Genomic DNA, 67620 nt, shown 5'->3' on the forward strand with positions numbered 1-67620 from the left:
TGCACATACGGTCTTAATTCCTAATGGAGAAAACTTCCACAGAAGGTAGAAACTCCAACTTCCATTTCACAGAAAAGAAGCCAGAGAACAGTGCCAAACCCTACTGCTGCTGCTTAGCAAAGCTCTGAGCAATAGGGTGCTCCTGCCTGGCACCCCAGCACAGGCCACCCGAGCCCAGTGAGCGGCCATTTTGACATCTCCTCTGCAGACATCTTTTCATCCCTTCAGCCAAGCCCTACTTAACCCCAACAAGTCTTGTCTCGCCTTCACCTGCAGAGACACCTCCCTTCTTCTTAGCAGGGCCCTGAATAGGTGCTTGTACGTGGCCAAGTGGTCCCCAGCAGGGCCACCAAGCCAAGCCTGAAGGCCATGAGGGTCACCACTGGCACAGATGATGCTACACCCACCAGCAGGTTGCCCCTATTGGCACTGATAGGGTCTTCTGCCCTATTAGTGCCAATAGGGACTGATCAAGGGATAACACATGATGCCAGAGGGATGTGGTGTCCCATGTGTGGGCAGAAGCTCTCCCTTGGTGCACCAAAGAGCACCTCCTTGCATTTATCCACAGCCACCAAAGAGCACCTCCTTGCATTTATCCACAGCCACCCCCTCAGCCTGGTCTGACACACTCTCGCTGGTATGACGCTTGTCCTGATGCACTAATGCTTGTCCTGACCCTGTAACAAACACCAGCCTGGCCCAGGTGGCCTTCAGGGAGGCTGTCATCCTGCTAATGCCCACCCCAGTGCTACCCACAGCTCCTGGTACCACCACCCACCCGCAGCCCCCAGTCCTGACTGGCAGTGCTACACCCCTGGGAACTTCCTATCCAATATGGGATCAGGGGACCCTGTGTGATACCCGAGGGGTCAGACACACACACAGAGGGTTCAAGTCCCTCTCCTTTGCCCTGCAGCCGGGCTCCTCTAACTCGGTTAGACAGCAGCCTGGCCTTCCCCCTTCCCCCAAAGCCACTGTAGCCGGCACCCGGGAGCGGGAGGCGGCCAATGCCGGCAGACGGGAAATGGCACCGGGGAAGCGGGGAGGAGGAGGGGAGCGGCAGAGAAGTTCCTGAAGTTTTCTGTCCTGGATAGTTGGAATAAATCTCATTTTCTCTGGTCTCCCTGCCGAGGCGAGGATTGGCTCGGCAGTGCTGCAGCCCGCCCTCCTCCTTCCCACGTCCCCTCCCCGCCAGCTTCGCTCCCTCTCTCCCGTGGCATCAGGGCGTCAGCCTGGGAGAGCCAGCCTTGGGGGGACAGCCGTGGGAAAAGGAGGGGACAATGCCTCCCCTTTCCCCCCCACTGCATCCCGGGGCACAGCACCGGTAATCCTTGGAAGAAGTTACACTGCGGAGAGTGTCTCGCAACTTCTCGTCTGGAGGACGGGGAAAAAAATAATAACCCTGGTTCGAAAAAGGTAAATCCTGAAAGTTTTGGTTCATCAGTTTGTAGAGCTGGGGGCAGGGGAGTGGTGGGACCAGAAGGAAAAGGGTGGAGAGGGTGTTTGGAGAAGGGAGAAGCGGGAGGGATGGCAAGGCAACAGAGACGGGAAGGATGGTAAAAATAAAGGAGCAGAAAGCAGGAATGCAACAGGAAACTGGGAGTGAGGAGAGGGGACGCGGCACGGGGGGAGAGGCGGGAAGGAAAGGGAGTGAGAAGAGGGTCCCACGGATGGGGGAAGGCAGGAGGACGCTTGTTTCCCAAACCTTGCTCCAGATACCCCTCAAAGCCCCACAGGCTCTCGGCACCTCAATTTTAGGGGTATGGAGGAAGAAAGGAAGCACTTTTTCACAAGTGGGCAGGGAAGGGATGGATGGAAACTGCCCATCTCCATAGCTCCAGCTTCCCTCTGTGTCCCAGAATGTCTGCTTGGAAAAATATCCTTGTTATACAGAGATATCACTATGTGTATATATAGCAGCCAGCAGCACAGGAGTCAGATTTAGGCGTCTGCCTACTGCCCGGCTCGGCTCCGGGGAAGCTGAGAGAGGCCCAGCCCAGCCAGCCAAGCCCCTTTCCCCCTTCCCCAAGAGCCCGTCCCTGCTGGCTTTCCTCATCCCAAAGCAGTCACCCAACAGGGGAATTCTGCCTCCCTTCCTTCGGGGAAAGGGAGGTTTTTCATCACTCAGGAAGGCTGGGAAAGCCTTCCTGGCCACCCACAGCCATTTCCACCCGCTCTTCCTGCTGTTGAGACCACCCCAAATTTCTTTTGCAGTATGTCCCCTTTGGGGGAGGGAAGAGGCTGCTTTCAGCAGCTCTATCCAACTAGACATCTGGATTATTTTCCCCCCCTTCTGGTTTCCGCTCTTCCCAGCAAGCAGAACAGCTCTGGCCATTCCCAGCTAGTGGAAAACCAGTGGTAACCAGCTGAACTCGGGGGGGGAACAGGCTGGGAGGAGGAGGAGGAGTGCTGGCAGTGGGTCTTTGAAGGCAGGGGGCTTCCCAGAGGAGGGAAGAAGGAGCTAGAGACAGTATGCCAGGGAAGGGGAGGCCGTGGTGGGCTGTGGGCTTGGCTTGCCAGGAACTGGCAAACACCAAGGGCTGCCAGATGGAAGAGGTGGCACCCAGACAGAGAGAGGGCCAGGCAGAGGGTCCCTTTGCCCAGTGGAGGAAAGGACAGCATCCAGGTCACCCTTTGCCCACAGAATCACGAGTTCCCCTGGCCTGGAGGAGTCTGTTCGGGTGAAGGGGAGGGCTCAGAGGGGGCAGGGAGCCACACCAGGGGCAGAAGGAAAGAAAAGAAAGAGTGAGATTGAAGGAGGAAAAGCCCAACAGGCCTGCCAGAAACCTGCCATCCAGGTAGGGCTGGGCACCAGCTGCTTCACTCCCTCCCTCCCTCTCTCCCTCCCTCCTCTTCCCAGCAATTGCTGCCTGCCAGCAGCAAGGAGAGCCAGGGGCCAGGAGCTGCTGGCTTGCTTCCCTGTGGTGACCAAGGGACAAGAAAGGAGAAACACTTTTGTCAACCCCACTCCCTCACTCAATAGTTGTCCAGACAGGGAACAAGGGGATGCTCTCCTCCCACGTCCTCCCTTTTCCTTGCCTCCCTACCCCATCCCAAGGTGCAATGTCCCCCATAGGGGGGTGCAGGGCAGCTGTGTTGTGGGGGGATCTGGGGTGGGGGTAGGAGTAGCCCTGCCTGGTGCAGTACATGCTAAAGGGGACAGTCCCCACTTTGGGTTTCTTAGGGGCTCCAAAGTGCAGAGGAAGGGGAAAACTTGAGGGCTGTAGCTCACCTAATCCCCTCTCCCAGAGTCACATGCTTTCCTTGGAAGATCCTGGGGACAGCTCAAAAATATGGTTGCATCTCTCTCCCTGTGCTCCCAGGACCCCAGCTGTGCTGCAGGCACCACCCCAGTAGTTTCCTTTGCCGTCCAGGAGAGCCCTGACCCAATGGCTATGGGTGGGCTTTCACCACAGAAAGGAAATAGCTCCCCAGTAATGCCCTCACCCCAAATCTGCCACGTGCCTGGTTTGTCCTGGCTGCAAGGCAGCATTGCACGGCATCTGTGGGCAGGAGGAGGACATGAGCTGCAGGACCTGGGGGCCAGCAGGAACCCAACCTGCCACCACTCTGTCCCTGCTGCCACCAGCCACTGCCACCCCAGGAGGCCACTGCCACCCTGGGAGGCAGCCAATGGTGCTGGGCGCTGCTGGGGGAGGTTTGTTTTCCCTTCCCCAGTCATTAACCCCTGGAAGATAAGAGAGGCCCCGGGTGAGCAAACAAGGCCAGGGCAAAGCAAAAATGCATCTAGCCAGCCAGACGAAGCAATTTCATGTCCAGGACTTCCCTTCTCCAGAGCTTTTGCCATCCTGGCACTGCCTGGCTGCTCCAAGGCGATGCACGGACAAGCAGAAGAGGCAGGAAATGTGGCAGGGAAAGCCATGCAGCAGTGGGGGTCCCAGCACATGGAGATAAGAGATATGAGGCTCCTGTGTCACCTCTTGGCATGCTGTCCTCCACAGCCAGCCCTGCTGGAGGGACTCAGCTCTGTCTGATGCCCCAGGCACAGAACTGAGCCCAGGGAAGGATGCGTCCCCAGCTGGCTTCCCAGGCCACCAACACTCTGAGATGTCCCAAATCCTCTCCTTTCCCCAGCCCACCCTCTCCCACTTGCTATGCATACCAACAGGGGATCTGCTGATCTGACAGTCCTCCCCACTGACTGGGAGGTCATCACCCTGCTGTGCATCCAGTGCATCCAGCTGCTGCTTCCTGCCTGCCCCTCGCTGCCTCTGGGACCTGCCTGAGTGCAGGGACCCACCCCACCTTCTCTCTCCTCCAGCCTCAGGCAATCACCTCCCTTGCCATGCCTCAGTTTCCCCTGTCTGCAGAGCAGCTTCCCTCCCCACACTGCCGACTCCCTGCTTCTCCAACATGTCTGCCCAGCTCCCAGGGACCCAGCCAGTGAAGGACAAACAAAGCAATATACAAATACTGCATTTTTGCTTCCCACCACTCCTCCCGAGAAGCACATGGGCCCCAGGCCTCACCCTCTCCTCAAGGGTTCATCTGAATAGCAAAAAGGAGGGAGAGGTTTCTCGCCCCAGGAGCTTGGGCAGCCAAGCAGGGCATTGCTCTGGGAGGAGGTTCTGCCTCGGAGGGAAATCCTCAGCCTGTGTTGTGGCGTGGGTCTGGCAAAGCTGCTTTGCAGACGGGAAACTAAGGCATACTGAGGTAGGTCAGCAAGGTGAGGGAGAGCACATGTTTTTGGAGGAAAGCCTTTTTCTTCCTCCCCAGGAGAAGGGCCAGATAAAGGGGCAGCCAGTAGCAAGCTCGCCACTGCCTTATGCACCGCCTTTAACCTCCCCAGGCAGTTCTGTGGATACAGCCAATGGGATTGGGAAAATCCTGTCCAAGGCTTTCACTGTTCCTCTTGCCTTGTTTAGGTGGCCAACAAGGGAACCAATGCTCTTGCCCTGCCAGTCCACCTGAAGCTCCCTTTGCTGCCTGATGCCCCATCCGTGACTGGCTCCCACTCACCCAGCGGCAGTAGAAGACAGCAGATTAATCTCTAAGTCTACGACCAGACACAGCCTCCAGTGACCTCTGCAGAACAGGGGGTGACCCAGACACCCCCGGGGACATCTGTGTGCCACCACTGTCCTCACACTGGGAACGTACCCTCTGAGGGTGATTTCATGAGCGCGACGTAGCGCAGGGAAGCAGGAAACCTGCCGAGAGATAAAGTGCCATGCACTGCCACCCCAAGAGCATCAGAGCAGAAGCAATGGGGAGGCTGGGGATGTGACAGAGCACCCCAGTGCTGGAAGCCTGGTGAGGGCTGATTTTTGGAGCTTTTTCAAAGGCAGGCTGAAGGGTGCAACATGAGCCTGGGGAAGCTGCCGGTGCTGAGCTGGGTGTCAGGCTCCCATGGCAAGCGGCGGCTGAAGTCGGAGCTGACGCCGGACATGATCAGCCCGCCGCTGGGTGACTTCCGGCACACCATGCACGTGGGGCGCGGCGGCGACGTCTTCGGGGACACCTCCTTCCTCAGCAACCACGGCGGGGCCGACACCGCCAAACCCAACAGCTTCTTGGCGCGGACGCTGCGGCACGTGCGGCGCAGCCCGCTGAAGAGACGGGGCAGCGGGGGCCAGGTGGGTGCCTCGCCCGCGCCCCCCGCCATCTCGCCCATCATCAAGAACGCCGTCTCGCTGCCGCAGCTCAACGAGGCCATGTATGATGGAGACAGCACCAGCAGGGGCTTGACCAGCAAGTTCTCCTTCAAAAGTGCCTCCAACAGCTTCTCCAAAACACACCAGGCCTACGGTGAGTGCAGCACAAGGCCCAGGCTGGTGCCCTGGTACTGAGCACCCTCTGCAGCCCTTCTCCATTGCTCCATGCCTCAGTTCCCTCCACAGTGAGGAACTTAGGGTTTTAAGGAGAAATGGGATATTTGAGACCGCCCGGTCTTGACAATCCCTCCAAGCAGATAATCCTAACCTTCCTCCTGCCCTTGGAAGGTGTCCTTCCAGGGTGTCCCTCAAAGCAGGGCAGGGATGATTTCTCTGTTTCTGCCCCTCTCCTGTAGCGCCACACAGCTGGCAGCCTGTGTGCAGATCCTGTAAGGGAGCACCCCCCATCTACCTTTTCACTTGAGCAGCCTCCCTGAGGAAGCCAAAAAGGTGCTGGGACAGTGCAGCAATTCCCACTCCAAAGTAGTGAGGTCAAGGGGACCCACAGCATGGCCTTCCCCACCTCCACACAGATGCTCCAACCCTGTCCTTAGCTGTGCCAACCTCTACATCTCCATGTGCTGCTCCTTAGGGATTCCATCCACCCTTCTCCACCGTGTCCACATCCCTCCCTGCCAGCCAGGGTGCCCTTTGGGGAAGGGTTGCGGGAAGGATGGGACAGGACATCTGTATGGCTCCTCTCCAGCCTCACTGCACTGGGCTGTGCTCAGCTTTTCCCCAGGGAGGGAGGTCTGGAGCAGAAGGTCTCAGGGTGGGGGTTGGATCAGGGGTGCCTGCAGCAGCCGGGGGAGGTGGCCGGGCTCAGAGGGAAAGGCAGGCTGAGGCAATGCTGCCATCTCCTGGTCTCACCTGCCTAGCTCAGCCCCACTGCCAGCTTATGGAGCCCAGAGCCCACCTGGAGACCCTCTGCTGTAACTCTGGGCTTTGGAGATGTCCACAGAGACACTGACCTGTTCTTTAGAGGCCAGTGCCACTGACAGGATCATGACCTGAGCCACTTTGTCAGCAGGGTCCCTTTTCCCCTGCAGAACTAAGTCAAGCTTGCTCCCTCACCAGCCATACCTTCTGCCTTACAGGTCTGGAGTCCGGATTTTGTACCATCCCTCGTGTCCCTCGTTTGGAAAAGGCCCAAGAGAGCACCTGTCCTGGGGAGGACGAGCTGGATCGCTCCGACTCCCTGCTGTCCTTCCGCCTCGACCTGGGGCCCTCCCTGATGAGCGAACTCCTCCAGGTGATGAGCTTCTCTGAAACCAATGGCAGCGAGGTGGGGGAGGATGGCCCACACCTCCTGTGTGAAGAGGGGACCAAGGACAGGGTCCCTCCAGCAGTTCCTGCATCCCATGAAGAGGACAAGGCAGCATCCAGCTTCTGGGACCACTCCAGGCAGAGCAACGTGCCAGGGGCCAGCTCACTGCCAGGTCTGTCAGTCCATGCCAACGGAGAGGCACGTGCCATCGAAGGTGCTGGAGCGAACTCTGTCTGGGCTTCGGGGCCAGGGGCAGTGTCCACAGGGTCCCCGTGGCAAGGCCACTGGAACGACTGCACCATTGAGGCTGGAGAATTTGACCGAGCAGCCCAGGTCCTGGCCCGCCATTACGGTGGGACCAGCACCCCACGGAGCTCGGAGAAGGGTGAGGGTCCCCGGCAGGCCCGGACACAGACCCCGTGGGAGAGCCCCAGCAGCAGCCTGTGGGGGTCACGAGTGACAAGGGAGAGCCGGTCCCCTGAGGCCAGCTGGAACCAAGGAGAGGAGGAGGAGGAGGAGGAGACCAAGCTCTCCAGCCTGCAGGAAAGCCACAGTGGTGCCCGAGGGGGCCGCAGCAATTCCTTCGAGTATGCCGATGAGGAGGAGGAAGAGGACGATGAAGTCAAGGTGTGAACAGCCATCCCGCCCATCACAGGCCCCACCAGAGACACTGGTGCCAGCATCTTTGCCCTCCTCCCTGTGCCCCACCCGCTGGTGCTGGTGTCACCAGCAGGCCCAGTGGGTGATCTCCTTGCCAAGTGGGGGCACTGGGCAGGCCGGGGAGGGCAGGAGGAGAGCCCATCTCCTGGGGGGCTCCCTGGGGCTGGGCCAGTGGGCTCCACAGAGCCAGGCATAGCACCCTTCCTCCAGCCTCACGGCCCTTAGACATCAAAGGAACAGTCCCATATGCCAAAGGAACCCCGAATCCTTCCTACCACATCCCACTCTCCCCAGCACCCCCTCTCTCAACCCCCAACCTGGCTCCACCAGCATATCTGGGGACATACTTCATCCTTCCACTGATGTCCCCAGCCCTCCTCTGTAATGGCAGGTGTGCCTCCCCAGAGATATTCCCACTGATAGCTTTGGCACGTAGGGGATGGGGTTTCCCCAGCTCCAGCTGGTGCAAGACCCTTCAGAACAGCATATCTATCAACAGGGGAAGGTCAGCTGGGGTCCCAAGGGACAGGCAAACCCCACAGAACTGAGCTTTCTCTTTTCCCCCACCTCCCTCAAAAAGCTGTGTGCTTGCTGTTCAGGAGGTGAGAGCATGCACAGAAATAATCAGGAATGTTTCCACTTGCCTCCTGCTGCTGGGCATCACTTAGGACAGCTTCCTTCCTGACCCCCACTCCCCTCAGCAATTGAGACGGGAGAAACTTCTTGGCTGACTGGTGGCAAAGGCAGGTTGTCAGGTCACCAAATTCTGCAGTTCAGGCCCTAAAAATCCCTTCTTTTCCCCCTACCTCAGAACAAGGAGACTCCTCTGCAGCCACTTGGTTTGTGCCACCATCCTCGTGGTGGTGGTGGCACAGTTTGTGTCTCCATCCTGTCCCCCTGCCCATTCCCCACACACGCCCCTCATTGCAGTGCACCCTTCCCAAGGGTGGTGTGGAGCATGGCTGATGTGCCCTGCCGGGTGGCCCTGGGTGACAGAGCTGCCCTGGAATGAGCTGTCCCCACGCTGGCCCACGTGCAGACTGGCCCTCACAGAAGCGCCTTTGTGCCATGGTGTGGAGCCAACATGCTTGGGGGCTGAGGTCACTGGGGGGACCCTCACAGGACCCCCCTTGTTCTCTGGGACAGCAGGGCGTGTGCAGTGGGAGGAGATGCTGGGCCATGGCTGCAGGACTCTGCTCCCACACATCTCCCACCACCCAGCTGCTTTCGCTGGGAAGCTCTTCAGAGCAGGATAAAGAGCTGCAGGGTGTGCACATACTGCACGTGCAAGTGCCACTTGCAGCCAGGCCACCAAGGTTAAGGACAAGCCCATGTTCCCCAACCTCCCCAAGGGGCTGCCTCATGCCAGCCACCAGCAGCAAAACAGGGCAGGCACCAGCTTCAGGAAGTCCCCAGGTCTGGCCACTGGCAGCCAGCAGGATCAGCCTTATTCTCCCTTGCACCTTCCAGGGTGGGGACCTGGGCTCTCAGGATGAGCTCCCCTCTGCCCTCTGCTTCCCAGACCATAACACAAGACCAAAGATCCATATCTGTGGAATTATCCTTTCTGCCTCCCCTCTGTATCCCATGCACTTATTATTGTCCCTATTAAAACAGTTTTGATATTAACCTCTGGTGCGTCCCCTTGGCTGCTGTGACCTTATTGTCTTCCTTGCTATGTCTGCTGGAGCCCCAACCCAGACACCAATCCCTCCATCTTTGGCAGTGAGGAAGTGGAGAGGGAGGGCAAGGACACTGCCACCTTGCCTTGGACCAGGCTCTCTGTAAGATGCTCTTCTACTCTGCTCCCCTCCCACCCAGCCTGAAGTGTCCCAATGTTTGCTGTCACACATCAGTCTCACTTTTGAGTTGGCAAGGTACTTTAGAATTAGAGCAGCAGCATGTAATAATTGGGACTAATTGCCTGTAGTCCTGTGCTAGGAGGTACTGAGCCACATGACTGAGCCCAAATCCCACTGCCTCATTTTTGATGAGTAGGATCTGCTGTGGAAATGTCAGAGTAATGGCTAACCTGACTGGAATGTGCCAGCAGATAAGTGAGGTGAGGTAGAAGGGAAAGTTGGAGATGATCTCTTATCTATGGCAGGAATGTTGGCTGGGGGCACACCTGTGCTGTCATCCCCATGCCACCTTTTAATGATGCACTTTTGTAGCACATAATGCCACATCAAATGTCACTTCATTTACATTTATGCCTTCCTTCCCATTTCACCATCCCCTCTTCCCAAAAGCTCGGCTGCAGGAAGTAATGGAGCTTTGTGAAAAGATTACACAACTGTTTCTCCAGCAATCATATGGTGTCCTCATCCTGGACCCCACCTACAGCCTGCTTTGGCCTACCTACCATCCCTTCAACCCCACAGCCTGTTCTGACCTGGAAGGTACCTGGCATTATCCCACAATGGCTTCTTTCCTATTGGTGGGAGAACCTTGGGCTTGGTCAGTGGCTTGCACAAGAGACACAGAGCTCTCACAGAAGACAAAGCAGCTGGAACAGCCAGCCTTCCACTGGCTTGGGTTTTTATTAGAGCCAGGAAGCAGTGCCCATCAGGTGAGCTTGAAGGAGATGATCCTTAGGCCCCCCAGGATGCTTACATAGGTGATGTTGCGGTAGCCGTGCCGGTTGGGGAAGCACACCTCATGGCCATCGGGCAGCTTCACACGGAACTTGTCTGACAGCATTTCAATGAAGAACTGGGAGAAAAAAGAGAAAGAAGGGCAGGAATTGGGAGCAAAGAGGGTATTCAGAGGTCAGCTTTTAGGCAAAAGGCCTGACTGTTACATTAGAGGGTCAGACCTGTCCACTACAACCTTAAGCAAGGTGCTGGGGGTTGAGGTAAGGGTGATTCAGGAAATGAGCAGTTGATATCAAGGGTCTAAGCAGGAATACAGACTATGACTGGGGACAGGATCTCTCCCAAGGCTGTTTCAGGTACTCAGACTGTAAACTCACAGCAGCTAAACCCAGGTGTGCCTTTACATGTATTCAGAGAGCATATGGAAGGTGTACCACCACTGTTCTCCTGAATAAACCTGACCCCCCAATGCCCTCAGCAGCTCACCAGGACTCAGAAAAAGGAGCTTTGCTGATAAACGTGCACAAGCAGACAGGACAAGAATGCATCACCGGTCATTGAAAACTAAAGGCAATGTTCCCCAAAGCCGTCATCTCACTACCCCTTCCCCTAGAGCCATTTCTAGCTGAGGAAACAAGCTTTCTCTCCACAGATATAGGAACTACTCCTAAATGCAGCCCTGTTAGTGATTTGGGACATCAGATAAGGCGAGGCAGCAACTAGGACAGCATCCTTGGCAGGAAGAGAGGAAGGACAGATTGGCAGCATGGATCCAGGAGTAATTAGGACAGAAGAGTTCAGGAAGAGGCTTTTGGGCATTGCTCCAAACTCGAGGTTGCCTTAAAGCCTATGTTTACGTAGGGAGGAGGGAGAGAAATAAGGTAAACAGCAGCAAAACCCTACTTCTTGGAGACTCCGTTTACTTTCATACATGCCCCAGGTACACTCCCCTGCTGGGCAGATGGAGGGGCCAGGAAGCACTTACAAAGCGTGAGACAGACAGGGCACACTTAAAATTCCCAGAAACATTGCAATTTTGAAAGAGGAGTGGAAACAGCAATCAGGACCAAAAACCCAGAAGAGGGACCATGGTGAGGGAGCAGGAGGTATTCAGTGGGACCGGGAAAACTATGGGAATCTGCTAACCAGGAGCTTCCCCTCACACCCTATCACCCCAAACACACCCCACATATCCCCTGACACCACGCTGGCACCCTCACCTTTACAGTGCAGCCCCTGAAGAAAGGGAGGTGGCGGTCACGGAGTTCCGTCTCCCAGGAATCAGAGCGCTTGGAGTTACAGACGATGACAGACTCGTTGAAGCGGGGATTGAAGTGAAATGCCAGATCTCTTGAGCTGTAGCCAAGATTGATGCTGAAGCTGTAAAGGAGCATGAGGAAAGTCATATGCATGGACAGGAGAGGGTCTTGGAAGACTTGATATCCAACACACATCTCTGCACCCAGTTCCTCCATCAGTGTTACAGGTGGCACAACAATGTGCTATTTTGTATCTGGCAACCTTGGAAAACCACCTTCCTCTATAGCCCACCTTCAACCCTGGCATGGCAAGATGGTTTCTTTGTACTTACCCAACAGTATCAGCAGATATTTTGCCCTTCACCTTCAGGGTGTTCCCAGGCTTCATATTCAGGTTTAAGATTTCAATATTTCCCTAAGGCAGAGAAAAATAGTCTGTGGGGCTCCTTCAGCCATTCCTCCTGACTTGGCACTGCAATTGAGAGGGTGCTGCTTGGAGGCATCCCAGCCAGGAGAACATAAATTGCTCTCAGCTGGTGCTCCTCTCATGACAAAACCCTCCATGCTGCAAGTCTTGCATGAACTTCTCATTCAGTGAGAGAAGAGTGGGCTGAGTGAAACCCGCAAGAGAGAAGAGACATCCGAGAGAGAGGAAGTGAAAACTGTCTTGTCCTCAGCAGAATTAAGAGAAAGCAGGACAGCAGAGATACAAAGAGGGTTAAAGCAGAGGGGCAATGTCCAGGGTTTGGTGGAAAGCCGATGCTGCCCAAGAAATGCAAATGGTGAGAGTGGCTATGACTCGCCAGTCTCACTCAGCCTTGCTGAGCTGAGGACCCTGGGTGACAGAGGACAGGAGCAGCAGCCCTTACAGGCATTTTCCTCAGAGGGCAGAGTAACCAGGAAGGGAGACACCAGCAGTTTAGCTCAGAAATGCTTTGCACATTGGACCTTACAGCTCTAAACTTCACTGTGGTTTACACATTAACATGACTTCTGCTTCTAAAAAGTTCCAACAGCTGCTATTAAGCCAGAAGACTTTGATGCTAGGAAAAAACCTCCATATGTACACTTCTTACTAGGGATTCCAGCAAATAAAAGCAAATCCCAGCCTCCTTGGTGGTTCCCAGGGGAAGGACTATGACACAGAGCCCTTAGGGGTGCTACTGTAGACATGAGCTAGGACAAGCATCTTCCCAGCTGGCCAGGGAGGTGTGACCACCATGTTCCCTTCTTTCCTGTGTGTAACAGCTCACCTAAAAGAACATCCCATCCTTCTGTGGCAAGGGGCAGCTCCAAAATCCATACCAGCAGACAAAAATGATCTCCATCATCCTTCCCCACAGTGCTCTGAGAAGGGCTCAAAGGGGCTTGGAGGAGAGGACAACCAACACATCCTCTCTAGATGGCTTGAGTTATGGAGTGTCCTTTTCAGGAGTGACAGAGTGGCATCCCAGCTTCTTCCCTTCTTGTGGCTCTAGATTCAGCTGTGTGGATTGCAGTACCCATATGTGCCAGCTCTCTGCAACCTCCCATCCAAACCCAAACCTTTTAGCCTGAGAAGCCACACACCAGGCCACACCAGGTTCAATAGTCCCATGTAGGGGGATACAGTATGGGTAAATGAAGGTGGTATAGAATGCAATCTTATCCCCTAAAGAGTTGAAGGTGAGACAATTACTAAAGATCAAGAGAAGTCCTGATGTTAACAGGCCACATTTTTAGCCAATAAAAAGAGTGTTATAAAAGAGTGGATTGGTGGGAAGTGGAGTCAGTTGGTTACTGTGAGGACAAGGAAGAGTCAGTGCCTAGAGGAGCTCCCTACAAGAAACATCAAGGAGGTATGAAACTCTAGCAATATGGAACTCTTGCAATGTAAAGATAATAGAACTCTTGCACTATAAGACAACAGTCCCATCCTTCCTAACCCTTAGATATAGGAATGTTGTCCTCACTGGAGAGTATCATCCCTGCTGTATTCTTCCCAGGTAAGAGCTCAGTAGACAGTGCCCCTGCTTTCTAAGACTCCAAAAGTCAAGTGGAAGAGGGAGACAGAGGAGGGGGTTAAGGCTTGGGAGACCAGTCATCCCTCAGTCCCCCTCCCAAGCCCTACAGAGAGCAGCTGAGTGCTCCTGCTGCTGCACAGACAGCTGGTAGACAGCTTCTACCCTTCCCTAAAACATTCTGAACAAAGGAGAAGTAAGTGCTGATAAGCACTCCTTCCCTGGAGTGTTTCCCACAAGCAAGGGGTCATAAACTCCAGCAGGCTTGGGAAATTTGTTTACTGTAGAGAACCTGAAACTGTTGGTGAAACCTCCAGGGCTGAGCATGGAACCAGCAGGAACCAGTGCTGGGGATGGTGTTTTCTGGCATTGGGTCTCTTTCCCTCCACACTGCTGTGTCCATAGCACACCTGTACACACCTTCCTATCACACTACTGCCCTGCAGCCATCTCAGGGGTAATACAGAGCCCAGGGTCCCCTTCTCAAATATTGGAGCAAAATTGAATGGCTGGCTAAATTGCACAGTTACTTGCTTTTTATCTGGGGAGTAAGGACTTGCTGTCTGAACAGTATCCTGGATATTCCAGTCTTAGTAAATATACCCATGAGAAGGAGGTTTTCTACAGACTTAGGCAAAAGCAAACAAGCAGTAATTGCTTATTTTCATTAAGTATAAACATATTAAACCAAGGTATATCTTTCCAACACAGTTTATAAATGTCATACTTGTTAACCTTCATTACTTGCTAAATTTGTAAACAAAACTCAGAGATACATACACAAATTAAAACCCCCAGAACACAGTACACAGAAAAGCTAAAAACTGCTGTGGATGCCTACGGTTGGAATAGGAGAACTCTCAGCTCTAGTTGCAGTTTCTAATATGCAGGATTCCTATAACCTGGAAAAACCATAAAACGGAATCACTCCGTTTCTGTCTAACCAGGGCACAGTGGGTTAACAGCAGGGCATTATCCATCTGACAATAATTTGATGGATTTTGCCAGAACTATCTTTCACTTCCCAAGGGTAACACAGAAAACTTTAGCTCTGTCACCACCCTATCAATACCTGCAGCAGCGGGTACTGTTAATGGAATCAAGTCTTGGTTTAGATTTTGGCTTTGCTGTGCTGGTATAAATTTGACAGACCCACCAGGGGGGTTCAGGTGGTTTCTCAGAGGTTGCTCCAACCCATCCCATATGGCACCAATAATTCCCTATTTCCTGGGAGAATTCATACCAGGTAGGTATGTGAATTTGGTCTATATGTGGTTATGCCACTGCTGCAGTAATATTCATGGTGCCATCCATTTGTATGTGAATTTGGGCATTTGATACAAACATTTTCAGCCTATCTGAAAGGCCACAGAGGGGAGAAGTTAATAGGGCTGGACTGACAGGAGCTACTATCAGGACTCGCCTTAATTGATGTTGCTTTCATACATTGCTTAAATACACACTGCCTTTTGCACAGAGGCTGCCAGATCTGAGAATCCTGTCGTTTTAAACAGCAGCAGGCTTTCCTGTGTCCTGTCTATGCCCCCAGCCCAGCAGGCAGCTCAGGTAGTCAATGAGTAGTTATGGTTACCTGGGGTAGCAGTTAAAAATACTCTATGTCACCAGAATCTTTCTGCCTCTTCCTCACTCAGCAAGATCTGATCTCTGCCCATAAGGGAAACTTGCATTCAGTTTCATATTCCCCTGAACATCTAGAATGTTCTTCCAGTAATGTATCTTACTCTGCAGGGAACCGTAGTGTGGGTTTCTCCACCCCCCTCATGCACAGTTTCAGTTTCAATTAAAGGCTGACCTTTTTCTGCTTTTGGGGTAGAGTCAGAGTCTGCCTCTAAATCATCATCATTGTACCAAATGTCCCCATCCCATGTTTCAAGATCCTGACAATATACCACCCCATAGATATGCTGGACTGAATTAAAGGATGATTCATGTGGGATTTTATCAAGTAACTTACCTAGATTTTTCTGCATCTGTTTTTCTCATATTTCAGCTGCAGACAGTAGTTTTTCTAATTGCTAATTTTTAATTAATTAATTAATTAAATTTTTTTAATTAATTAATTAATTTTTAATTAATTTTTAATTTTTATTTAAAATAATATCTATTAGTTTTTACAACTTCTCCTGTGCCCCTTTCTCAAAAGACAATGCTGTTCTAAGAACCTCATTTTCTGACTTCAAACTCATGAATTTTAGATCTGCAACCCTTTTCAGGTGGCAGGTTTGATTTTTGCACACAAGATGAAAAACCTCCCAAAACTGCACAAATAACTTACCTTCTTACCTTTCATGGGCAACTTACCTTTTCCTCATCCCATTTTTCATTCGACCTGCAAACTAGTCATGTGGTCAGCTATTGCCTGTACATTATCACAATTAGTTTATACCCATTCCAACTCTAGAGGAGAGAGGCAACTACCAAACTTCCACAGGAGAGAGTAAAATTTTAGCTTTACACTGGTCACCCTTGAAAACCATTTTGCCTTTGGTCTCCCTCAGAGAGAGATGACCTGGGCACACCAGGCAGGAGAAAGCTGTCACCCACAGAGGGATAGTAAAAGTAACAGTAAAGGCTTGGTCAATCTCCCTCAGAGGCTTAATCTCCCACCAGGTAGGAAGAACAGTCAAAGTTCGGAACTGTTGAACGGTACTTTGGACCAGAAAATGGTGATGCCAATTAAAATGTTACGATTCGCTGTTGAAGTCATCTGCCCAAATTAAGGTGGAAAGAAGACTAAATGCCAGTTCAACAATGCCAACTTTATTTTACAAAATTAATCTTATACGGAAAAGAGAAAGGGAGAGAGAAAGAGAGAAGGGGAGAAGAAGCAAGACAGGTCAAGTAGAAGGTGGTCACCTCCATGGATCTAGCAGCCTCCCGTTGGTCCTTCTGTGCCTTGGGATTCTTGATGGTGGGGTCTCATCCAGTTCACTTAATTTCCTCAATAATTCTTATGCAGTCCCTTATTAGGGTAAAAAGCAGAGGTAGAAGTGGCTTTCAGTTCCACGTTAGCATGTGAGGCAGCAGTAGGCGTGGTTCTGCCATCGCGCACACTCAAATCTTAATTCAACGGCCACCAGGGGATTCTGGGGGTTGTGTGAGACAAGTACCTCAAAAAATAAGTGTCCTATTTGTGACCCCACTTCTTGCACTTCCACAGTAGTTCACTTCTTATCCAACACACCACAGCTGAACTTTGACCTGAACAGTTTTGGTTCAGTTAAACTGAACCAAAACTGAAACCTTGCTTCCTTCATGGGTTGTGCACAGGCACTCGTGACTTTTTTTCTGCAACAAGTTCACCACCAAGCCCTTGTTTAAGGCATGTACTGCAAATTACTAACCCTTTCCTTACAGCTGCCTGAGAGGTAGACCAGTATGTGTCTCCTAATTGTGTCCAGTTCTGGGCTCCTCAGCACAAGAGAGACATGGAGCGCCTGGAGCGGGTCCATCAGAGAGCTAGGGAGATGATGAAGGGACTGCAATGTCTCTTATAAGGAAAGGCTGAAGGAGCTGGGCCTGTTCAGCCTTGAGAAGAGACAACTGAGAAGGGACTTCACCAATATCTATCAGCATCTGAAGGAGGGTGTCAGAGGGATGGAGCCAGGCTCAGTGGTCAAGCAATAGGACAAGAGGCAACGGGCAGAAACTGATTCACAGGAAGTTCCACCTGAACATGAGGAAGTGCAGGTGAGTGCACAGTGGAACAGACTGACCAGAGAGGTTGTGGAGTCTCCCTCACTGGAGATATTCCAGGACCATCAGTATGCAATCCTGTGCAATGTGCTCTGGGACAATCCTGCTAGAGCAGGGAGGCTGGGCAAGGAGGAGATGAGCCCCTGTGAGCCCTTCCAACCTGACCCATTCTGTGATTCTGTCTGAGGGATGAGTAAAACTCCCTGTGCAGAGAGTTGAGTGCAGAGCCACAAGTACCGAGGATGCAAGAATATGCAGAGAGAGAGACAAGCAGGAAAGAGGCACGAGCTGCTCAGAGAGGGGCCATGAGATTTTATCAAGATAACATTTACCCCCTCCTACAATGCTCAGCAGAGGCGTTCACCCCCCTTTTATTTGCCATTGGGAACAATAGTGGGAAGCCACGCAGCAACTCTGCCAGCACTGGCGACTTCCTTCGTCTGCAGAGCTGAGCCTCCATGTGGTCACACACCAGCCCTGTGCAGATGGTCTCCCTCATGCAGGGGTATGTGCTCCCCACATCAGAAGGGGATGAGACTTTAGGGACCCCAGAAGAGTCAAAATTCTCTACTGCAGTTGGAGAATTTTGGAGATGGCGATTGGGATGATGAAAGGAGAGTGACAGGGGCAGGTTGATATTTCCCTGCTGACACTGCAAAGCAGAAAGCCTGTGGAAACAATGATAACATGGGAATGTAAATCCCAAAGAAAGAGGAAATCCGGCTAAAGAGCATCTGCAAAAGAGGTGGAGTATCTGTGCAGTAAGGAAAACATAAACAATAGCTGAAGAAGCTGGCAGCTGCTGGTGCGAAGGATCCAGGAACCCTTCACTCCCCAGAGAGATGATCCTATAATAGGATACCTGATTGGGAGTACCCCTCCAGGGCTCCCTAGATTTTTACCCAGGCCAGAGGGCAGTTGTACTGGTATGGGGCACCCATGTTACACCACTGTGACCAGAGGAGCATTTGCTGCATTCCCAGAGGGACAGCAAAGACCCAACAAGCAGTCACTTGGTGTGAGGGTGGGGGTCACCTGTGGCCCAAGGGCAGGGTAAGCTTCCAGCAGGGAGCAGGCAGGCCTGCAATTTTGCATCGAGAAAACAAAATAACCCCAAACATATTTTAAGAAGGGAAGAGCCTAATGCAAGCATGTTGGCTTTCAGCCAGGAGAATGGTAGGGCAGGTCCTCTGCAGACAGCTTTCACCCCATAAAATGCAGCAGTTCTACTGCGGAGGTCCCACATGGTAAATTTTGGGGTCAATAATCTTTCCCAGCCTTCCTGCTAGTCCTGAGGTGGTCTCAGGCCACCAGGAGCACCAAGGAGATCTCAGGACCCTGGGTGCCTCCAGACAGCAGCACCTCATGTACCATAGCCTAGAGCTGCCACCACAACCACAGGGCACCACACAGCTGTTGAGAACAGACCAAATGCCATCCTCCCCTCCCCAGCAGGCTGCCAAGATCCTCGGCAGTATCCTTGCTGGCAGCAGGATTTATTTTGTTTTCTTATTTGGGCAGGAGATAAGCCAGCTAGGTGTGAAGCCCTGAGGAAAACCACAGACTTCCCCACTTCCCAGCCAAAGTAGACTCAGCAGTTAGAGGATTCTCAGGGCCTTCTGTGGCAGAGACAGCCCCCAGAATCCACACCACCACGCCAAAATCATCCCCACTCTCTCTCTCAACAGTATTCTGAGGAAGGGCTGCAAGGGGCTCAGAGGAGAAGGTAGCCAACACATTCTCTGTAGACAACAGGAGCCATGAACAGCCCCCTGCAGACTGACACGGGTCACCACCAGAGATAAATGCTCAATCCAGAAGGCATCAGGAAGATAGAGGAAGGCAAGGCAGCCATTCTGGGTGCATGGATGCATGTTCCACTGTCCCCACATCAACCCAAGCTCTGCAAGAAGAGGGCAGAGATCCCTTTAGCACCCTCATGAAAGGCTTGGTGCTAACTAGGCACCAAAGAAGTGGCACTGGAGAATGGCACGTGTCATGGTTTGACACTGGGACAATGCCAGTGCCTCCATGAGAATACTCTCTCCCTGGTTTCTGCTGTGAGATGTGACCAGGAATAAGCAAAGCAGGCTCCCAATTAGGAAAAAAAATTTATTAACTAAACTAAACTACAAGGAAAAGGGGAAAAAGAAGAAACACACAAGGAAAATGAAAACTTCACAAATACATCTCCTCCTCCTCCCCACCAATTTCCCAATACAATACATCCCCCAAATCATCGACTCTCGGTCCAGCACCACCCTTCAGAATACTCAATCCTCAGTTCATCAAGAGGAGGAGGAGTCCTTCTTGTGCCAATGGTGACCTCTTCCTTTCATGTCCAGTGCTCTCACCACTGAACAAGGACCAGAGCTGCTTCTAGGGTCGACTTTTAAGGATGCTTCGTCCCACTCCAAAAAGCCACAGTCTCAACTTTGGGACATCTGTCCCCCCATATTTTTCACCCCTGAGGCCGAGGGGTACCCACACGGAACCCTCTTGGTCCTGAGGCATTGCCTCCCCCTAGAATGCAGTCCCTGTATCACAAGGAAACATGGCTCTGTCCATGGCTACACAAAAAGAGTCCAGCAAAAGCTACTCCATCAACTCTTCCACCTGAGTTCTTATCTATTTCTCTCGTGGCCCATTTCCTCTTATCTCATCTCTATCTCTCTTCTCATTCAGCTCCAGGAGGATTAGCATTTGTAAGGTTTCCATCATCCAAGAAAAGGGTTAAAAATCTGAGGCTCTGTCTGTCCAGAACTCCCACGGCTGCCCTGCCAGGCACCTTCTCGCCACATCCCCCCCCCCCCCCTTCTCCTTCTCGGCTGGCCACTATTAAATTTCAAGGTGGCACAGGCTCTCTCTCTCCTGGGAGGGGGTGGTGGCTGCCCGATGCCTCTCAGGGCTCCTCCTCCACCCTTCCATCCTGCAGGGGCCTTCCCCTCCCTTCTGTTCAGGCCCCGGCCTCCCTCACCCGGCCCCATGGCTGCCCCTGCCCCGCCCAGCCCGCAGCCGGGCAGGGGAGCTCTGAACCCTTCACTGACCGGAACCCAAGAGAGCCTCCCAGGGCAGAGCCCTGCTTTAACCCCGTGTGCTCAATGTCCCAATGGCCACATTAGGTGCCAATATTAAAATCTGAGCCCTGATTGGCCTGACCAAAGCATCCCAGAAAACATATTTCCTGTCAAACCACCACAGCACGGCAGCATGGATAAGGTACCTGTCCCACGTTGCACTTCAGGCACCGAGGGAGCCTGTGCCTTGGACCAGGCTTCAGTGTCTGCTCAAGGCAAAGGGAGCTGGAGAGATCAACCATACATTCTTTCTCAGAGTAGCAGCTGCTTACTCTGCTATTATTTCCTACTGCTTCATATAATTTGTACTCCACAGCAAGCTATTGTCCCTTTCCACTGGCTATTTATTTCCTTGAATAGCCTCTGGGGAAAGATTTCAGTGCGAGAGTAAAGAAAAAAGAAAAACTCCACACAATAAATCTCAAGCAGTGACCTGATTTAAACTGTGTTCTCTGACCTCATCTGGGCCCTGGTTGTGGTTCCTCATGGCAGTTGTGATTAAGGCCTGTTTCTGCTTTGATTTCCTCTCTTCATTAAGCCTAGGGGGGAATGACCCCTGCCTTAGAGGGCTGTGGGGTGGATTTTCAGAGGCCAGGGCTCAGGATACAACTGAGCAGAAGCTTCCACCACCTCCTAAAGGAGATGCTCAGCCCTCCACCTGCCTGTACAGAAATCCCTGAATAGGACTAGCTTCCCCTTTAGTCAAGAGGTGTTGGTTGGTCTCTCAGAGAGTGCTGCAACCTACACCCAGCTGATCCCTGAGCTCTGAAAGTCAGCCAGCTTCCTAATGGAGGAGGACCGAAAGAACAAAGTGTACTTACCTCAACCAAACACTGAGGTAAGCAAGAAACAGGGTAAGCAGGTCTGTGGATCTGAAGGGTGTTTACAGGAGACAGTTGTCCAGGAGATGCAGGAGAAGCCAAAGCAAGGATAAGCACAAGAAAAAAGTGCCCAGGAGCACCAAGCTCCCGCCTAAGATGTTACCCAGAGTGGGATGGCTCCTCTAGAGAAAGCACTGGTCTCCACATTCAGATCAGGTAAAATGGGAAGGAACAAAGGACTAGAGGTTAATCTCCTGCCACTCCTCCTGCCTCAGCTCCCTCACAGTGCATCATCCAGAGCACCTGTGGAAACTACAGAATAAGCATGCATGAACTAAACCAGAGGGCAAGACATCAGAGGCCATCAGCATCCAGTAGGCTCCACGAACATCACCCCTCTTCAGCTGTAGGGCGCAGTTTCTCTTCCTTAGGAAGTGGGGGAAAAGAAGGAAGGACAAAGATAGCTGAAGAACTAAAATGTGGGGGAAACCCTACTCCTTTCTTCAGAGCTAAGGGCAGCAGTGAGAAAGGGAATCTGCATCAAGCAGTGGAGCAGATGAAGAGCACAGGGAACAAGTACAGCCTCAGACTCCATCTCTCTCCCTCCTCTGTCTGAAGGGCGGTGGTGCCATGGTGGCTGGCATCTCCCATCTCCATGGGAGAGCTCAAATGTGCTCTGATGGATGGTTTCCAAGTTATGTCCTTGAACCTTTGCAGGGAATGTCTGTCCCAGGCAGCTCTGAAGTCTGTAGAAACATTTCTGTGTGGTCAGAGCTGTGCACAGGGAAGGGGAGAAAGGTGGCTCATTTGCAAGGAAGTTGGTCGATAAAGGGTCATTTTTATCAACCCAAGCAGCCAGATGAGTCACATCTTCTATCCCCAGCTTGGCTGAGGGGCAGGAGAATGAACACAACTGGCAGAGGGTGGAGAAGGGAGGTCAGAGCACTGATGGCATGCCACCCAGTTCCATTTCCAGACTTCATTTCTCCAATTCTTTCACTCATAGGTGCATGCCAGGAAATGCGGGTTGTGGGAAAGGCTTTCAAAAACACGCCTGGAGATAATAATTCACTTGTGTTGAAAGCTTCCCTACTGGAAAATAGAAGATGTATAGAAAGCTCACAGCTTCTCTCTCTCTGGGACTTTTGGGATCACACAGCTCTACCCACAATCTCTAGATGAGATATGATTAGCTTAATGGGAAAAGGATCTTCCAAAGAGCACTCCACAAAGGATCAGCTTCATGAGGTCTTATGGTCCACTTGCATCTTCCACCAAAAGATTATCATCTGCCACAGTTTTATCTTACTATTGAGCAAAGAAGATGGCAGCTCCCTCACAAGAGGAAACTGAGGCACAGACACCCAAGTCCACATCCAAAATCAACTCCGCCTGTTTGGATTCTCATCCTAAAGTTTTCATGGCCACAAAATCAAATCACATAAAATCAAATCATTTTGCAAACCTGTGCAAAAAGCTAAAAGGAAGCTGTGCTCCCCTAGCTGATACCGCTGGAGTATCAAAGATGATGATCTCTCATCACACCGACTACTATCAGCAGAAGGTACTGAGTTATTCAGTGCATCTGGAAAAAATCAGCCCTTGGGTGAGTCCAATTAAGTCTGAAAACCAGAGGCATTCAAAGAACAGAAGTCTTCCTGCAGTGGAAGCCATGGCACTTCCAAGATGCCCCAAGCCCAATTTCATTGAGTTCAAGGGGACTATTTCCCACAACAGAGGCAGCATGAGACCAGCTGGCTGGAACTAGAATAAGCAAAAAAGAAATGCAGCATTGCACCATTATACAAAAGGTCCTTGGGGACCTCCCTCCACAGAGCAGCCATCCTGGATTCAACCCCCAGCACAGCAAGGGCAAGAAGTGAGAGTGCCTGCCAAGTCTCCCTTTCAGAGTGATTCTCACGGCTTCCTGCGCTCAGCCCAGGCAGGTTGGACAACTCTTGAGGACTTGCAGGAATCTTTCAGACAAGCAGAATCCATCTGAGTCACACGCACGAGGCACAATGCCAATGGTGGCTCATCCACTGGAAAAAAAAAAAAGAGAGAGAAAGAAATGTTAAGGGAGAAATAGCAAGTTTTGAAAAGCCACAAGAATTAACAGCTCATAGGCTGGAAAGAAGGGGAGGAAAAAAAAAAGTCTGTTCTTCCATGCTCACGTCACTAAAGCCAAGTATCCTTCATCTCCACTGGGAAGCAGCAAGCCACCTTACCACACAGCAGCTTTGAGAGCATCTGAAGGGGCAACCCACCCTGGACCTAAGGCCATGACTGAGGTCTGCAAAGGAAGGGGTTGTCAAGGCAAAACTATACATTGCTGCCAAATCAGCTTGAACAAACTTTGATGGCACTGCAAAATGAAACAGTAAAAACCAAACCAGATGAACACGGGAAAGAAAAGCTGCCAAAAAAAGGGAGTCCAAATCCCCAAATGACTGACTCAGTGCAGGAAATGGGCATCTAAAGAGGGACCTGCAGGCATCTGAAGGAGATCTAAGAAAAGATCGGGCCCGCACAAATGACTCTCCATATTCCTCTTCTCCCATTTTCCAGAGGGAAGGGCACCAGAAATACCTATGGACCTTCAGAGTGAGACACAGGAAAAGAGCTGGGCCACAGCACTGCCATGAGGTATTTCATCTCCACTAGATACTCCAGGAAGCAGGGCAGTGACTGTCCCACCTGCTTTGCACTAGGTGGGACACCTAGTCTCACTTTCCAGCACTACACTGGGCACTCAGGCACACCCTGTCCCACACAGGCGTCCTGTGCCTTCTCTGGACTGCACCCATGAGCCTCTACTCTTGTTTCTGACCCATGTGGCCAGTAGTACATAAGCCCTCATTGGAGCACAGTGGATGTTTATTTTGCATTCCCAGCAGTCATGCCAAGCTCTTTGTTCTCTCTGGCTCTCTCTTTCCCTTGCTTCCAGTTTGTGCCTTTTCCTGCTGTCCTTTTTTTCCTCGCCACTGGCAGCATGCAGGGGCCAGAACCTGGCTGTGTCTCTCTAGCTGCCCCCAAGTTTCTTTGTGCTGCTCCCCTCCTGGAAAGCCCCCAGCAGCAAAACAAACACCAGGCTTTAATTGCAGTCAGATTCCTGGACGGAGGATGCTTGCTCCAGAGAGAGGAAAAGAATATTTGAAACTAAATGCCTTCAATGCGACTCACCCCAGACTAATCTTATCATATGCCAAGCTGAATAGCCTCAAACACCGTTGCCAACAAACAGATTCAAACAGACTTCCCAAGCTGGGAGATCTGATAAGCACAATGTGAAGACAGGTGGCTTCAACTGCCAGGCAAGTTCCCATCTGCAGCAGATATCTTATCTCTTCTGTCAGGATAGGACACACATCCACACAGCAGGGAAAAGCTAGTGGAGACCTGCTTTCTGGTCCTGAACGTGCATGTAGCACTGCTTACAACACCATCCCTGAGGAACATCTCTATTATTCACTCAGCCTCATTAGGAAAGGGGTGGGAATCTTTCCTGAACATCTCTGTCAGAGACATGGCTTCCCTGAGAGCTGGCTCAGGATGAGCTGAAGAGTGCCTCGCACTAGCTCTGGACACCAGCAGGAGCACAGCAGTCAGAGGGAAGAAGTCTCATAGCCCACTCTTGAACCATGCCATGACACCACAGCTTTTAACCCTACCAAATCCCAGTACCCTCCTGAAATTCAGCCGGAGCACTGCTGCTGGGAACCAGGCTACTCCAGATGCAAAGCTGCTCTCTTTGGGGAGGAGCAACCTCTGTGGAAAGAGGAACAGCCTCTGCTAGGAGCATCTCCCTCCTCTCCAAGATGAGGGGGCTTGGGCTGCTCATCAGGGACAGCAAAAATACAAGATGGTTGCAGCAAGATCCAGAACATGGACACTGCCTTTGAAAAGCCTGTGGAGCTGAGTGGAACGGTGAGTGGCTTGAACAAAGCCCCTCCAAGTGGAGACAAGGCAGAGGCTGGTCAAAGGCACCTGCTCCTTCTGGCAGGGAGACACGTCTGTCAGCAGCACGTTAAATGGGGGATACATGAGCTCTGCCCCTGTTCTGCTCCCTGGCTGAGCTCCCAAACCTGATGTGGCTTGGGGTGGCAGGGAAAAGAGGACACAGGTGTGTGTGCATGGGAAGTTCTTGCAGAAGCATGTGCTCCATGGGCTCCTTGTTCTGCCAGCCTCAAGCAGGAGAGCCAGAAGGGCAAATTCCACGTGCTTGTATGCCCAGGCCTGTCTGATCCCTGCATCAAGGAGCAGGCCCACACACTGACCTCATTTGCTTGGACAACATTTTCTCCTAATATCTCACCCACCCCACATGACAGAAGGTCAAATGCAGCCAATAATGCATAGCATGGAGTATTGGATACTGAGTCACAACCCACAGTTCAGCCATACCCAGCAGACAGAGCATTTCCCAGTTTCAGTCTGGCACACACCTCCATCCCACACACTCACCCACGACCTGTTGCATGACATTCCCCAATCTTCGACGAGGAAAACGCTGGAAAATTAGAGGATAAATATACAGGCTGCAGGTGACTGCACTTCAAAAACCTGTCTTCTGAAGGATCTGGGCTTACAGGGTGTAGCTGTTTCACCCTTGGCCCCAAAAGCCAAGGAGCAGAACACAGCTCCCATCCATGGGGTTAAAAGCATGGCAACAAGGCTCTGTTGGGAACAGCCCCCAGCCCACCCTGTCCCCCAGCCATGCCTGGGCACTGTGGCACTGCTCAAAACCAAGGCAGGGGGAAGGCTAACAACTGCACGGCATAAGCCTGAGGCAATGCTCAGGCCCAGCCCTGCTCCTGTTGCACTTACTAAAACAGATGAAGCCAGAGGGACTAGAAAGGAGCCTATGAAAAGCCAGGTCCACCCTTGAGTAATCTGTGTATGCAGACTCAGCGTCTCCCTCCCCCTCCTCTTGGGTCACAGCTTTCTTTTGATCCCTGGCTCCACATCCACCATGCCCCAGCACTGGGATCGCTCTGCCCTGCTGCTCCTCACCATCAGCAGCAGCAGGGCAGAAGCTGGCTGTAGTGCCAGGTGGCAGAGACTGAGCAGCCAGGCTGGAGGGAGGGCACCGCCGGACTGCCTCCTCCTGCTGTTTCACAGCCCAGACTTCAGCCAGCACTGGAGTTTTCTAGGGAACCTGAGGCAGCTCCAGCCAAAACGAGATTGCTGGCAATGGGGGATTTTCAAGCCTGGGCCAAAACCCATCTATTCAAGCTCATCATGGCACACTTGAGCCAGCTGCACAGCTGAGTACACGTGCATTTGGCATTGGGGCACTCTGCAGTGGGAAAAGAGACGCTGCACACACCTGATCCCTGAGCTCCTGGGTGGCTGCCACATTAAGCATCCCCAGCAAAGGCTGCACAGGGCTGATCCCTGAGCTCCCAGGCTGCTGCCACATTAACCATCCCCAGCAAACGCTGCACAGGGCTGATCCCTGAGCTCCCATGCAGCTGCCACATTAACCATCCCCAGCAAAGGCTGCACAGGGCTGATCCCTGAGCTCCCAGGCTGCTGCCACATTAACCATCCCCAGCAAACGCTGCACAGGGCTGATCCCTGAGCTCCCATGCAGCTGCCACATTAACCATCCCCAGCAAACGCTGCACTGAGGCACACTTCGCTGTCGCCGCAATGCGGGGATGTGTTCATCACCCAGCTTGGGAATTTGCTGCAGCTGGGCTCCCCGATTTGCTTCAGGATGCTGAGCTTCGTGTTGCCAATTTCTGCTCAGATCACGCTTGGGTGCCCATGAAAAATGCCTTTGCAATAGGATTTTTCTCCTTCTCCCTCCTGCTGTTCTTTAGAGCCAAACTGTATCTCAGCAAAATCCAGGCTCTTGAACTGCTTTTCTCCCCCCAGTACTTGTACTCTCTAATCATGCCCCTCCCATCTGCCAGCTGCAATTCTGCAAGCAAGGGGTAAAGCAAGAATGGGTGAATCTGTTCACGTTTTCCAGCGCCTCTGCTGACTCCTGAGCACCGAGTGCACAGTATCGGTCATGGATCTGTTCCAGTCTGGAGCTGATCTCATCAGCAGTGCTGCGAATGACTCCATCGAGGCTCCCCCTTGCGGGCTCAGGGCCCTCAGCACTCACTTCAGCCCCATAAATTCAAAGCAGCTCGCTCTAACCTGGCAGGTCTTCCTCTCCTTGTTCAGCTTCCAGCTACAAAACCTACCAGCCCCCAAGCCACAGCAACAACGAGGGCTTCTGTCCCATCAGTTTTATTTCATCTTTGCCTGCTGCAGATACAGCTCCTCAGCAGCAAGAGCATTCCCATATTCTTAGAGCACACCCCAAATGCCTTGGACTTTGTTGGTAAGAAGTTATCAGCATCAGCAAACCCACTTGAGCCTTCCCCAGGGTGTAAAGAGACAGTTTCACTCCCCACACTGCACAGAAAGGCACTGCTGCCTGCTCAGTCAAGGAATAAAGACGCCCCTTGAGCTGGGAAGTAAGGCTTGAACACAAGGAAACAAGGAGCTGCACAGCTCACCTCTAACTCTGGTATTTGCTTCTCTCACTTGTCTCGCTGAGCCAGTTGCTCTAATGACAGAACCAATGTGGAAAGGAAAATTGGTGTACAAAGGTCAAGGCAATTCCCCAACGGAAGAAAATGAAATTATACCCCCATGCTAACAACCAGGGAAACTGAGGCAGCAAGATTAGCTGAGTATTTCCCTGAGTCTTGCTTCAAGACATGCTTAATTGCAGAGATCTAGCCAGCAGGTTTTCTGATCCCTTATGCAGCATCCTGTTTCCTCATTCTGCTCCTGTAGCTGCAGAAGGATGCCTTTGATCACCGGGGACAGCTTCAGTCTTCCTACAGCTGAAAGGGAAACTCCTGAAAGAAATGGAAGGGAGCAATCCTGGTAGATGATTGCATACAAGAAAGTGCTGCATATGAAAGGGAAGGAAACATTTCCTATGAGATTAAAGGAGCTCAAACCTGCTCTCCCTCTACAGAAGTATGCAACTCTATACTTGCCTCTCTAATTGCAACCCTCTGCTGGGAAAGGTATTGCAAAAGGAAGGAGAGGAGCCAAGGTCAGGGAATGGCAGGGCTGCAAATCCGGAGGACTGTGTAAAGAGGTGCATGGTCCGAGGTGATGTCAGGAGAGGTGCTGCCTGCTTGTTCCAAGTGAAAGTGGCAGAGTGAAAACTGAGCCAGCCCCCAGGAACTGGCTGCTGGAGTCAGCCAGAGCAGGAAAACAAACAAACAAACAAACAAACACACACACACACACACACACACACACACACACAAAAGTAACAAAAGATCACAATACCAAACTTCAGGAAAGTGAAAGGTCTCTGGCAGAACACCTTGCTAAAGAAAGAGGAATCTGATGGGGAAAGGAGCGCTCAAGTCCTGGACCAGAGCTGACGACCCTGGAGGAAGCACACACAAGCACATCTGACAAAGATCACAGGGTTCACATAAACACACACGGCAGAGAAGCCAAACAAACATGGGAACTGACAAGGGGTGACAGGGTGGTTCTGGCCGGCAGAAGACGACCGGGCAGGTGGAAAACCCCTCTCCCAGGAGGACCCGCCATTCCTCTGAGGCCTTTCCTTCCCGATGGAGAGTGACTTGGCTTGTTTGGGATTCACCTCGAGTGCGCAAGCAGCAGGAGCGTTTGCTGAGCCCGGGCTGCTCAGACAGGCGCTCCCCTGCCTGCTGGTGCCCTCTGCGGGCGGTGCTGCGGAGCTGGGTACCACGGGCTGCATCCCTCTGCCGAACCTGGGACTGTGCCCCAGTGCCGAACCTGGGACTGCATCCCTCTGCCGAACCTGGGACCTCATCACTGTGCTGAACCTGGGACTGTGCCCCAGTGCCGAACCTGAGACTGTGCCCCAGTGCCGAACCTGGGACTGCATCCCTGTGCTGAACCTGGGACCGCAGCCCCTGTGCCCAACCAGGGCCACGCTCTGGCCCCATGAGCTGTGCTCATCCAGGCCTCTGGCTTGCACGCCACCACTTTCCTCCGCAACTGGCTCCAAGCTAATTATAGCTCCGGTACTTTCCCTCTGGAACAGTGTTAGTTACAACTTAGAGCGCCTCACTCCGTCCAAAGCTAGCTTACAATTCCAGCAGTTAGTAAAAATAAATCGAGGGGAGAAAGGTTGTTCCTCACACATCATCTAGCCGCTCTTACAGGGAGCAAAGATTCACATTCCGATCTCTTTTTCCATTGGCTGCACTTTGGGTCCCTGCTATATGGAAAGCAGATGTACCAAAGGGGAAAGAGACTTGTAAATCTGTGAGAAATGAAAGCAAGGTCGCCGCTGAGAGGACTGTTACGCACGAGTTCACTCGCCATTGTTTGCAACCAGCCGAAAAGAGGTGCAGCCTTCCATTCATCCTGGACTTGCTAACCACTGGGTGTTGCCAAAGACAGGAAAACAAACAGGCTCGAGACTCAGACGGACCGAAACCTGAGCAAAAGGGGGCTGTGTAAAACACCGGCCTGCGAAACCTCTCATTCAGAGGCATCGCTGTGGGGGATGGAGCGGTGCGTGCCTTCTATGCAGATCGTACATGACCTGGAGGGTTCCTAGAGATGACTTCAGGATTCTCAGAAAAAATCAAAGGAATAGTGACAGGCAGGGCTGACTCATAAGATTAAAATAATCTGCGTAAAACGTGCCTGAACACAGCAAGGGGAAGGATGTTGCAATTTTCTATGAAAAGCACTTTAAAAGGGCTTTGTGATGCAAGGCAGTAACAGTTAAAAAAAGAACTACATTCAGGCGCCAAAAAGTGCTTTTTAATGGCCAAAAAGCCCTTACCAAAACAATGGCTATCCATCAGGAAAAGCCATTAGGGGTGACAATAGGGCAGTTCCTCCGTCAACCGCGGGATTAGTGCTGTAAATGAGTAACCCAGCCCGGCAGCGCTGCACTCAGACGCCTGTCTGCACATCAGAGGCCGGAACGCCGAGTTGCGGCTGCATTGTGCTCTTATCGCCGAGGCCCTGGCCCGCCCCAGCCCCAAACCCGCCGCCCTCACCGGGCAGCCCTCACACAGGCGCTCCCCGAGGTCGCTCGGGATCTGAAATGCAGGAAAGCAAACTGCGAGTCGGGGAGTGCTGCTCCCGGAGCACAGAGAAAACAGGCGCTGTTAGGTGCCGCAGTTGGCTGGCCTGGATCACCAGAGCCACACGGAAAGCGGGGACAAACGGAGTTTGTATTCCTGGGACAAACTGAGTTTGTTTTTCTGGAACGCTCCAGCGGGTTCTGGAGCATCACCAGCACCCCCATCCCCGCCCGCCCCACATGCTGCTCGGCCAGGCAGAAGGGCCAGGCCAGGCGCTGGCCAGAAGATCAGCTGCTATTTACAGTACAGTGCAGGGAACGGCACTTGCTGCCATTTATATTTATATTTATATTTATTACTGGCCGACACCCGACCCCGGCTGGACTGCCAGGCCCCGGCGGGCGCTCACCGCGCATGCGCGGCCCCGGCCGGCCCGTGTCCTTTTAAAGGACACCGCTGGCCGCCTGCCGGAAGTGCCCGTTCTCCGTGACGGAAGTGGCTTCACCTGCCAGTAACACGGCTTCTTCCGGGAGGGGCCGGCTCGCCCGGTTTCCACGCGGCGCTGCTTTCCGGCGCTCCGCCCCGCCCCGCCCCGCCCCGCGCCCGCTTGCCCTCTGTGTCCTTCTCCGGGAGGGCCTTCCGCCTCCCTCCGCTTCCTTCCGCCTCCCTCCGCCTCCCGCGCCCTTCCCTGCCCTGCGCGGTGAGCTCATGGTGCAGCGGGAGCGCGGGCCGGCAGGGGGCGCGCTGGCAGCGGAGCGGCGCTCCGGACGGCCGACTTCCGGCTCTCTGTGGCCAGAGCGATCGCGGCTCTCCATGGCGCGGCCGCGCCGGGCCCGGCAGCAGGGCGGCGGCGGAGCGGCGCTGCCCCGGTGAGGAGCCGCGGGCCGCCGACCGCCGACATGGAGCCCGAGACGCTGGAGGCGCGCATCAGTGAGTGCGGCTGCGACCACCGCTGCCCTCCCAGTGGGGCGGGGAGGGCGCGGGCGTCGGGGGCGCAGGGCTGTGAGGGAGGGGGGCTGCGGGCGCACCCGGCGGCGGCGGTGAGACCCCAGAGCCCAGCCGGAGGCAGGGGTACGGTGGGTCAGCAGGGAGGAGGGAGCTATAGTTGGTGCACAGGGCTGCCGAGGGAAGGGGCGAGTGGACACGAGTATGTTTCCCCTCCCACGCCGTCCCCTGCTGCTGCACCCGCTGGAGTTGGCAGGGAGGGAGTGGCATCAATGATGTCCTTCCACAGAGTAGGAGCCTGTTGGGTTTTTCTTCTCACCGTCCCCTCCTCCTGCCCGCAGACAAAGCCACAAACCCCCTGAACAAGGACCTGGACTGGGATGGTATCAATGCGTTCTGTGAGCAGCTCAATAAGGAGCTGGAGGGGTAAGTGCTTTGTCCTTTCCCCAGGCTTCTCCAGGTCACAGGCCTGGTTATGATTTCCCACCCAGCAAAATCCAGTGGGATTGTCCCAAAAGCTGAATAGTCATGAAGGCCCTCGAGGTGGGGGTAGGTGGGGGGTCCACTAATGGAAGGTTTCCTCCGGATTTTGAGGTGTCTTAGTGCTTTATCAGCATCTTCAGCTTGCAACATGCTTTTCAGCTCTGAATTCCCAGACAGAAATGCAGGTACCAGACATTTTGTCAATAACCGGCGAGCTTTTCTTTTCCCCTCACTCCTTCCAGTCCTCCACTTGCCACCCGGCTTCTTGCCCACAAGATCCAGTCTCCACAGGAATGGGAAGCTATCCAGGCCCTCACGGTAAGGGCATCTGCAGGCTGGTAGAACTAGATGGAGGGGCAGGGCGTGGAGATGCTCCAGCTTGACTGGAGAAGCACGGGAGCCTTTGAATTCCCTCTGAGAAAGCCCTGGAGCACCTGGGCCCTTGGGTGGGAGAGGGACTGAAGGTGGTTCCACAAGTCAGGAGAGGTTACTTGGGAAGGTTTTGTTCCTAGAAGGATCATAGCCTGTTGAAGTTGAATAGGAAGCTTTTTGGCTTTTGTTGTGGTGGCCTTGGCAGTGCTGTGTTAATGGTTGGACTGTATGATCTTGATGATACTTTCCAACCTAAAGGATTCAATGATTCTTAATCATGTTGTGGATCCCTACTTTGAAACCCTGGTGTTTGTGACCTCTCTAAGGGTAACCCTTTGGATGGGCTGTTAAGCCATCTCTGCAAAAACTGGCCCCAAAGATGGGACTCTTTCTTCCCTCTGGGAGGGTGCTTGAGCACCTGGGAGGGAGCAGGGGATGTCCCTTTGTGCTGCTGTGACAGTAGCCACAGGCTCTGTACCTGGTGAGGGGCAAGCAGGAAGGAGCTGGCTCCTGATCCTGCTGCTGGCCCCATGCTGGGACTAACGTGGCCCCTCTCCCCAGGTGCTGGAGTCGTGCATGAAGAGCTGTGGCAAACGCTTCCACGATGAGGTGGGCAAGTTCCGCTTCCTCAACGAGCTCATCAAGGTGGTGTCCCCTAAGGTGGGTCTCATGGCATCGTGCTGGAAGGGAATGCTGCCCGGTGGCAGGAGGGCTTTGAGAAAAAGTGGTGGCTGAGAAAAAAGGGCAGACACCCACAGTGAAGTGGGCGAAATAGGGCAGTGTTAGTAGGAGATCTAGTCCTTGTTTCCTGGTGAGTTTTCTGGTGGGAAGTGAGTTTTCACCCCACTGTTCCAGGCTGATTCTTGTAGGAAGCTGAGCACCAATTGGACATGGTGCAGCCAGCACTTGTGAGACTACTGAGCTCATGTGCCTGCCTGGAGTCACCTTCCCTGCATCCCTGTTGGGCTCTGTCTGTGCTGCATGTGCTCAGGAACCTCCCCCAGCTGCGACAGGACCATGTCTCTTTGGGGTGTCCCAACCTGACTGAGACACCCTTGGAGGGCAAGCCCAGGCTTGGTCAGGGGTGTTCTGGCGAGTCCATCTGAAGGACCAAGTCAGTACCTGCTCCTCTGCTGATACTGCTGTTCCTGCAGCAGAACAAGCTGTGCGGGCTCCCCTACTTCAGTCAAGGCAGTGAACACCAGCAAGGGTAGAGTTAAGGGAACACAGGCTAAATATGACTAAGGAAAACCTTTGTCTGCCAGTCACAGCTTGTGATCTGTGATGATGAATAGCCCTGGACAGTGACAGCAGCATCCTAAAGTCCTCTTACTCGGCACCCTAGAGTATGTCCTCTGCCTTAAGCCACTTGTTTCTGGTGGCACAGGCACTGTTTCTACCACCAGTGCTCCCATCAGAGCCATGTGAGAAGGCTGAAGGATGATTGCATGGCACCTGCTGGGTGCTGGTCAGCTGGGGCTCACCTTGCTCGGGGCCCTGCCTCAGACACCATTACCCATATCCCTCTCCCAGAGGGCTGCCTTGCTGAGCAGCTTCTTTTCACAGGACCATCCCTTCACAAGGTGACAGGAGACCTGCCTGAGCCTTCCCACCTGTTCCTGTGTGTCACTGAGGAGCTGCTGCTGCAGCATTTTTCACATCTCTTGTTTTTCCTGTGATGGAAACCAGGCACAGCATAGGATGTGTTGCAAGGCCCTCATGAGCTTTCCTGCTTGCTTCCTCTTTCCTCCTTGTGCCATTGGGAACAGTCTCACTTCTCCTGGGGGGGCAAGGAGAGGAACAGGCCAGACTTGCAACGGCTCAGATCAGCTTCACGCCTCCTCTTTTCTCTTCCTCTAGTATCTTGGCAGCCGGACATCAGAGAAAGTGAAGTCAAAGATCCTGGAGCTGATGTACAGCTGGACATTAGGGCTGCCTCATGAGGTGAAGATTACTGAAGCCTACCAGATGCTGAAGAAACAAGGTGAGAGGCAGTGGTCTGGAAGGGGCAGTGGACAAATGGTTTTGCTCACCTTCATTTTTTGTCTGGGAGAAATCTGAAACAAGCTCTCCCTTCCCTCTGCCCAGACCCAGGTCATCCATCAGTCTCACTCAGCACCAGGGTCAGAGACAGAGCAGGTGCCTTGGGGCTTCTGGCTGAGCAGAGGGAGTTGCTGGGTTGGAGGGCTCATCTGCTTGCTCATGTGGGAGATGGGGCACTGGAAAGGTCTGGGGCTGAAGGGCTGCAAGTACTTTGGCAGTATAGGCTGGAATTTTCTAAGCAAGGATATTTATGGGGAATGGAAACACAATCCAGGATCTTGTTTGACAGGAGCTAACCCACACACCCTCAGTCCCAGCTGGATTTGGTGGGCCATTAGGGAAAAAAAACCTGGGTGACAGTGCCATCCCTGCTTGGGTGAGTCCTCCTGATCTCTCCTTCTACTGCAGGAATTGTGAAGTGTGACCCCAAACTTCCTGATGACGCTCCTTTCCCACCGCCTCCTCCTCGACCCAAGAACATCATCTTTGATGATGAAGAAAAATCCAAGGTAAGGGCTCTGTGCAAGAAGAGGGACAGTAGGCATCATCTTCCTGCTCCAGCACCTTATGTCCCCCTGATGTGAGAGAGTTAAGGTCCCTGCTGCACATGCTGTCCTTCAGAAAATGCATCACAGGAATGCTGAGGGCCTGTTCCAAAGTCATGACAAAGGAAATATCCAGAGGAGTGGGACATGTGGGTCTGTTTGACCTTTGGAGCACTTAGCTGCAGGATGGTGCAAGGGGTGAGGCACTGACATTGGCCCAAGCAGGTCTGGGGAGGTTTGCTGCTGTGAGCTCTCTAGACTTTGGAGTTATCTAGCCATGAGGTTTAAATCTCAGCCCCAGATGCTGCTGCTGTTATCTCTTCCCCCACCCCCAGCACTGCAATCTGCTTATTGCCCAACCAATTATAGCCACCTGGACCCATCCTGTGTTGTCTTTCCATCAGAATTGTGTCACCACTCAGGCAAACCTCTGCACTATCAGTGCTGATACATTTAAGCAAGTACTGGGCTCCTCTGGATCTAGTTCTACAGCAGGAGTGTGATGCCTGTTTGCTGTAAGGGATATAGTTTGCCTCCATGGGTCAGAGTCTGCAAATGAGGATTTGAAGATGGGCAGTGGGACTGTTCACTGACTGGAGAGGAAGTGGGAGCTCTCTCTCATCGCCAGCAAAGAGGCATGTGAACAAGTCCAAGTAGGAGTCCATTACAATGCCCTGGCAATTCTTGCATAAACCAGGCTCTCTTCCTGTCTCAGTGCTGCTGCACTCCAGACTCTCCATGGTGGGTAATGGGCAGGCCAGAGCAGGTTTTGAATGCAGGGGATCTTGAGGGAAAGACCTAGCTTGCATAACCAGAACTACAAGAGGAAAAGCCAAGCCAGTTGTACTTCTCTCCCTGGTCTCTGATAGCCCACAGGCTCCTGTGGCTGGGCTTTCTAAATCATTGGAGTTGTCCACTGCCAGATACAGGTTTGGGATGGGGGCAGCTCTTGGCTCTAGTGATGCAAGAGTGACTCTGGCTGCCATCCCTCAGCTTGGGCTCAGGAGTACCTTCTCTTTTGCAGACGCTGGCTCGCCTCCTGAAAAGTTCCCATCCTGAGGATCTCCGGGCTGCCAACAAGCTCATCAAGGAGATGGTTCAGGAGGTGGGACTGGGGAAGAAGGGAGCTGGGGGGTCATGGTCTGGGTGGTGATGGCTGGCACCAAAGGAGGACTGGCTTTGTGACCTCATGACCTCAAGATATACGGAGCTTCTGCCCAAAATTTGGGTGCAGCAGCTATCAAAGAGTCCTTGTGTGAGTTCTACCATCCCCTGGGTACTTGGAGGAATGGCTCTGAGTGCATTCTGTGGCCCAAGCCCTGCTGCAGCACAAGATCCGCAGCAATTCCATCCCTGTCTGGCATGTTCCTGCCCAGAGATGACCTGGAGTTTTCCATGGAGTGGGAGCTGTTTTGAGGGCAGTGTTGCTGGGCTTTAGTCCAGGCTGGTTGGTCGGCCTGGCCTTCCTCCTCTCCAGGTGAGGACATCCTTCCCCATGTGCTTCCCCTCCAGGACCAAAAGCGCATGGAGAAGATCTCCAAGAGGGTGAATGCCATTGAAGAGGTGAACAACAACGTGAAGCTGCTGACAGAGATGGTGACAAACTACAGCAAGGGGGAGACAACGGAAAGCAATGAGGACCTAATGAAGGTGAGGAAAGGCAATCCCAGAATCCTCCTTGGGCTTAGCAGAAATGGGTGACCCTTATCCCCTCATCCTCCTGCCTATTTTGCAACTCCAGCTGGAGCATCCTGCTGCTCAGGATGCTCGCCTCATCACTGTTTCTCTGCTGCCCCAGGAGCTGTATCAGCGCTGTGAGCGCATGAGGCCCATGCTTTTCCGGCTCGCCAGTGACACAGAAGACAATGATGAAGCTCTAGGTAAACATATCTGACCTTTCTCCTTCCTGCTGAGCCTGCCCTGGAGGTGTCAGTGTACCCTGATGCAGCCTGCAGCAGCAATGGTGAAAACCATCTTTGCAGTGGTTTTGTTTGCAGCAACTTGGGCCTTGCTTGGGAGAAACAGACAGATTTAGGGTATAAGAGTTACTCTCTTCACTATTTCACACTTGTTTTCAGCGGAGATTCTGCAAGCCAATGACAATCTGACCCAGGTGATCAATCTCTACAAGCAGCTTGTACGGGGAGAAGAGATCAATGGGGAGATGGTGGCCAGTCCCCTTCGAGGTGAGGAGACTTGAAGAATGGGGACAGGAGGGTCAAGCAGAGGGACCCTGTTGCTGGTTTCCTGCAGAGTAAGAGAGGACTGAGAGAAGTGGAAAGGGGAAACCTGCAGGAGCTTAGAGTGGGGCTGGTGAGATAAGGAAATGGCTTGTGGATGTGACTGGTGCATGAAGAAGGGGAACTGGAAGGGAGAGCAGCGGGTGTGAGGAAGGATGGGAGCAAGGCCTCACCACATTGCATAAGGACTGGACAACGTTTTCAGAGTCTTTTCTTTTTGCAGGCAGCACCTCAGCACTTCTAGATCTGTCTGGCCTGGAGCTTCCAGCAACATGCCCTTCCTACCCAGCCTTGCCCACCCTTTCAGGTGGCTCAGCAGTCCCGGTGCCTGACCAAGCTGGCTCTGTCTCCTTGCTGGATGATGAACTCATGTCTTTAGGTGAGAAATCCAGAGCAAAAGTTCTTCATTCTTTGACTCTAGATAGTTCTTCTTTGGCAGGAACATGAATAAGAAAGAGCTCTGGTAGAAGTGAATAATGAAAGACAAAGAGGTTCTTCCATTTAGTGTGAGGGAGAGGAGGGAAGGACGCTGCTACGATTCTGAACTTCAGTCCCATGGTGTTTTCCTGGCTAGTCAGAGAGAGCCTGTAGGGATGTGCCCACTGATTTGCTCTGAGTAAACTGACCTGGCAGGTAAATCAAGAGTGATGCAATGGCCATCCCCAGATGGGATCACAAGGGTTGGTCACCCTTGTTCACTTGCTCTTGAAGTCATGAACTGACAGCAGATGCATGGGACTTCCAGGAACTGTTCACATGAAATCATGTAAAGTGTCACTCCTAGAATGCTCTAGAGTCCTGCTTTGCACAACAAAGTGTCTGTTTCCTAAGTCAAGTGCTTCTGAGTACAACAGCATCAAGTAGACAACATGGTCAGTCAGATTGATCAGCTCAGTAGCAGTCATTTTACTGCTGATTGCAGTGAGACATGAACTATAAATGAAGCTATCTGGACAGAAAAAAACCACTGTCACCCTCCTGGCTCTCCCCCATGTAAGGATGGGGGCCAGAGATGGAGACAACATTGGCAGTTCTGCCCTGCTGCTTCTGTGTCTTACTCAGGCCATATTTAATGCTCTTACTGATTTGGTAGGTAAGCTTCATGTTTGCTTATACTCCTGGCAGGCCTGAATGACCCAACACCACATCCTGTCCAGGCCAGTGACAGCAGTGGCTGGAACAGCTTCCAGGTAATGCTCTGGGAGCTAGGGCAGAGGGTGGGGAGGGTGGTAAAAGCCCCCTCAAATGAAGGCAGAGAAACATGCCACGGCTGATGGCTGGTGCTGATACGCAGCCCTGCTTTGGGGCTCTCCTGCATGCTCTTTTCACAGTCATCAGACAGCAATGAGCTCAATATCACCCCTATCATGGCAACACCACCAGTCAAAGCAGATGCTGGTGCATCCTCCCCAAAACCATCTCCTAGCAGCAGTGGCCTGGATGACCTGGACCTCCTGGGCAAGACGCTGCTGCAGCAGTCTTTGCCTCCAGAATCTCAACAAGTGCGATGGTAAGCACTTGGTAGTGCAGTCTGGCATCTCTCGCCATTGTTTCCATTTCTGGGTGCTGGACAGCATTTCAGTGCCCTGTTCCACTCCTCGATCTCTCTCCCCCTGTAGGGAGAAGCAGCAACCACCCCCTCGGCTCACCCTGAGGGATCTGCAGAACAGGAGCAGCTCTGGCACCGCAGCCCACAATCCCAGTGCTCTGCCTGTACTCCAGAGTACTTCCCCTAACCCCACGCTGCCTCTGACCTCAGAGCTGCCTGCTCCTGCTACACTTCCAAAAGCTGCCACCACACCAGCAGGAAGTACTGCAGTGCCACCACGGCCTCCTGCTGCTGCGCTGCCCCAGGAGATCTCACTGGCCAACATCACTGTGCCTCTGGAGTCAATCAAACCCAGTGAGCTGGGGAAAAATAGGGGGGGCAGGCATGGGGGGATTCAACCCTGCACACATGGAAGGGAAGAATGTGAAGAAACTTCTTGCTTGTTAGATTTTGTGGAGGCTGAAGAGGAATGGTGTCTCTGTCACTAGTATGGATTGGAGTTAGGATGATGGGGAAAGGTGCTCTCAGGCCAGTTCCCTCCTGGCTGACTGCTCCGTGTCCCTGCCTTTCCCACAGGCAGCATCCTCCCTGTGACAGTGTATGATCAGCATGGCTTCCGTGTCCTGTTCCACTTTGCTAAGGATGCCCTGCCTGAGAGGCCTGACGTGCTTGTGGTGGTGATTTCTATGCTCAGCACGGCCCCGCAGCCCATCCGCAATATTGTCTTTCAGTCTGCCGTCCCCAAGGTAAGACAGCTGCTGGGGCTGAGGTCCCAAACTGGGCCAAAGCATGATTCTACTTCTGCAGGAAAACAGGGTGGATGGAGAGAGCTCCATGGACATGGGAGCAAATTCTGATGCCTTCAGATTAGTACAATGCTTTTCTCTTTGACTAGGCAGCAAAGCTTCCCAAGTGCAGCAGAGCTTCTGGCTGCCAAGTCACTCTCAGGAATGTGGTCAGTCTCTCCTCTCACTCTTTCCCTAGATAATGAAGGTGAAGCTACAGCCTCCCTCAGGCACAGAGCTGCCAGCGTTCAATCCCATCGTCCACCCCAGTGCCATCACCCAAGTCCTGCTGCTCGCTAACCCGCAGAAGGTAACAGCATTGTTCCTGGGGCATGAACAGGGGCTGGTCTTGGTGCTTAGGCAAAGCCTCACTACCCTATCCCTGTTCCCTCTACTCAGCAGCACCTGAGATGTAAATGGTTTGTGCCTCATGCCTTTCTTTTTCTCCCATCTCCAGGAGAAAGTGAGGCTACGGTACAAACTGACCTTCACCATGGGAGAGCAAACCTACAATGAAATTGGGGACGTGGACCAGTTTCCCCCACCAGAATCCTGGGGAAACCTCTAGGGCCACATGTTGCAGGCACTACACTGCAGATTCCTTGGGAAGCCAACCCTGTGGGGCTGGAGCAGCCAGAGGAAATGGGAGGGTGGCTGGGGGCTGGTGCTCACGCTCTATTCTCCAGATGGCCGGGCAAGGGCCAGAGGGAGCATGCCTCAAGGAGGAGAGCAGAGATGCCAGATGTTAATCTCACAGGACTAGAAGTGGAGTGGAAAGCTTCATGTGTGAACAGTTGCCTTCCCTGCTCTTCTGAAGATGACACTCCCTCCCCAGTCTGTCCAGCTTCTCTTCTAACCCTGCTTTCCGCTTTAGGTGCATAGGGGAACAAGGATGAGGAGCTTTAACAGCCTCAGCCCAGGGCAAGGCCTAGCAAAGGAAGATCTTTTTCCTTGTCTGCCCCCTCCACACTTCTCAGCCCTTCAGCTACTTTGTGCTCTATGGTGCTCTCTCTTGCCCCCTTGCCCCCTCCTTAGAGCTGGGCCCCAGTGATTCCATGTGGTGGGATCACACTGGAGCTGATGAGGAACAGGGCTGAGCAGAGCCTAGGTATCTCTCCAGCACCAGAGAGCAGACAGCTGTCTCTGCTTTGGGGGGGTCAGGGGGAGTGATCATCACATATCTCTGCCCTAGCTGCTCACAGAGCTGTTGGTGAGAGGTGGGGCCTCAGGGGCTGGGAAGGGCTTGCTCTGTGCCTTCCCCACCCCTTCAGCTGGCGTCCTGAACCCCTACAGCATGGTAGGAACCATTCCCACAGGCTTTATCTATCATAGCAAGCTGTGGGAACGGTGGCCAGAGAGGGGCGTGCTCTGGGGGTTGAGACTGCCTGCAGCCTCCTGGCAGATGGGGAGAGGAAGCAGCAGTGAGACTTCCTTTCCCCGGCTGGGCTGGAGAGCTCGGTGGGGCAGGGGAGTTTTCTCAGCTCTTCAGTGTCCTCTCACAGAGGGGTGAGTGATGGGCTGGGAGCTGGGGGGAGATGGGAGCCCAGCTCATCACCACCAGGCTCTGCACTGGGGCACGGGGGGGTTCAGCTGTGCCTTGTGCACCTTTGCTGCAGCTGAGGGCAGGCCTGGCTCCCCGTGGCGGGGAGGGGGCTCACCCCAGCCGCCTGATCACTGTGACACAAGAGCTGGGATCTGCAGGCACCAAGGAGACCGAGGGTAGCACATCCCAAGCAATCCCCAATCCCATGAGACTTAGGACCATGGAAGCTGCATCCCATCCCTAAGCTGGTTTGGAGAGAGCCTGATCATAAAAAGCAGAGGCAAGCTGTGCTCTGCATTGGCTTGCCAGAGGTGGAAGGAAGCACGTGAGAGATGGAGACAAGCAGGGTGCCTCGCACTCGTGGCTCAGGCAGCGAAGGTGATGCGTCTCAGAGCTGGGCACAGCAGGCAGTAAAGGGGAGGGGGAAGCAAGGTCTTTATGCTGGGATTCTGCTGTCTTACTTCCCTTTCCCGTCTCTTCAGGGTTTTGTATGGGTTTTTTCTTTGCAGATCTTGTTTGGTTCTTGAATAGACTTGTATATATTTTCAGTGCAAAATTCTGTAAATGGAAGAAAACAAACATTTAAACGAGACGCCCGGCGCGAAGAATCTGCTGTATTTATGGGAAATAAAGAGTTCTTTCCTGATCCTGCTCCTGTGTCTTTTGACCCAAGGAATGCATTTTCCCCCTTACTTTTCCTGGACCCCTGAGGAGCTTCTCTGCACCCTGTCTGGCTCAAATCCTGCCCCTTTAGTCCTGTAGTTCATCCCTCAGTCACTCAGGCCCTTGTCACAATGATTTCCCTGCTCCCATGAGCAGGGTTGGTGGAATTCCCCTGGCAGTTCTCAATTCCTTTTTTGAGAGCAGTGACTTCCAGGCTGTGAACGGGGTGCTGCCCACTTCCCTCGTGCCCCATGGAGAGGCAGTGGGCAGGAATGTGTGCCTGACAGCCCACGGAAAGCAGGGCTTGAGCTCACTCCCATGCCTCACATGACTGCAGCTTCACCGCTGCTGGTAGCAGCACTTGGAAGCAGCTCCACGAGACAGTTTTATTTCAGGAGTACAAAGGGGGATCTCCTCTGACAAGCAGCAGCCCAGGGCTGGGAGCAGCTCTGATACTGCGTATAAGAATTGGCCCAGCTCCCCCTTGATGCAGCCAGTGAGAATCTGGGGGGCCTTTGCTGCATCTTTGCAGCAGGTGCTTGAAGGTGCCTGTTAGGAGCACCCACGGCTTGATGGTGGGGGATCAGATGTGCTCTGCCACAGGTTGAGAACAGCCTGGTGTTTTGGGCAGGGAAACAGTGGTGCTCTGTCACCCCATAACCACTTGAAAACAGCTGCCAGCACCACTTTGCTAGACAGTAACTGAAGACCTGATCCTTGCCAAGAAGCACAGCCTAGCAGCCCCCAAATTTTTGCTCCTCTGGCTTCAGGGCACACATGGAGTGGCCCTTCTGCCTTGTTTTCCTTTGCTGCTTGCCTCTTCTGCCCACAAGCTGACCGCTTCTTGTTTTGGCTTGGTTTGCTGCTTCCTTTGCCAGCCATGTAATCCAGCTAACAGCAACCTCTGCCCTCTCTTAGTGCAGGTGAAAAGTCCTATCTGCAGGTAGCCAGAAATAAAATGAGATACACATCTCAGAGAGTCAACACCAAAAGTCGTGGTGGTGTGGAGTGGATGTTTTTCGACAAAAAGAGAAAAGAAAAAAAAAAAAAGAAAAAAAGGATATGAGCTCTGGTGCAGCTCTGCAGAGAGCAGGCAGCAGCTGAGCCTGAGAACCGGGAGTTTGCGGTCCCCGTGCAACTGCGGATGCTGCTGGCCCTGCTCGGAGGAGCTCCTCTGGCGGGGGGAGGGACCTCCCGAAGGCACCAGGCAGCAGCCTCTGGCCGCAGCTTTGCGGTGGCTCCGGAGAGCCTCAGCGACGGCAGGGAGGGAAAGCAGCGAGAGGGGTGCAGGGGTGGCTTTGCTGCTTGTGCCTTGCTGCTCTTGTCACAACAAGGCGGTATGTCGCAGGGCAAGAGGGTGGAGCTGCACCCGTGAGCATGGAGAGGTGCCTGAGCAGTGCTGGCAGAGTTGGGTGGCCAGGTAGGGCAGGGTGTACATCAGTACGAACTGCCCAGGCAGCTGGCACCGCACGGGCTGCCCCGCGGCACAGCTGCTGGTGGGCACGGGAAGGAAGGAAGGGGAACCACCCCAGCTGAGACAGAGCAAGAAACAGCGTGGGCCCTTCACTCGGGCTCGGCAGCAGCATGTGCTTGTCCTGCCTTGTTATGTGTATGCTGTAATAAAATTTCCCCTTTAAGGCTGGGCTGAAGTTATTTTTACTTGTGGGCTGGTGACAGGAGCACAGAACGGAGCAGGAGCTCTGAACTGTTCTTACCTGATCTGTGGCGGAGGGGCGGACGGAGGAGGAAGGAAGCTCAGAAAAGGAGAGGGAGCAAGAGAACGAAGCTCAAGGGAGGGGAAAAGAAAGCAGGCAGGGCATCCCTAGGGAGGGACTAGGGAGGGGACCAGCTGGGGAAACTGAAAAAGAGGGAACGAGGGAGGGAAGAAGAGGAGTAAGGAGGCAGAGGTGCTCTGGGAAAAGCAAAGTGGCTCTGGGGAGAAGAGGGGCTGCAGGCATCCGATGCCTAGCATTACCGAGGGGAGCTGAGCGGGTACAGCCAAGCAGAGCAGCTTTTGTGGTCTCCTCCCGACTCTCAAGATGATGAAAAGACAGTTCAATCGAATGCGCCAGCAGCTATCCCATCCCAATGCCACCACCAGGTAAGGACTTCTCCACCAGCAGTACCGGAGGGAGCGGGATGCACGTCCTGGCTTGTGCGGGGGCTGGTGGCCTGGGAAAAGGGCAAAGGGGGGGAAACCTTTAGGGTTTAGAGCATCTTCAGCACAAGCTGAGGGGCTTTGTGAAGGCTGCATTGGTGCTGTTCAGCAGTAAATGATCCTCAAGCCCAGCAACCTGTCCCAGGGCCCACATTCCTGCATTCACCAGGAAATGGGACTTTCCCAAGCTTGGCTTCGCCAGGATGTGGGGCAGTGGGGCAATGGGGAGGGACCTTCCAGCCACATGCCCCTGGCTGTGCAATGACCAGGAGCGGGATTGGGCTGGGACCTGCCCTCCCTGCTGAGTCTGGGGTGCCCCACAGGAGCCCAATGCCCTGCATAGCTCTGGCCAGCCCAGCAGCGTGAGCAGCCCAGAATGCCCTTTGAGGAGAGAACCAGGGGCCCTCGGATGGACCCATGGAGGACTTACAGCTCCACACAAAACCCTCTGTCCCTGTTCTACCTCTGCCATTTCCTTCTTTTTCTCTTTGGCTTTCCAAAGCTCTCCCCTTGCAAAACCCAGAACTGAAATTACAGGGCTGGGCCCTCCCTGCCCAGCCCCCTCACTCCCTTTCCTACTGCCACCTCTGTAGGTTCTTAGCACTGGGTGGCTAAGTGGGACCAAGTGTGTCCCCTGAACCATTGAGGTCCTTCAGCCAACCCAGCAAATCAACCATGAGGAAGCAACTCCTATATGCTGGTGGCCTCTTGCTATCCTTGCAATCCCTGGAAGGGATCATGATGCCCCTTCCCATCCCTCTTCCCTCAAGATTTCATCCATGTCAGATGCATCTCCCTTTTGCTTCATGTCAGGCAGGCGAGCCTCAAGCATGTTGTGAAGTCCAAGAGCAAGCTCTTCACCTGCTGAGGAGCCTCTCCTCTATGGACTATGACCTCACGTGATCTTGCTTGCCTTCAACCAAACCGCCCATGTTTCCTGCAGCTCCACATCCTCATCCCACATTGGTTTTGGCAGGCAGTGAAAAGAGAGAAATGTGAACTGGGGAAAAAGCAGCAGCAGATGGAAATCAAATGGGGCTCCTGGGACATAGCAATGATAGCAGGCTATGAAGCAAGGCTTCCTCTATAGGAGGCATCAGGGAGGCTTTAGAGTCATGGTGGCTGGTGGGTTTGGAATTTGGTTTTGAGCAGAACCACAAAAAGCTGGGTTTGTGAGGGCATTTCTGGAGGGGATGGTGTTGGTCTTGGTCCCCAGTTTGATGACAAGGACACCCTTGCTCCCGCACCAGTGGCCCCCACTGCTACTGACTACCCAGGCCCTGCAAAGACATGTACCAGACTGCAGCACCACTGCCCTGGATTCACCTTCAGGGGAGAGATGGGGCAGTCAGGGGCAGTAAACATCCTGCTCCTGTTGTGGCTCTGCTAAGCACTCTGACTCCAAAAACACAGGTCATACCTGGACTTTTTGACTGAGGTGCACAGACAGGAAACCGTGTCTGATGAGGTGTCCACCAGCCAGCAAAGCTGGCTCTCTTGCCCTGCTCCTTCTACCCACAGCTTTGTATCTGATGGTCCAGGCTACAGCCTGTGTCTCCTGCTCCCAGGAGCCCAAAGAGAGGCCAGGAGGATGCACAAGGACCTGCCTTCCCAAAGAAGCTGGGTGGAGGTCATCCCCATTCACTTATGGTTCCTTTTCCTTCCTCTGCAGAGCCCAAGAAGCAACTGAGCTCCTGTCAGAAGATTTGCTGCAGGTGAGGTGTGGGCTGGGCTGGCAGGCGTGTGTCTGCTTGTGCCTGGGCGTGGGAACCTGCCCCGCTCCTGCTGCCATCTGCCCTGCCGGCACATCCAAGTCATGGGGCTGGGACCTGCCCGCGTGCCAGAGGGTGATTTCAGGTCCATGGTGTCAAGGGATTGGCAGGCTCCTGCTACCAGCAAGGGCTTTCCCAGGTGCTCACAGAGGAATGAATCCTGACCAGGAGTTGTGCTCCCTTTTCACTGGACCAGATGCTCCGGGCTGTGGTAGGATGCTGGGCAGGTGTTGTGGTTTGACACTGCCCAAATGCCATTTACCCACAAAAGTTGCTCACTCATCCTCCCCTGCCACAGCTAGGCAGAGAAAAATTTAATGAAGGCTTCATGAGTTAAGGACCAGGAGAAAACACTCCAAGGGCAAAACAGGCTCGATTTAGAGGTACAAAGTGAATTTATTGCTAACAAAATCAGAGGAGGATAATGAGAAGTAAAATAAGCCCTTAAAAACACCTTTTCTTCCCCCAACCCTTCCCTCCTTCCCACTGCCAGTGCAGGGGACAGGGCATGGGGGTTTTTGTCAGTTCATCACCCAAGATCTTCTTCCTCTGCTGAGGGAGAGGAGTCCTTCCACTGCTCTGCTGCACCCTGGAGTCCCTCCCACGTGAGACTCAAGTTCTCTGTGAACTTCTCCAGCCTGGCTCCAAATCTCATGAGCAGCAGTCTTCCCAAAACTGCTGCAGCATGGCTCACTCTTCCACAGGGTACAGTCCTCCAAGGACAGGCTGCTCCAGCCTGGTAGCAGGGGCCCTCTCTCCAGCGGGTCTCCCATGAATCACAGCCTTCTCCTGCTCCAGTGCCAGCACCTCCCCCATGGGCTGTGGGTGGATCTCTGCATTCCCCCTGGATGGATGGTCTCACCATGGCCTGCAGAGGAATCTCAGCTCCAGTGCCTGGAGCACCTCCTCGCCTCCTCCACTGGCCTTGGTGTCTCCATGTTGTTTCCCTCACATGTTCTCACCTCCTTCTCTTCTCTGGCTAGGAAAAAAATGTGTCCCCACTTTGTTTTGATTTTATTCTTAAACATGTTTTCACAGAGGCATTACCACTATCTCTAATTGGCCCAGGCTTGGCCGGCAGCATGTCCACCTTCAGAGCCATCAGGGATTGGCTCTGCTGGACATGGTGGAAGCTTCTGGCAGCTTCTCACAGAAGCCACCTCCATAGCTCCCCCTGCTACCCAAAACCACCCCATGCAAAACCAGCACAGCAGGCCATCCTCACCCAGAGCAGGGTAGTGGGAAAATGGCCTGGAGGTGCCATGGCTGACAAAATGGCTTCTCCAGTCCCATTTTTCTGCCCGCAGATTGAGCAGAGGATTGAGCCAGCCAAGCGAGCAGCTCACAGTGTGTCCAAGAGGCTCCAAGCCTGCCTGCAGGGACAGTGTGGCTCCGAGATGGACAAGCGAGTGGTGAGAAAAATCTTCCCACCACAGCCTGTGCTCACCCCAGCTCTGTCCCTTGCCAAAAACAGGGATGCCAGGCCCCTGCTTTGCCAGCTTTGCTGAAGGGTGGCCCAAAGCTATGCCAAGCCCAGGTCCCATTGTCAGCAGTGGCCTCCAGCATGTGCCTGGGATGAGCAGAGCAGAGCAACCCCTTCAATCATTGCTAATTTAGGACACTCCTGAGAGACAGTGTCTTTGCATTGAATAACCCTCCAAAGACCTTGCTGTCTATGTTCCTTCCCAAACCCCCATGAACTCTGGCACCCATGGTGCCCTGTGGTGGGGAGCACCACAGTGTGGCCAGGCACAGTGGTGTGACCATTTCTCTCCCAAATCCTTGGCTCTGTGCAGAAGAAGCTGCCCTTGATGGCTCTGTCCATGGCGATGGCTGAGAGCTTCAAGGAACTGGACACAGAGTCCAGCCTTGGGTAAGTACTGATGGGAAAAAGTGCCAGGGTGACCCCAAAAGATGCCAGGTCCTGGCAGTGACACTGTCTTGGCTCAGGGGCTGCCATGGCTCAAACCATGTCCCCAGAGCAAGCACTGGTGTTGCACTGGGAGAAAGGACAGCCAGTCCTTCAGCCTCCAATTGCAGAGGAATTGCAGGCTGGGGGCTGGCTCAGGGTCCCACGTGGGTACAGGGGCAGGGGGGGATGTTGGGTCAGACAGGGGCATGGCTCCAGCCTGCAGTCATTCATCTCTGTCCCACACAGGAAAGCCCTGGAGATGGGTTGCTGCATACAGAGCTCATTGGCCAAAATTGTGGCTGAGTTTGAGATTGACCTGGAGCACTACGTCCTGCAGCCACTCAACAAGCTCAGTGAGGTACTCCTGGCTGCTCTATGGCTCCACTTTCCAATCCTTCCACCACTCCTTCCTGTGTCCCCAGGCCTCCCCCGCTCACTCTGACCCTCTCTCCCCCAGGAGGAGCTCCCCACCATCCTGAAGCGCAAGAAGACCCTCCAGAAGTTGATTTCTGATTGGAACACAATCAAGAGCCGGTATGGGGCACACTGCAGCCCTGGGGCCCAGGGCATACCCAGCACAGCCCCCAGACAGCTTGGGGGAGACAGGAGGATAACTGCCCTGGAGACTCAATTTCCAATAGCTCTTCAGGAGCACCCAGCTAGCTCCTCTGTAGATGCATCCTGCTCTGGGCTCAGATGCTGATTCCAGCACTAGAGAGAAGGCTGCTAAAGGCAGCAAAATGCCCTGGTGCTGCTTGGGACACTGAGATCACCTCGTTCCAACTCTTGCCGGGGTAGCCCTTGCCATGCCAGATTTCTCTGAAAGTCTGCACACCAGTTCTACCCAACAGTCCTGGCACTGAGACCATAAATTCACCTCTTCTTTCCCACCCAAAGGCTGAATCAAGCTGCCAAGAGTTCCAGTAACAGCACTGGGGCTGGTGCTGGCCCAGGGGCATCTTCTGCTGCCAACAAACTGGAGATCTTGAAGGAAGAAGAGGAGGAGGTGAAGAGGAAGGTGGAGCAGTGTAAGGTGAGAGGGTCACTTGCTCTCCCCCATGGATCAACTCCAGGGTTGCAGACCTGCTCCCCTCCACCAGTCTTGTCCAAGGTGACCCCACTCTGGGACGGACTGCAGCCAGCCAGCATGTCCTGCCCTCTGAAAGCAAATGGGGCCCTCAAGCAGAAACAGGGAGATGGCCCAAGCCCAGGGAAGAAAAAGAGTAAAGGAATTCCAAGTGCAAGCTGTTGCAGAGAGGAGGGTCCAGGGGCTAAATCAGGGAGCATATGGGGTCCCCTCAGGCTGGAAAACAGCTGAGCTAGGATCTGTCATGGGTGGCAGGGAAGTTTCACATCAGCTTTCTCCACTTCTGCCCTGTGTCTCTGAAAAGCCCAGCACCTTGTCTGGCAGAGCTCATGAGCTTACTGGAGCTGAAGGTGCAGAGGCCTCTTGCTCCTGAGCCACTTGTGCCAGGACTTTGATCATGGGGCAGGTTGCTGCCACTACCCAAACACAACTAATGGAAGCAAGGAGAAAGCCCCACTCCCCACAGAGACCCTGTCTAGACCACTCACTGGCCAGATGAAAGGGCTTCAGGGAGGTGTATCCTCTTCCTTGGGTGCGAGGGAGGGGATGGAAAATTGCTCTTTTTTGTCTCCCTTCCTAGGATGAGTACATGGCTGACCTCTACCACTTCTCCACCAAAGAGGACATCTATGCCAGCTACTTCATCAAAGTAAGTCTTCTGTCTCACTTCCCCCCTGTGTGTGAACGACAGCTGCAACATGTCTGAGCCCAGTCTTGCCCCCATCCACACCAAGTGCCCCCAAGCAGGGCGGGGGACAGATCAACGCATCAGCAGATGGCCTTGCTCCTGCCACTGCAGGTTAATGCCACCACTAGCACCAAGTGCAAACAAGCAGCTTGCCCTGAAGATACCCCTCTCCAATCTGCCCTCTACGCCTCACTACAGACACAGTCCCACGGACCCCAGGGGGGCTCCCCTTGCAGCTCCCTCTTTGCCCTGTCTTCATGTGGGTGCAATGTCCTGGGAATGGGCACCTCTCCAAGAGGGGCTGGTGCCAACTGAATGCTGTTTGCCTGTCCCCTGTCTGGCAGCTATTGGAAATCCAAGCCCAGTACCATCGGCAGTCACTGGAATCTCTGGACTCAGCTCTAGCAGAGCTGAGGGAAAGCCACAGACAGACAGGTACTCTCTGGCTCTCCGTGCAGCCTGGCAAGGGCTGCAGCTGAGCCTGGGGGATACAAGCGTGTCCAGCAAAGCTGGAAAAGGCTAATTTTCCCTCCCTACACCTGCTGCTGCCTACCATGTTGGGCTGGTAGGTTGGGGATGCAGCTTGACACAGGCTGGAGATGCTGCCTGTCCTGCCTCTGCCTGTAGCCAGCCAAGTTCAGCTTGGAGCAGGACGTTGCCATGGCCAAATGCTGGATGGTCCCAGGGATGCCCCACCATCCCTCTTGACATTTTACTTTCTCTTCCAGAGCCTTCCTTCACAACAGACACCCCAGTGGCAGGGTACTACGGTGTGTCCCTAGAAACACACCTCAAGAGCTTGGGCCGGGAGATTGCACTTCCCATCGAAGCCTGTGTCATGATGCTGTTGGCTTCCAGCATGAAGGAGGAGGTAGGGAGTGCTCCAGACCCCCTCATCACCTTTCTTCCCCCAGATGCACTCCTCCCAAACTCAAAATGCACCTCTTCCCTCTTCATGCCATCCCCAGGGACTCTTCCGGCTGGCAGCAGGCGCCTCGGTGCTGAGGAAGCTGAAGAACAGCTTGGCCAGCGGCTCCAATGCCCTGGAGGAGTTTTACTCAGACCCCCATGCTGTGGCTGGTGAGTGCCAGCAAGGCAGGGTGGGGGCACATGACTGGGCAGTCCCTGCCATCCCTCAAATGCCATCAGCTCCACTGCTCCCCCTCTCCCCCCAGGTGCACTGAAATCCTACCTGCGGGAGCTGCCCCAGCCTTTGATGACCTTCGAACTCTATGACGAATGGGTCAAAGCGGCCAGGTGGGTCCAGGCACTGGGGTGGAAATCCCTGGCAGGTCTCAAAAAGCCCCCACTCAACCCCTTCCATCCCTCCTGGCACTTGGAGCAGGGGTGCTCTGTCTCACTTGGGGAAATACAGACACAGAGCCTCCGTGCATGCCTGCCTTCACTGCCCAGTAAAGCAGGACATCTCCACCTCCAGGGCTATGGTCTGCACGGGGCAGCCAACACTGCCCTTCCTCCTTGTCCACTGTGTCCCCCTGTGCCACAGGGAAAGGCTGAGCTCTCTGCTCCTCCTTCTCTCTTACAGCCTAAAGGACATTGACAGCCGCCTGCAGAGCCTGCGAGACACCTGCAGCCGCCTGCCCCAGGACAGCTACAACAATCTCAGGTGGTTTGTCAGAACAGGGCTTCTTCAGCCTCAAGCAATCACCAGGGGTAGCCATTTCCTCCTCAAATCCCTCTCTACTAAACCCCTGCCCTCCTTTCACCCCACAGGTATCTGATCAAGTTTTTAGCCAAGCTGGCTGAACACCAGGAGGTGAATAAAATGACCCCCAGCAACATTGCCATTGTGCTGGGCCCAAACCTGCTGTGGTCACAGCAGAACACAGGGTAAGGTCTGGTTTGAAGGGGTGGGAGGCAGCTCCCTAGCCCCAGCTGGGGTGCCCTGAAGGCAAATGCCATGGCAAAGGCTGATCCGGCACTTACAGGCTGGTCTAAAGCATTTACACCTCTTCCATCCTCAAGTCCTTTCCCTTGATCCCATGCTCTCCAGGTTGCATGTCCCCTCACCAAGCACATGTCCTCTTAGCCACTCTGCAAAGTAGCAGAGGACGGGGCTGAGACCCAAAACACTTGTGACATGCATGGCTTTCAACACCACTGGTCTCCCACACCAAACCAGGGTTTGGTGTTGGAGAAAAGAAAAGCCCATCATCCATGTTGCCATTGCCCTTGGCTGGGCTGCCTTCCCTTCAGACCCTGACCCCTGTGGAATGAACACAAAAACTCATTTGGAGTTAATACCCCCAAACCCTTTTTCTGATGCCTCCCCCACCCCTGTCTCTCAGAGACCCCATGCAACTGGACTTGGCCTCGGTCTCCTCCATCCAGGCTGTGGTGGAAGCCCTCATCCAGAACGTGGACACTCTCTTCCCTGGAGGTAGGGCCAGGGCATCACTTGGTGGGCCACAGCAGAGAGTGAGAGGGAGTGGAAGGGAAGGGAGCATTTCTCCATCTCCAGGAGGGGAGAAGCGGGAGGCTGCTCTGGCTCTCTGCTGTGGGGTCATTGCTCTGGGTGGCAAGTGCTTCCTCACAGGATCTCCTCCTTTCTCTTCACCCAGAGATAGACTTCAATGTCTCGGGCATGTTCATGCCGCCCACAAACACCAGACTTTCCAAGTCTGTCCCAGAGGAAGAACCAACTCCTGCGACCCCTCCAGCCAGCACCCCCACCTTTTTGGATGGAGAGGCGTGAGTCTGATGGGAGCTAGAGGCTCTGGCTGTCCCAGCTCTCCCATGTCCTCCCTCCATCCCACCCCACACCAGGGCCATACTCTCACAGGTGGCTGCAAGGTGCCTCACAGCCAGGACCACCATGCCCAACCAAAGCCTGACTTGCCTTGTTCTCTGCACAGCACCTCCAGGGACCCTGAGGCCAGGTCCCAGCCAGCATCCCCAGGACTGCCCAGGCCACCTCCTGAAGCTGCAGGGCCACCAGCTCCAGTGATGACTGACAACACCACCCGCAAAGGTTAGGGTGCTCCACATGCTTGGGAAATTACACCCCCCAATGCCACCTCCTGTGGTTTAGTGATCATCCTGCTGTTCCCCACACAAGTGGGCACTGGGGATGTCCTTGTCACCAAATGAAGGGAAAGGCCTCTGGCCAGGGCAACATGGCCAGGATCCAGCCAAGATGGGACCGTGGGATGGACGAAGTATGTCCTCCAGTGTTGGGTTGAACACCTCCGTTAGAGAGGTGTCAAAGCTTTGTGAAGGGAAGAGGGAAAAGCCCCCAGAGAAGCTGGTGTGTGCTTGTGTCTTCAGGACAGGAGCTGGGCAAGGGGAAATTTGTCCGACCAGCTGCCTGCAGCCCCCTGTGCCCTTTGGAGAGCCCCAGTGGCGAGGAGCCCAGCCCACCTCAGCTTTCTTTCCAGGCAAACGCCCAGCTCCGGCCCGGCCCGCAGCGCCCCCGCCGCCCGTGGCGCAGCCCCGGGGCACGGCTCCTGCCCGGGCAGCCAGCCCCAAAGCCCTGCCGCGCCGCACCGCGCCCGGCCGAGCCCCCGCCGTCCCGCCGCCGCTCCCGCCGCAGCCAGCGCCCCGCCACAGCCGAGATGATGCCCCACCAGCCTCCAGGCCTTCCTCTGCTGAGGCTGACACAGCGGCTGCCGGGGACTGTGTGCCAGGAACCACAGAGGAGGGGCAGCCACTGCCTGCAGGAGGAAGCCCCCTGGCCACATCGGCCCCAGAAGGACAGCCCACAGAGAACTGAACAGGGTGAGAGGCATGGAGGAATCACAGGTTGGGGAGATGGGATCTGGCACCTCTCTGGGACCCAGCAGATGCTGTGGAAATGCCAGGGTGGCCTGAGGGATAGCATCTCTTGGTCTTCCACCTTGTTCCCTCACACCACCTGGCATGCTTTGCCTGCCCTCTCTCACTCCCCCATCTCAGTGTCCACCTCCCCACACTACCATATCCCTGCCAGAGCCCAGCCACCAGATCCCTGCCCAGATCCCTGTCCTGATCCCCCACTGCAGGCCCAGACACTCCTTGCAGCTCTTGGACAGCTTGGCCCCACGGAGCCATTCACAAATGCTCAGCCATGATCCCAGCCCCATTTTGCCTTAAAATGCATTGCCCCAGGAACACACAGATGGATATATAAAAATATAGATATAGAGATTTATATATAGATATATAGATATATATTTGGAGTGCATGTTCTGTTAGGCTGAGGGAGCTGGGGTTGTTCAGCCTGTAAAAAAGGAGGCTCAGGGGTGCCCTGATCACTCTGTACAGCTCCCTGAAAGGAGGCCGTAGCCACGTGGAGCTCGACCTCTTCTCCCAGGCAACAAGAGCACATAGTCACAATCTGCACCAGGGGAGGTTTAGGTGGGACAGTAGGAGGGAACTTTTTCACAGAAAGTGATTATATACATGGGAATGGGAGGTGCTGGAGTCACCGTCCCTGGGGGTGTTTAAGGAAAGGCTGGATGCGGCACTCAGTGCCACGGTCTAGCTGACATGGTACGGTCTTACGCTGGACTCGATGATGTTAGAAGGCTTTTCCAGCCTAAGTGCCTCTGTTGATATTTTGCCAATTTTTGAGAAGCTGCTGTCAGAGCCGCAGGCCGGTGTGAGCAGGGCACACTTGGCAGTCTGAGGTGCTGGAGGGTGCAGCCCGTGGGCCGCAGCGGGGAGGGCAGGAGGCGGGAGCGCGGCCGGTGCCCGGGGCCGTGGAGACGCGGGCCGGGCCGTAATGGCGGCCACGCTGCCACAGCCCCGCCAGCCGGCAGGGGGCGCTGCGCGGCTGCGCGGGCACGGCGGGGGGCGCGGGCCGGGCACGGCGGCTCCAGCCAATGGGCAGCGGCCCGGGCCTGTCCCCGCCCCCTCCCTGCCGCGGTCACTTTGGGGGCCGGCCCTGGGCCCGGCCCTGCCCCTGGGAGCGTCAGGGCATCCCATTGGTGGCGGTGGGGGGGCTGGGGGGCGGTGATTGGCTGCGCGGTGGGGCGGGGCCCGGCGGGGGGCGGTGATTGGCTGCGCGGCGGGGCGGGGCGGCCGGCGGGCTGCGGCGGCGGCGGCGGCGGCAGCATGGCGAGCTGCCGGCGGCTGAGCGGCGCGGGGCTGCGCGAGGTGCTGGGCCCGGCGCAGGGGCTGCTCTTCGACTGCGACGGCGTCCTGTGGGCGGGCGAGCGCGCCGTGCCCGGCGCCCCCGAGCTGCTGGAGCGGCTGCGGCGCAGCGGCAAGGCCGCCCTTTTCGTCAGCAATAACAGCCGCCGCTCGGTGGCGGAGCTGGAGCGGCGTTTCAGCCGTCTCGGCTTCCGCGGCGTGCGCGCCGAGCACGTCTTCAGCTCCGCGCTCTGCTCCGCGCTCTTCCTCCGCCAGCGCCTCCTCGGCGGCGGCGGGAACGGGAGCGGGGCCGGCCGCGTCTTCGTGCTGGGCGGCGAGGGGCTGCGCGGCGAGGTGCGCGACGCCGGGCTGCGCCTGGCGGGCGAGGGCGAGCAGGCACCCGGCGAGCCGGTGCGCGCCGTCCTGGTGGGCTACGACGACCAGTTCACCTTCGCCAAGCTGGCGCAGGCCTGCGGCTACCTGCGCGACCCGCAGTGCCTGCTGGTAGCCACCGACCCCGACCCCTGGCACCCGCTCAGCGACGGCCAGCGCACCCCCGGTGAGCCCGCGCCCCGTCCCGCGCCGCCCCGGGGGGAAGGGGCTGTGGCGGGGGTGGCCTCGGGTGGGGTTCGCTGTCCCAGGTGAGGGCGAGGCGGTCCCCTCAGCGGCAGGGCGAGCAGGGATGGCCTGGCAGTCCCTTGCCAGCTGCCGAAGCAAGGCTGCCAGCATCCCTGTCCTGTGGCGGGGCCCGCGTGCTGAGCTTCCCGCGGCTACTTCTGTTCCTCCTGCTTCCCTCCCGCAGGGACTGGCAGCCTCACAGCCGCAGTGGAAACGGCTTCGGGCCGCAAGGCGCTGGTGGTGGGGAAGCCCAACACGTACATGTTTGATTGCATCGTGGAGCGTTTCGGGGTCGACCCGTCCCGCACCCTCATGGTGGGAGACCGTCTGGAGACAGACATCCTGTTCGGCAAGAACTGCGGCCTGGCCACCATTCTCACCCTGACAGGCGTGTCCCGCCTGGAAGAGGCGCAGGCCTACATGGCCAGCGACAGCGCCGCTGCCAAGGATCTGGTGCCCAATTACTATGTGGACAGTATTGCAGACTTGATACCAGGCCTGGATGAGTAACAGTTTGTACATGTGAGGGCAGAGGGGTCAGTTCCCCATCCCAGATCTCCATCTGTTCCCATTTCTCTCTCACTGCCCTATTCCCTCAATTTCCAGTTTCTTCACAGGCCAACATCCTTCTTTGGGGGCAAAATGGGAAGGGGAGTGGCAGGAGGGGACAGGTTTCAAGTTGTCTCCTTTCTGCTGAGAGCTATCCCTGATGGACAGAGTTCTCGTCTCCCTCATTGCCAGCTGCCAGCATTTTTGGGAGAGAGCTGGAGGCCTTGAGGCTGCTGGGGGGGATCAAATCAGTGTCTGTGTGGCCTCTCCAGGGGTTAGGGACTAGCTGCTTTAGTGTTATTTTTCCCTTGGATAACCAGTGGCAGCTTTTACTGCTGTCCTTTGACTTGTAACTCTTTAATTCTGAGCAGCTTCCCCCCAGTCCTTGTGGTAACCCCCTCCTTGCCAGGGGATTGGCTGGCACTGTCACCCACCTGGTGTCTGTCAGTGCCAGGGCATGTGGAAGGAGTGTGCCAGATCTCTGGAATCGTGAATGAGAGCATCTCTGCCTCACACAAGTGAAAGAGAGCATTGCCTCATCTCTTCTCTCCCCTGTTCCTTAGAGAAGTTCCCCCACTACCCCCCTGCCCCGACCCAGTTAATAACTGTGCCAGTGTCCATCTGAAGGACAGAAGAGACCAGTTTGAGGGTTTTTTCCTGTGCCAAACAGACAAGCTGTGACTGCACAGTGGGTCTGCAGTTGTACCTTGTTTTCAAGCACCCTTTCTGAAGGGGCTTTTGAAGGACAGAGGGCTCCTAGACCATGACAACACAGCATTAGTGAACTGTATGACTCTCCCTGGCTGCCCCTTCTCAGTTGGATTTTGTCATAGTACAGTGAGAGAAAAGTGCTGATGGGGGTCTGTGCTCCAGCTGCCGGTGTGCAGGTGAGATGGTGATGGTGTTGTCACTGCTGTGAATGTGTCACAGTCCTCAAAATCATTCCTTGCTGCTTTGTCTTTCTACGTTTTTTTAATTTCTTGATCTAATTTATCAAACTTATTTATTGTTGAAATATTGTATTATTTGTATAAATTATGCTGACTGGTTGCACCAAGGGGACAGAATGGAGTGCCTTTGGGCATCCCCTTACTGTCCATGTCCCATGTTGATGTTCTTACACTCACTGTGTCTCTGTATATAATAAAGTGTGAGCATAGGCTGGAAATTACCTCTTTTTTTTCACTCATGGTCCCATCAAGATGAAACTGCCCTGGGTATCTTTGAGCCCTCACAGGTGAGGACGTGGCAGGACCTTTCCTCACTCAAGGGGGTGCTGCTGGGTAGACAAGACAGCTGGGTAGTGTCTTTGAGCTGCACTTTGCTGGATCACTGGTTCCTCAGCACCGGCTGGAGGTGGCTGGTGGGGCTGCGGTGTAGAGTGCAGGGTCCAGCCAGGCCACCTGGAGCAGTGAGCAGTGCAGCCCTTGCCAGCTGCCTTTGCATTTCACAGGGAAGCTTGCTGGGGAACAGTGACCTCTTGTCACAGTGACCTCTTGTGCTGCACCTGAAGGCTGCCCTCAGCTAGCCAGGTGGGCCCCAATGATCTGTGTGGCCCTGCTGGGCTAGGGGTGAGGTGCCACCTCTGTTACGTGCATAGAGTTTGCAGGGGGCTGAGAACTGCCCAGGCAAGGTTTTGCTGTGATCCTTCGTGACTGTGCTATGCTTTAAGTGAAAGGGAGATGGCTGTGACTGTAGCCCTGGGGTGACCTTAACTGGACTAAAGCTTGCCTTGTCCTGGGTTTGTCCATACTCCCAGCCCAGAGGGAGAAAACGGATTGGGTAAGAACAGTTGGAAGTGACTCAAATGTACTTTGCCTCCATTCCCCATACAGGAACCAGTCCTCCCCTTTGTCTGTCAGACCCCTTTAACTACTGTTGATGGCAACCAGGCATCACATCTCCTGCTGGAGAGATCAGCATTGAGTGTTCAATAACTGCTCTGTGTCAGGTAGTGCACTGTCAGCTCACATGGGAGGACTGGATGCAGCTTATTGTCCCTAGGTGAGTTCCAGGTGCCAAGTGCCTTCTTTGTTTTTTCTGTCCAAAATAACCTAGGAAAGAGCCTTCCAAAATAAAAGAACATCCAAAGAGCTTTCTGAAGATTGCCTGTCATCTTAATCAGTCCCCTTTGTATATGCCCATTTCTCTCTTTTGTCTGTCCCGTGTCCAATTAGGCCACTAGAGGACTGGTAGTCCCTTAATGAGTACTTGACCAACACTTGCATCATTAAGTAGAGCAAGATTGAGACCTAATGTGTCTGCTAACTTGGCTTGCCAATCTAGAGATACCCAGAGCCTGGTTTATTTTTCAGAGCTCTCAGTTTTTGTATCAGGCTGAAATTTGAAGCACTGTTGTTGTGACTTTGGGGCCACAGCTGAAAATGCTCAGTTATGGCTGCAGATTTCCCAGGCTGAGTTGGTTACATGTGGGTGTACAGAGGAGACTGTGCACAGTGAGAATATTCCCAAGACATGCCCCCTTTTTTCTAGGGTGCTTTGAGGATGAGCGCTTGCCTGCTCTGTTCTTTCCAGTTCTCCCAGACAGCAGATGGGATGCTGGAGGCTGTAGTCTACCAGGCTGGCACACTGGAAACAAAACAGGAAATTCAGTAGCTGGTCAGAGAGTCCCAGCCTGTGTTTGGGCCCTCTCCAAAGATACTTTGGAGTTTGTCCTTTGGATTCCAAATGGTGAACCTGCAGAGTAGGTTTTTTTCATGTGACTGCTGCTGAAAACACAGCTCAGCAGGGGTGATGGCTGATTCCTATCTCTTGTGATCATGTAGCTTCTTTTCATCTGCTGTGTCTCTCCATGAGGGCTTTGCTATGAAGCAGAGGTGGACTTGGAGCAGAAGGGTTTATCTGTCCTTCCCTTGGTTCATCATGTAGGTGAGGACATTAGATAGGGGTGACTTCTGTCTTGTGTACATCAGTGCAGCTGCTCTTGTTCTGAACAGGGATGGAGCAGCACTGTAGGGGTCCATCAGGCCTGCCAGGTGTTGATTTTGTGTGGTTTCACCCTGCTACTATTGCTCCTGCATGTAATGGATGTGCATGTGAGCAGATCTTGTTAGGAAACTAAGCTGACAGCACTCCTGGGGGTAAAGAGCTCCCTATCCAAGCCTGTCAGACATCCATTCAGCCACTGACAATAAGGGGTCTGTGATCCTCAGGGGGTTCAGGCTTTGGTTCCCTCTGGGATAGGTCTGGTAGGGCTGCAGATAACATCTGCTGTTTAAACTGAAAAAAGCAATGCTTCTTGCCTCAGTCAGCTGATTTCTTCTTGTCTAGTGCAGCTTTTCTTCTTGGGTTGAGTGTTTAGGGAAGCAGTGCAGTTGCCAGGGAGGACAGGGCTGTGAAGTGTAGAACTGTGGCAGCACACAGGAGGGTGGAGCAGATGGGAAGCCCCACTTGGTGTAGTTGGGTAAAGGTATTTATTTTCTCATCCTCAGAAAACTGCATTGCCCTTTCCTGCCATGCAAAAGAGACAACACCCAGACAGGTGGCAGTTGTTCCATTAGACCAGAAAACTCCTATCCTCCATCCATAAGTGCAGTTACTGTGGCAACCACTGGCTGGATGATGTCAGCTGCAACTTGCTGAGCATTGCCTGCTCTGGGCAAGGCTTTATTCCCTTAGTCATCTTCGTGCCCCTTCTCTGGACTCTCCACAAAATGTCTCTGACTCTCTTGTACTGGGAGCCCAGAACTGGACCCAGCACTGGACCCCACGTCCTTTTCTGTTGTGCTGCTTTCCAGCTGGGTGGTCCCCAATATTTACTGGTCCCTGGGTTACTGTTTCCCACGTGAAGGACTTTGCACTTCTCCTCATTGAATTTTTTGAGGTTCCTGCCAGCCCATTTTCCCAGCCTATTAAGGTCACTCTGGATGGGACCACAACCCTCTGGTGTGTCAGCTGCTCCTCCCAGTTTTGTGTCACCAGCAAACTTGCTGAGGGGACACTCTGCCCCATCTTACAGTTCATTAATGAAGATGCCAAACAGAATAAATACAACAGTATTGACCCCTGGGGGACACCCCTAATTACAAGCCTGCAGCTAGACTTTATGCCACTGATGAGCATTCCTTAGGCCCAGATGTTCACACAGTTCCCTGTCCACTTCACTGTTAGCTCAGCCAGCCCATACTCCATTATCTTCTCTAGGGGAATGTTGTGGGAGGCGGGGCCAAAGGCTTTACTGAAGTCAGGGTGTATGTTCACTGCTTTCCTCTCATCAGGCAAGCCAGCCATTTCATCATGGAAGATTGTCAAGTTAGTCAAGTGACTGACACTTCAGGAAAACAACAAATGGGCCCAAAGATATTGATTGGTGAGTAGATGCCTTTAACATGAGGAACTAGAGATCATCCTGGCTGGGAAGCTCTTAATGTTCAGCCACATGACATGGTAATAGAACTGGGACAATCTGGAAGGTGTTGAGACTGGCAGGACAGCGGAGGTTTTTTTGCATGGGAAAGTGCCTCCAGAGCCAAGAAAGGATCATGATCCTAGGAACTCGCTCAATACTTGCCCAACCTGATGTGAGAGTCCCCCTCTGCCAAGGCAGGCAGCTCTGGCGCCACCCTGTCCCGCAGCAGCTGGAGCACAGAGGAGGAGGAGGAGGAGAAGGTGAGGAGCAGCAGCCTGTTACTGCCTGCCCTGCCAGCATTTACTCTTCCTCAAGCAGAGGTGTGGGTAGAAGTCCCTCTTCTGCTTCCCTCTCCTCACTCTTTACTCAAGGCATTGTCCCATCCCCACTATAACATGGGTTTTCAGGTTCCCCTTTGCCATCTCTCTATCATTATCCATTTTTTTTTCCTTCCTTACTGCTGCCTCATTTGCTCTATGGACTCTGACCCCAGAAAACTCACCAAGCAGCCCAGGAGAATAACATGGCTATGCACATCTAGGAACTGCTGCTCTTGTTGGACTCTGCCTGGGAACTGTGTGTGGATAATGTATTGGAAGTGCCCCTGGCAGACAAGCTGTTTTGGTGTTCCTTATACTCCCTGGGAGATGGTGAACTTGCTGAGGGAAATTGAAAACCCTTAAGAACTGCACCAGCTTTCAGAGTTGTACTGCTCTTTGTAGCTTCAGTATCCCACTGCAGCAAAGCACTGTCAGCTCTGTAAGCCTCCAGCATGGAGACAAGGGAGACGTGATGCCAGAAACATTCCCAGATCACAGGACAGCTTTCTGTGACCATCCAGGTTGTTCTGCCCTGTGATTTAGCCTGCTGGATGTGCAGCTCCAGCAGCTAGCAGTTTCCAGTCTGTATAGGATATTGCTGAGCACTGAGATGCTCTCTTCACACATTGTGGGTGAGAGAAACCTGTCCTTTTAATGGTTGTCCATCAGGTCACTCAAAAGTCCTGTGCCAGCCTTTCTGCCCTTGCTGAACTTCTAGCTTGGTTTCCACAGAAGCTGGACAGAAAGTGGTACCTAGGTAAAATTTATGGCAGGAATTGCTTCTCTACTTGACCTGTTTCAAGCAAGATGAAACAACTCAGGTCTGTGTTTCTGTTTCCTCCAGGTACACTCCACTGCCATACTACAGCTGCCTATGTGCAAGTAAGGTGGTTTATCCCTGCAGCATAGAAGCTAGAGGAAACTGAGTCTTTGTGGGCTGTAGATTGGAGATTTCCCACCTGCTGGAACAACATGATTGTGGCCCTGATTGTGGCCCTGGCAAGGCTTCCTTCATGAAACAGAGGTGTTCCTGACTTGGTGTCCTTCTCTGGCCTAGTGTTTGGAAGCTTTTGATTCCACTGGGTATGGGCAGAGCCAGTCAGTGGCACAGAGCAGTGCCAGTCCCTCTTTGTGCACTTGCCAAGGCTGGGGGTAGACATGTGAAGAATGGCAATATGCCACTGTTCAGCACTTGAGTACAACTAGAGAACCATGTGCCTGCCACAGTCTTGGTTACCTGGAAACTGACAGCTCAGCAGACAGGGTGGCCATACTCCTCCAGGAGAGTGTAGGCTGTGTTTAGGTTGTTTCATGATGCTCACTGCCTTGCAATTCATTACAGTCTCATTAGCTGCCTTCCCACAACAATTTCAGGGCTGAAAGGACCCATGTCATTGGGCAATCCGACACTGTGTTTGACTTCTGTTTGGCCATAAGCAACTCTGAATGCCCTTGAGCCAATGTTGCTGGAAATCTGCCTGTTGGTTCAGGTTCTTGAGCTGCTTTCTTGTCAGTTATGCCTTATTAAGAATTATTAAGGTATTAAGGATTCTCATAAGAGCTTCCTACAGAAGTAGTCTTCCTCTTGGTCACTGTCACTTGCTGATGACCCAGCAGCAGTAGAACAGTCCTTCTAGAGGAGCATTTCTGATCCTCGGGTCAACCCAGGGACTGGGGTGGCAGGTAGCACCTGGTCCTGGCTGGCACACCCTTTAAGTAGCAGGATCTGAGGCAGACCCCATGGTAGTGCTTGCTGTTGCAATTCAAATCTCTGTCACTACTCCTTTGGGTGTGTTACGAGTTTTCCAGGACAGCATGTCCAGCAGTGGGACACAAACAGCATCAGGAAAACCTGTCTGATTCCTGTAGTGACTTAGAAAGAGATACATCTACCTGGAAAAGGAGTACATTAATTACCCTGGGACTTCTTCTGGCAGCAAGCCTGCAAGCTCAGAACATGGAGGCATCCTGTCTAATACCCATAATTCCTCCTTTTTCCTGGCAATGTTCTGCAATGCAGAGGGGTAAGACACCTGCAAAGGATCATCCTTATATGCTCCTTGTCTCTTGAACTTGGATGCTATGCCAGGTGCAATAAGTCAATTAGACAACCCTGGTAAGGCATCAGTCTAGGGATCTCACCCTCCCATCCCCTGGACTATTGTTCTTTAGGCTGAAAATAAATCTAGAAGTAGGAGGCTCCTGTATTGTGTTCCCATTATGCTGGCTGGAGTTAATTGACACCAGATTTTTCTTCCATTTCATAAAAATTCCCATGAAATGTTCTCTTTCCTTTTACCTTTCTGTTACCACTTCCAGGGCCTCCACTGCCTGACTGTTCCTTGTATAATGGTGTGAGTTGTGCATCCCTGTCACCATCCAACCCACCAAGACCAGCTGTCACCCTGTCCTGTAGCACACAGCTGGGTGATATCTAGAGGCCTCGGTGTGGGCATGGTAAGAGACAAAAATATAACTGATTAGAAAGAAGTGCAGCTGAAATTGCTCTCCAGCAAGACCTCACTTTCACTGTTGCCTGAGCCTACTGTCTGTCTGTCTTTCTCAGTAGGAGGAAAGAAGTGGGAGGTTCCACATCAGCGTTTCTCCATAGATCTGTAAACCCAACACAAGCTGGTGCTGCAAAAACCACAGTTATTTTCACATCAGTCTGATGCTCAGCAGCAGGAATGCTTTCACGGCAAGACAGGAGGCTTGCCAGGCAGGGGTGAACAGCTGAAGGCTGCAGAGCAGAATGGGAAGATCTGGGGTGTCATCCCAGCTGATATGAACGAGCTCACAAAAATATGAGTTGATAAATGGCAGCTGGTTGGGGAAAGAGTGCGAAATCCTGTCCCTTTGCACAATCAAATCTTGCATTCTTCTTGTTCAACAAGACCCCTTCCCATGAGCTGAAAAGCTGGATTTATACCCACAGACAATTTTGGCTGTACTTCTGGTGTCAGCTTCTTTTACTAGACATTGTTGACACTGCAGGGCCCTAACTACTGCTGGCTCCCTGGGTGCAGGCAGCCCCCTGCAGCTGCAGCTCCCTGCTGCAGAGCTGGTTCTCATCACAGCTCGTTCTTACTTCAGCCCACAGCTCTGCTCGGCAGCGGCTTGGTCACACAATCAGCTCGCTCAGGAGAGCTTGGCTGCTGGCAAGCACAAGGCTGTGTCCTGGAGAACAAATGGCACACAATGTGGCCAACAGCCCTGCAGTCTGCATCCAAGTCACAGCTCTCTTTTGTGCATGCTTAATCAGCTCCTTCTGTGCCGGGCATTTTCTGTCATACTTCCAGGGGACCATGCCCTCCACCAGTGCTCTATAGTTTAATTGCTAGAGATGTATGCTTTCCAGTTTGTACATTATCCTCCTTTCAAAAGCTGACTTATGCAGTACTCTTCATCCACTCCTGATGAACACCAGATACACTGCTTGCTGCTTTACTTGTTGCTCCATCAGCTGCATCACTACAAGAGTTTCATCTATTTTTCAGAACCATAGTACATTGGTTTTGCCTTTCCAAGTCAACATGAAAAAGGATGTAATCCGTTCAGGCACTGCTGTAAACCCCTTTAACAGTAGTTTCAGGAACTTAAATCTCTGTGGAAGGAGCAGGATGGGAGAAACATCCATAGCCACTTGCAATCCCTTCTGAGGGGTACAGCAATCCCAAATGCATGTGCAGTGCCCATTTCCAGACTCACATGGAGGGCAGTTATTGATCCAGCAGGTGAGCAGCCAGATTGCACAGAACAGTGCCCCTTCTCCTCTGCAGCTACACAGGGCTGGCCAGGCAAGGCGAAGGAGAGCACCTGGGACTGTGGTTGCAGGATGCTGGAAGCTGCACGAATGCAAACTTGATGATGTAACGGCAGCCTTCACCTTCATCCCAACTCATTCACTGGTGCCCAGCAGGTTTGCCCTTAAGCAGTGATGTTTCAACAGGAGGAGGCCACAGACAGCCAGAGCAGGGCAGCTGCCACACCACTGAGGTTGCCACCACAGCATGCCCAGCTCTCCCAGCCCTGGGAGAGCCAGGGCTGTGGTCACAAGTCCCACAGGCACAGCCAGCAGTGAAGCTGGGCTTGGCACCCTGATGCAGAGAGGGAGCTCCTGCACTTCCTCAGGCAGAGCTGAAACCTGCCAGCTGGGCAAAGGCTTGCTGGGGAGCTGGGGCCTGTCAGTGCTTGTCCTGGTTGCAGACAGACCAGGACAGGGACTTGGTCCACCTGCAGCCAGGGTGGTGTTGAGATGCCACCAGCAGTGGGAGCCAGGGGAGCCGCCTGTGCAAGGCTGTTGTTTGTGAGAGGTGTGCAGGTGCAGGTGCAGGTGGGTGAGAGGCAGGCTTTCATCCAGACACCCAGTTTTCCTGTGATAACAGCCAGCGTGCCAGCACTCTGCAAAACATACAGCTGAAATTGTATTGGTGGGTTATGGGAGGGACCCATGGTAATCCTCCAGGAAGGAGTTGTCTTGAGAAGTCTCAGGATTCCTGTTCTCATCCCAAAACACTGCTTGCTCACGGGCCATCCTTTCTCCCCCTGACCAGGCCAGCTGACTCTCTCTTGTGCTACATGTTTAAGCCTGCATTCCCACCAGCACTGCTGGTGCTGCTGAGATCTGATCCATAATATGACAGTGCTGGATCATTCTGTTTAGGAGATATCATGCTGTTTCTGGAACCATGCACACACAAACCAGAAGACTGAACAGCATTGCATTAAAAAGAAAAATAGGAAACAAAAGCAGTGCATTTCATGTTTCAGCCTCTTGGAGGGTCCAAAGGGCAAACTGTCTTTAGAAATACTACAGAAAGCTAAAAAATATGTATGAGCCCAGCTGTGAAATGTAATACATTTCTGCTTTCTGGCTTCTCCAGGGATTCACCTCTCCCTGCCCACTGCAGGTACCCATACCTTGGCACAGTTCTGGGGCTCTGCATGGCTGGGCTGAGCCACCCTTGCTTGGGTACTCAGCACAGAGGGAGGCCCTGCAAACATACAGGGGTGTCATTCTACCTTCGACAGACCTGTGCCAGGCCAAAAAAACCCAAAGGACACCAACTTTTCTGAACCATGCCCAGCAAACTAGGCCATCCCATCTCCAGCAGCTGTCACCCCCTGCCTAGAGAGTGCTCGTGGCACATTATTTGCCAAGAGCTTTCCTTTCTCAGAAAGTGTCCAGTGTCCCCATGAGAGCATCACTCAGAGCCAAGTTACCCTCCTGCCTAAAGAGGGATGGTCAGCTCACAGCATGGCCAAGCATATTCCCACTTCTGTATGGGAACAGCAGTGCAGAGCCCAGCATCTCAGTTTCACCCTGAGAGGTAAAACCATCAGTCTCCCAAGTGAGCTAAGATGCACCATGTGCTAGGCACAGCCTAACCTTTCTGCAGTGGGAAAGCAAGCTTCACAAAGGGGAAATGGCAACTTGATGAGGAGCTGGTTAGCATCCAGGGTCAGTCCTTGAGACTGCTCCCCAGGCACCAGGAGCCCACCAGCTTTGGTCAGTCAGCTCTTCCCTCACATTGCATGCTTTCAAGAGATTGAACCCAGCATTTCTGAGGCTGACCTGACCAAACCTCATCAACCCTGTGATTCCCAAGAATGGGTCTGATGGGTTGGGTTTTCTCTGTCAGGGCTGCTCTGAGCAGAGCCAGGGATAAGGAGATGGGAATGCAGCAGCAGCAGAGGCCCTGCATGAACGTCATCTCCTTCCCAGCCCATGAGACACATCACAAGGATGGTTCAGTCTACACAGAGCTTGTAGCAAGGCTCAGCAGTGGGTGTTTTCTCCAGAGAGTTTTCCAGAAAGTGCCAGGTGCTGCCTGTGGTTTCTCTGCTGTGTGTGGGGTCTATGCAGGGCTGGTGGAAGGAAAAGAGTGGATGAAGCAATGGTGAGCTTGAAGGAAGGCCAACTGAGACACCCTGAGAAACAAAGCAAGTAATAAAATCCCAGAGAAAACAGCGCTCCGCACCCAGCCAGGCCCTCTCCTGGAGCTGCCAAAAAGGCATCCTTGGCTCACAGGTAAGCAGTCATAAAATGCAGGGAGAGACTTCCCAGGGAGGGAAGGTTTTACCTGTCGAGCAAGTTCATGGGTACCCTCACCCACCAGCAGGGAGAGCTGAGCATGGCAGGCAGACATCCCACAGCCCTCAGCAGTGCAGGAGGAGAGGGGGAACAGAGCCCTCTTTCCTCTGTGGCACCCAAGCAAAGAGACTGGCTGGGTCATTCTGAGAGGGGACCAGGCGTGGCTGGGTTGCCAGCTTGGAAACACTGAGTGCCTTGGCTGATTTCGACACGCTGATGGTATTTTTGATCACCCTCCTCAGACCCAAGCCTTCCTGCCTGGAGAAGCAGTTCCATCTCCTCGTAGGGCTGTCCCTCAGCAGCCCAGCCCCACCAGACCTGATGGGTCCTTCTCCCAACCACTGCTCTCCCTCCACCACTCATGCCTGCTTGCTCATCCCTGCTAGTGGGCACAGGTCCTCATGGACTTGCTCAGCAGGTAAAACATCCCCTGCCCACAAAGCTGAGCTTGCACCCCCAGGGCAGATTAATAAAGCACCACGTGGGGCAAGGCCTTGTTGTGCTCTCTGCTGTTTCTCCTTCCCTTTCCCCCAAATAAACAGAACACCACAAAAAGAGACAAATGCCTTTGTTTTCCAGGGAAGGACTGTCAGAATGGTGTGTGTCCCTGCATCTTGTTAGGGGTTAGATAAGTCCCCAGGAGCCATGGGGAGCTCTGTCACACAGCACAAGTCCTTGCTGACAGTACCATTGTTAAGAAGGGGTGCATTTTGGGAGGGCTGGGGCTTTTGCTCCCTGCTTGTTTCTCTCCAAGAAAGTCACAGCTCATGCCTGCTTGCCCAGGGAGACTTCCCTCCCCAGCAGCTCTTATCCTGAACAGACAGCAGATTGGCAGTCACCGAGGGGTGTGGAGGCTGGCCCCCATTTCTGGACCTCTCCACATGCCCCTGGGCTGGCAGGCACTTCATGGGGTGCCAAAACTGAGCTCTAAAGAAGTTGCCTTCTTTTGGACTGTCCAGCACCTAGTTCATAGTGCTCCAACCAACATCTGCACCCAGCAGCGGCCCTTGGATTGCTCCTGCCAGCAGCAATCTCCCTCTGCTCCCAGCAGAGCCAGTGAAACAAGTCCAGGATGCTCACCCTGCCTGGTATGGGGGATGTCTTGCCCAGAGCTTGGCTTAGGGCTAGGTCCTGCAAAGATCCTGTCCCACTTGGGGCAAGGTTACACAACAGCAGACTCTGCAGAGATGGAGCTTTCCTCTATAAGGTTACCTCCTTATCATGGGCTTGACCTGGGGACTTCTCTCATCTCCCATCTTCCCTTTAAATGAGAGGAGGTGGATTATATCACAAATTGAACCTGCCTGACTAAATATAGCCAGTGCAGAGTCCAGGAGAACCTCCCTGGTTTTCCCCTGTTTGCTTTGGTGGGAAAATCCCAGGTGTTGCCTGCTTCTGGAGCAAATGCCTGAGGACCTGGAGGCCAGTACCTCTCAGATGTGCATGGTTTTTGAACATAATCCACCCTGTACAGGGAAACTTTTAGAAGGTGCAGTGGCCCTTGGCTTCATGGTGAGCCGGTGAGCCTGCTGTGGGTTGAACAGACAGTGTGGACATGTCTCACAGACTTGCAGCCTATGGGGAAGGGGGGCTATGTCCAAAAACACCTGGCTGGCTGATGGACCCTCCCTTACCTTCCATGCTGGGTGAGAAGAGCAGGCGTCATGCTCA

The 67620-nt window shown here is 53.7% G+C and overlaps 5 protein-coding genes across 6 annotated transcripts; 4 read left to right on the plus strand and 1 right to left on the minus strand.

Moving 5' to 3' along the window:
- Positions 1 to 1229: 1229 nt before the first annotated feature.
- Positions 1230 to 9234, plus strand: CDC42EP1 (CDC42 effector protein 1). The gene is made up of 3 exons (XM_066550003.1): positions 1230 to 1419; positions 4890 to 5772; positions 6776 to 9234. The coding sequence occupies exons 2-3, from the start codon at positions 5328 to 5330 to the stop codon at positions 7576 to 7578; spliced, it is 1248 nt and encodes a 415-aa protein (XP_066406100.1). The 5' UTR covers positions 1230 to 1419; positions 4890 to 5327; the 3' UTR covers positions 7579 to 9234.
- An 881-nt stretch (positions 9235 to 10115) lies between these two features.
- LGALS2 (galectin 2) lies at positions 10116 to 20463 on the minus strand. The gene is made up of 5 exons (XM_066550499.1): positions 20402 to 20463; positions 16339 to 16444; positions 11794 to 11876; positions 11423 to 11582; positions 10116 to 10320 (listed from the first exon to the last, which is right to left on the minus strand). Exons 2-5 carry the CDS (start codon positions 16342 to 16344, stop codon positions 10174 to 10176), a joined length of 396 nt encoding a protein of 131 aa, XP_066406596.1. The 5' UTR covers positions 16345 to 16444; positions 20402 to 20463; the 3' UTR covers positions 10116 to 10173.
- Positions 20464 to 30945: 10482 nt separating this feature from the next.
- Positions 30946 to 41292, plus strand: GGA1 (golgi associated, gamma adaptin ear containing, ARF binding protein 1). 2 transcript variants are annotated; one of them, XM_066550045.1, is made up of 17 exons: positions 30946 to 31071; positions 31428 to 31512; positions 31812 to 31887; positions 32503 to 32601; positions 33802 to 33925; positions 34393 to 34493; positions 35554 to 35634; positions 36042 to 36179; positions 36328 to 36409; positions 36608 to 36715; positions 36993 to 37148; positions 37895 to 37959; positions 38101 to 38279; positions 38389 to 38672; positions 38895 to 39064; positions 39303 to 39413; positions 39561 to 41292. In XM_066550045.1, exons 1-17 carry the CDS (start codon positions 31041 to 31043, stop codon positions 39669 to 39671), a joined length of 2001 nt encoding a protein of 666 aa, XP_066406142.1. In that variant the 5' UTR covers positions 30946 to 31040; the 3' UTR covers positions 39672 to 41292. The 2 variants fall into 2 exon arrangements, with proteins under 2 accessions (XP_066406142.1, XP_066406141.1); XM_066550044.1 differs by lacking the exons at positions 30946 to 31071; positions 31812 to 31887 and having other exon boundaries at positions 31444 to 31512.
- A 2056-nt stretch (positions 41293 to 43348) lies between these two features.
- SH3BP1 (SH3 domain binding protein 1) lies at positions 43349 to 52659 on the plus strand. Its single transcript, XM_066550481.1, has 18 exons — positions 43349 to 43410; positions 45140 to 45182; positions 46547 to 46651; positions 47036 to 47112; positions 47398 to 47509; positions 47609 to 47685; positions 48049 to 48184; positions 48819 to 48887; positions 49271 to 49361; positions 49655 to 49797; positions 49895 to 50006; positions 50102 to 50183; positions 50473 to 50553; positions 50661 to 50777; positions 51236 to 51327; positions 51509 to 51638; positions 51803 to 51918; positions 52325 to 52659. Exons 1-18 carry the CDS (start codon positions 43349 to 43351, stop codon positions 52657 to 52659), a joined length of 1980 nt encoding a protein of 659 aa, XP_066406578.1.
- Positions 52660 to 53976: 1317 nt separating this feature from the next.
- On the plus strand, positions 53977 to 56334 carry PDXP (pyridoxal phosphatase). Its single transcript, XM_066549698.1, has 2 exons — positions 53977 to 54558; positions 54802 to 56334. The coding sequence occupies exons 1-2, from the start codon at positions 53982 to 53984 to the stop codon at positions 55125 to 55127; spliced, it is 903 nt and encodes a 300-aa protein (XP_066405795.1). The 5' UTR covers positions 53977 to 53981; the 3' UTR covers positions 55128 to 56334.
- Positions 56335 to 67620: the final 11286 nt, after the last annotated feature.

This window comes from Molothrus aeneus, chromosome 5 (assembly GCF_037042795.1).
Source record: "Molothrus aeneus isolate 106 chromosome 5, BPBGC_Maene_1.0, whole genome shotgun sequence".
Taxonomy (NCBI): domain Eukaryota; kingdom Metazoa; phylum Chordata; class Aves; order Passeriformes; family Icteridae; genus Molothrus; species Molothrus aeneus.

What these genes read in the sequence shown, in the direction of transcription:
- CDC42EP1 (XM_066550003.1), top strand. Translation starts at nt 5,328, where the DNA reads ATGAGCCTGGGGAAGCTGCCGGTGCTGAGCTGGGTGTCAGGCTCCCAT. An exon ending in CAAAACACACCAGGCCTACG is followed by an intron (nt 5,773 to 6,775) that starts GTGAGTGCAGCA and finishes TCTGCCTTACAG; the next exon opens with GTCTGGAGTCCGGATTTTGT.
- LGALS2 (XM_066550499.1), bottom strand. An exon ending in ATATCTGCTGATACTGTTGG is followed by an intron (nt 11,583 to 11,793) that starts GTAAGTACAAAG and finishes GCTCCTTTACAG; the next exon opens with CTTCAGCATCAATCTTGGCT. An exon ending in TCAGGGGCTGCACTGTAAAG is followed by an intron (nt 10,321 to 11,422) that starts GTGAGGGTGCCA and finishes TTTTTCTCCCAG; the next exon opens with TTCTTCATTGAAATGCTGTC.
- GGA1 (XM_066550045.1), top strand. Translation starts at nt 31,041, where the DNA reads ATGGAGCCCGAGACGCTGGAGGCGCGCATCA. An exon ending in GGTGGCCAGTCCCCTTCGAG is followed by an intron (nt 36,716 to 36,992) that starts GTGAGGAGACTT and finishes TTCTTTTTGCAG; the next exon opens with GCAGCACCTCAGCACTTCTA. An exon ending in TTCAGTCTGCCGTCCCCAAG is followed by an intron (nt 39,065 to 39,302) that starts GTAAGACAGCTG and finishes CTCTTTCCCTAG; the next exon opens with ATAATGAAGGTGAAGCTACA.
- SH3BP1 (XM_066550481.1), top strand. Translation starts at nt 43,349, where the DNA reads ATGATGAAAAGACAGTTCAATCGAATGCGCCAGCAGCTATCCCATCCC. An exon ending in GACACAGAGTCCAGCCTTGG is followed by an intron (nt 47,113 to 47,397) that starts GTAAGTACTGAT and finishes TGTCCCACACAG; the next exon opens with GAAAGCCCTGGAGATGGGTT. An exon ending in CTTCCAGCATGAAGGAGGAG is followed by an intron (nt 49,798 to 49,894) that starts GTAGGGAGTGCT and finishes TGCCATCCCCAG; the next exon opens with GGACTCTTCCGGCTGGCAGC.
- PDXP (XM_066549698.1), top strand. Translation starts at nt 53,982, where the DNA reads ATGGCGAGCTGCCGGCGGCTGAGCGGCGCGGGGCTGCGCGAGGTGCTG. An exon ending in CGACGGCCAGCGCACCCCCG is followed by an intron (nt 54,559 to 54,801) that starts GTGAGCCCGCGC and finishes TCCCTCCCGCAG; the next exon opens with GGACTGGCAGCCTCACAGCC.